The following is a 72,089-nucleotide window of genomic DNA, read 5'->3' on the forward strand; positions in this document are numbered from 1 at the left end:
TGGAATGAATATCATATTGTGTGTTTGGACAGTCAACAAAATGATCATTTTAATATTTATAATAACTCAGAGCCTGCCTGAGCAGGAGCCAGAAAAGTAGCCACAGGCTGTTGGTATGAGCATGTAGATGTCAGATTCACATATTTAGAGCTGGCTTGACCTGGTGGACAGCTTGGAGCTTTGCCTTGGGCCACTTCTGTTGCTGCTCCTCTTCCACTCTGCAGTGAGGGAGGGGGTGCTTACAGAGTTGGAGGGGGGGAAAAGATTTATCAGCAGAGCATTGTCTATGGCACTCCAAGGAAGCACTTGTATGTTTTCTTCATCATCTTCCTCTACAAAGAATGTGTACATTTTCTTTGTGGAACAAAGTTTCTTTTCTGATATATTAAAGTCATCAGAATGTTTGTATGTCTCTCTCTCTCTCTCTCTCTCTCTCTCTCTCTGTGTGTGTGTGTGTGTGTGTGTGTAAGAGAGAGGGAGTGGGAGGGAGGGAGATTAGGAGATGTAATCTTAATAATTCTTCATATAGAATACATTTATTTCTCACACCACAGACAGTGCTTATTTTTAAGGGAAAAAGTGCCAGTACTCACCATGAAGTTGTTACAGTGAGTACCACACTTTTAACATTTGAAGAAAAAAAAGATACCAGTACTGTGTATCTTTGAATAACCCCAGAAAACAGCACTGACTACAGCTGTTCCACACAATTCTTTTCACACATCAGTTGCATCACTACACCACACTGACTATCATAAGGTTACTAACCTTGCCTATACTGTACATTTTTTCAGCTCATCTCACCTTTCCAATTCTGAATGTGATGTGTTGATATCAATATAATGACAATATTAGTTTCAACTTGCAATATTCTACCATTCTGACACAGGTGAAAAATATAGGCCCCCCACTTGTTGTTGTTGTTTAGTCATTTAGTCGTGTCTGACTCTTCATGACCCTATGGACCAGAGCATGCCAGGCACTCCTGTCTTCCACTGCCTCCCGCAGTTTGGTCAAACTCATGTTAGTAGCTCCCTCCCTAATAGCACCATGCAATAGACATCTGTTGTTGGTAGCTTAGATCACTCTAGAGAGCTCCCAATCCATGTGGACAGTACTGAGCAAGATGAACCAATGGCTTGACTTATTTGTAAGGCAGTTTCAAATACATTCCTACATGTTCCTAGAAACCATTTCTATACCATTCAACTACAATATATAGCAGGGGGTGCCCAGCAATGCAATTGAATTTTTAGATTCCCCCCCCACACACACACACAAATGTCATTTTTAAATGGATAGTGTAATTTGTATGCATGTATTTGATTTATATACCACCCAAGTCATGCCAAAGTGATGTTTTGGTCTGCCATCTTGATTCAAAATGGTGCCTGTCAGCCAAACAATGGCGAAGTATGCCACCCCCACCTCAGAATCCTTCTGGCAAGTTTGGTGATGATATATTAAGCCAAAGCTATGCCCCGCCCCCTGCCCCCAAAAAGAGGGTCACAAAAAGTCATGTTTCAGTCTTCTATTTTGATTCAAAAAATGGCGCCTGCCAAGTTTGGCAATGTTATCTTGAGAGGTGGCAGAATATATAGAGAACAAGCAAACAAATGGTCAAACTACTTTCCAAAATATGTAGTAGGTTCTCAACAGCATCTTTGGGATTAATTGGGATCTTGTATGCATAGCATCATTTAATCCATTGCACCTCCTGGTAGGACTAGGAGAGACTCCTACATGACACTCTGGAAACTGCTGCTACTCAGAGTAGACAATAATGAGAGAAATGGACCATGTCTGACTCAGTATGAGGCAGCTGCCTAGGTTCCTGTCAGATGTGTTGGACTATAGCTCAGTGGCTGAGTATCTGCTTTGCATGTGGATTCAACCCCTAGGTTCAATCCCAAGCATCTCTAAGTAGGGCTGAGAGAGGCTTCCCATCTGATACTCAGTTGGTGTAGTCAATGCTGAGCTACATGGGCCAATGCTATTGACTGAGTATAAGACAGCTTCCTATGTTTTTATTAGTTTATTTTTGGCAACCTTACAACAGTGTGTCATGGATTATGCAGGTCAGATCCTTAATCCTCCCATGGCTGGACTGTGGATAGCAGTCTTTGACAAATCCCAGATCAGCCCAGGATACACAGCCCTATTTGTCCAGAGGGATCTAATCATCAGCTTGAGTGTATAGAGGCAGTCCAGGGCTTGGAAGTCTTTCATTGAGAAAATGTCACCTGCAGTTCACTGCTTTGCCACATGGGAAAGCAGCACACAGGAACTCTGGGTGATAATCATCTATCTGAGTTACAAATTCCTTTCAGAGCCATCCTTGCCTTATGTAATTTGTGGTGAAGTATTTTCATATCACAGCATATTTCCCTGCTAGATTTTCAGCGAATACTTTGAACCGATATATATATTGCACTCTGCCCTACTATTTATTCAGCAGAGTGAGGAAGGTACCTCAAGAAGTGGATTTTAGTTGCTGTGAAATGACACTGTGTGTGTGTGTGTGTGTGTGTGTGTGTTTTTTCTACTGCCAAAGAGGAGGAAAGGTGCTTGTGGGATTTTTCATCTGAAGCATTGAAATAATTATTTGCTATGTATTTGAGTGTGTGCAAATGGAAACAGGTCACCATTTTCTGCTTCATCTCAGGCAGCAAAACATCTTGGGCTGGACCTGGACCTTTGGAGCTTTCACCAATCAGAAATGCTTGTAAGAGGCTAATTGAAAGCTCATTAAGCCTGGTGTGCTTTGAAACCTGTGCCCTTCTGCACTCTGTAAAGTTCAAGCATGCAAGTGAACTGGCAGGTAGGTAACTGCATGCCTTCTGCAGGACTGTGAGATTAGCCATCTGTCATTTCATGCTTGCCAAATGCCAGCTGCAGGAGCAGACTTGGGTTCAAAGCCCTTATCATTGCCCTGCTGTCACGAATGCTGCTGCTTCCACAGTTCAGGTCCAGTGTCAAGACCCCGGCATTAGCCATAAATGCAAGCAATAAACTCTAGGCCATTTCAGGAGGGATATTATTTCTGTTTGCTATGTTTTTGGTATACTTATGTTCGGTGCCCGGTAAGGTCAAGATTCTTTGTGCTTTTGCTCAGTTTCACATGGTTGAAATTGAGTCACTACTCTGCTTGTTATTTTCAATTCAAGAAAGAAACTCCCATGAAGACAGAGTTGATACAACATGGATACTTTGAGGTACTGTGATTGCTCCTGAGCATATAGGAGTCTCCATTTGCCCCAACAGACAGACAAAGGGTGACACATATGCTTATCCTTATCTATTTATATCAGTTTATATCTATTTATATCAGTATATATATATTTATATATATTTATATCCAACTTACTCATTTTGTCAGTGCAAGGATATATGTTTTCACAAAGCTACACCCCCTCTGCTGTCCCTAAATCTATTATGGGGTTTCGCCAATCCTCCAGAGCAGATTTGGTGATGGTGTGGGATGTGCAGAGGAAGGATTCAGTTGACTATTTAAATAATTCTTCAGTAGGCCTGCAGGACAGAAGTGATCCAATGAACATTTTGGATTGAGGTGCAGAGGTGGTGTCATTCTTAGAGAGCTTCAAAAATTAGAGGGCCCCCCCTCCCCCATTGTGATTGTGTTGCTCACCATGCCATGTGCCTTCGAAGTGGTTTGCTCTGAGGCTTTTAGTAATGCGAGAAGCATTACACATTTCACTTGGAAAATGTTTTGTGCCAGCACAACATTGTTGTGCAAGAGAAAGAATAAGCAGATTGCTAGTAACTGCGTTACATAATAGATAATGTGAACTGTGATCTGGGCAACTGTTGCATAGGATTCCTCTGCTGCACAGTGTTAAAACTCACCCATCTGCTAGTGCAAGAACCCTCGTGCTAGCAGACAGAGAACATGGGATGAAGCCAAAAATTTCTCCCCAGTCATCTCTTTGCACTTCAGAGAAAAGGAATGTATCTCAGTGGTAGACAATCTGCCTGGAGAAGGTCCCAGATTTCATTGCCCAGCATTTCCAGGTAGGGCTGGTAGAAACCCTTCTCTGAAACCCTTGAGAGCTTCTGCCAGTTAGTGTATGCAATACTGAGCTAGACTGACTGATGTTCTGACTTAGTTAGAAAGCAGCAATTTGTGTTCCTTCCTGTGGCCTAGATGACACACTTCAAGCCAGGACCTCAAAGGAAAAAAGCACTTGCAAAGGAAAGAGTATGCTGATGGCGTAGGAGGTAAAGTGGTGGATTGTGGTTGTTGGCAGCTTCAATTCAATACAGACACACATCCTGGTGCTTTATTCCCAATGAAATTAGATTGCTCCTTGATATATAGGGCAAGTGCTGTTATCTGTCTCGGTGGAGAATTCTTTTAGACCTCAAGAGAAGCAAAAATGAAAAAAGCAGCCCTCATATTGCAATTTATAAACTAATGACTTACAAGCAAGATTGTGACAAATCACTGGGATGACTCGCAGCCCCATAATTGTAGGGATGCCTCTCTCATTCCTTTCCCACTCACTCTAATGCCACTGCTTTGGAGCAAGTATTTCAAAGCTTGCAGCAGTGACATTATTTGCCGAATTAGTGTGACACACTCCAAGTATGGAGGGTCTCTCCACCCAAGGATTGCCAACCTCTCATATTTAATAGAGTTCAGAAGATAAACCACTTCACCTCTCTCTCTCTCTCTCTCTCTCTCTCTCATTGCAGGACCTTCGAAAAAGGTATTAGGTCAGAAAGGGTGCTTTGAGAAATGCCTGTCTAACAATTTCACAAGGAGCTCTCTTTATGCAATGGCTTTTTAGTCTTATCACTGTTATAATTCTAGTATAAACTGTGGTGTGGTAACAGGGACTGATCACATTGTCCACACACCCAGAAGGAAGACAGAAGAGACATTGCAGTATTCCATGGATATTCCATCAATGCAATGGTTTTTTGCTCGCACAACAGAACATTCTCCTCCCTGCACCCCCTAAAACTATTTTAATTGTTCCCTGTACTCTCCAGAACATATGAGGGGCAAGCAGGCAGTGAGGGAGAGTTCTCTTTCACAAGCAGAAACCCTGGCACTAATGGAAAAGTGAATTGGATACCACCCAGAACTTTAATATTAGGCTTTATTTACTCACATAGCATGTGAGAATCTACAGCAAACTACCTAAGGGAAGGCAGATGTAACCTATGTCTAGCATCCTGGGCAAAACCATGGAGATCCATCAACATAAAGTGTGTGACAAGAGGCAAATATTTCTATCTCCCCACACTGGAGAGCAAACAGTGCACAGGACCTGACTGACATATACCCACCCAACATAATACAAGGCCCCAAGAGGACCAGAACAAACAGCCTTATGAGCTGATTCATAATGGAAGGTGTTTGTTTACATGCCTTTCAATGCAGGATACCTACCCCTGGTATTAAATGCCTTTCAACGCATGATACCTACTCACCTGCCTGTGCTAAATGCCAATTTAAATGAACAAATGAGCCAAATGAGCAAGCCAAAATCCACATAAGACAATCAAATAAGGGGCAGCATGGAGTAGGTAAAAAAGGTGCTCCAAGGGGCTAATTCAGGAACACTCCCCCAAATCCTACTCAGTACCCCCCACCCAAAGCATGAATAACAAAGTCCACATTCTTGAATGGTGGATAATAAGGATGCTGAACAACAAGAAAGAGGAAGTGATTGGAGGAGCATCACCCTTGCGTGGCGAGTTCCCCCCCAGTGGAAATAAAGACACATGACACAATTATTTAAGGTTAATGGGCAAAGTATGGCCACAACTTTATTGGTTACAGGTGATGAGTGGTATTGGCTCAGGCATTGGTCCTAACCGACTATCCGGCTTCAGCCTGTTCGCTTGAAGTCTGGGAAGGGTTAACCACCAGTAGGGGGAGTCCTGCTGATGCACATCAACTAGGAACTCCCCCGGGGTCACCGCTCGGGGGTGTGCCTTGGGCCCACACCTCCATAGGCTTCGGACAGGGCCACGCCCACCAGAATCTTTTATTGGACTACCCTTCAATATGCGGAGGAGGTGATGGAGCTTCCTCCCCCCTTCCATCTACATAACAATACCAATACCAATGCCTAACCGCCAATACCAAGGAAGTTGTGATGATTTGCTATGAGAGAGGCGAAAAACCAAGTGGCTGGTGCCAATTTGCCAAGTGGAAAAAAATCCTACCAGGTCCCTTCAACAGACAACCAACTGAGATCCATAGCAAGGTCAAAGATGAAAACCTTAAAGGGCGGGAGGGTGGGAAACAGGAGCAGCTGGAGGCAGCAAAAGAGGGAGATCCCCGGCTGCGCCTGCATTAAATAAGATAGGCCACGCCCCTGAGCCAGCTGATTGGCTGTCCAGGGGATGATGCGGCTGGGGATTCCCTCAATCACGCGGAGGCTGAGAGTCAGCCACCACGCGCGTGGGCGTGAAGCCCACAACCCCACCTCCTTTGAAGGCGGAAGTGGTTTCATAAGGCAAGTACCAGTCTTGGTTTGGCTGGCTCTGACAAGCACCATTCCTCCTGTAAGGGAGATGGAGCAAATTCACTCTGCTAAAGGGACAAGAATTACATTGTTCTAACAAAACATGGAGCAGTTGTGCAGCCTACTTTGCTTAGGATGGCTGGGTTGATTTTCTTTTCTTTCATGGATAATTCATTCCTAAAAAGCTGCTTTCTAAAACAATTCCAAAACTTTATCTCTTCTCCTCCCCTCTGTGATATTGGTAATCATGGTTTTTTTTATGTCTTTTATTTCCTGTTGAGTAGGAAGTATAATGTTCTCCTTTTCCTTTTTTTTTTAAAAAAGTGATATTTTGACAAATTTCAAGTGCTCGGGAGACCCTGGAGGCAAAAAATACAAACAAAAAACCCAATAATGATGTAGGATCACAGTTTGCTGGAAATGAAAATGCTCCTTGAATTGCTGGAAGGTTCGGTTGGATAAAACTACTGCGAAAGTAAAAAGCATAGTGATAGACACAATCACATCATGAAGCTCTCCGAGAGTGGTGCCATATCAGCACCACAATCCAAAATGCGGATTAGATCACTTCTGTCCTGCTGATCTGTTGAAGAAATCCCCAACCATGTGGTGGACATGTAAAAGGGTAAAAGAGTGTTGGGAAATAATCCATAATGAATTGAAAAAAAAAATGTTTTCCAAAAAAACAACCAGAGTCCTTTTTGTTGGGGATAATTCAGACAGAAATTCCCTGGTATCAGAAAAGATTATTGATGTATGCTACCACTGCAGCCCATGTTTTGTTAGCCCAAAAATGGAAAATGAGTGATGTCCCAAGTAAAGAAGAATGGCAACTTAAAGTGATGGAATATGTGCAGCTTGTGGACCTAACATATAGAATAAGAGAACAAGAAGAACATACATTTAAAGATTTGAAAATGTTTATTGAATATATGGGGGGAAACTGTGTACACCTGAAAATGTTGGCAGCATTAAGATAAATCCAGCAGCGTAAACAAGTTTTGTTGGATGTAGTAATGGAATACTGAATGGTTTAGTTTATGTAAAATATGCAGGGATTTATGCTATGCAAAATGAACCATGGAAAGAGAAGAAGGGAAGTCATTGGTATTTTAAGGTTGTTTAAACAAAATATATATGAGAGAGAGAGAAATCTTCAACCACTCAACTCCAAGGGACTGTTCAGACATGATTGTGAATGCTCATAGAACAGGTTCATGGGCATAGCTAGGATTTTTGTTAGGGATGGGGGACAGGCAAGGTTGCTGAGTCCCCAAAACAGGACATTATGCCCCCCCCCTTCAGCTGGAGAGGAAGAACCATTTACTATTCAATTAACTATTGAATAGTTTTGATGCTTTTTAAAGGAACAGATGGAGAGGGCTAGGGACCACATTTGTCTCCTGTGTCCTAAGTTTCTCAACTCTGCCTTAGCAGCTCACTGGGCAAGGAAGAATAGCGAGGAGGATGAAATGAAAGGAAAAGGGAAGGCAGAGAGAGGGAAAGAAAATGGGGGACCATTTTGTCCTTGTCCCTGCACAATAGCATCTGACCCTCAATAATTCATCCCCAAAGAAACAAGGCCCTCAGCAGAAACAAGAGTTCCCCTCCAAATCTGATTTAGGGCTTTGTGGGTAAAAAAATCAGAGGCCACGAGGGCTGAGACAAGTTATATCATATTCATTCACATGCAAACTTTTTTTTTAAAGAAAAAAACCTATAGCAATAAAATTTAAAGCCCTTTGTCAGCTGGCACTTCCCAAGCTTCAGGACATGAGATGATTTCTTTAGAGCAACATAACTCAGAAGGTAAAAAAGGAGCAGTCGGCAATTTGACTGGCAATTGGCTGAGTTATGGGTGGCATTAGAGAAGGTAATGGAGATTTCTGGGTGGCTGCAGTGAGTTCCTGCGGGCTAATACATCCCATAAGAATACATTTCTTCTTAGGTATTCCAGAAAGAGTCTAGATGGTAATGACATAAGAAACAAATTCTGTCAATTTCACACCTGCTCCAGTTATGAGAGCCACCAGCTCCAGGGCTACATACAAGCTTCCCTTCATTCCAGGCTTAATCAAATCCATTTTCAAAGGTGTGGGATACAGTGGGTATGGAATGGTGCATGGCTTGTTTCCTAAAATGCTGAGGTTTCGAATCACAGCAGCAAGTCAAAGAAGGAAGTCCCTCCACTTCAAATGTACATAATTGCACATTGCCGGGAATCACAAGTGGGGAGACTGCTGTTGCATTCATCTTTGCTTGCACCAGCCACTATTGCCTCTAGGGATATCATGTGACTCAACAAGTGATCAACCAATTTACAAGAACTTACAGGATGTAGTCAGGTGACTTCAGGAGACAATAGGTGGGCAATATTTGGGTATGGTCATAGAATCATAGAATTGTAGCTGGAAGGGATCTCAAGGGTTATCTAGTCCAACCGCCTGCAGTGCAGGCATCTCAACTTAAGCGACCATGATGGATGGCTATCCAACCTCTGTTTAAAAACCTCCAAGAAGATTTAAGCAGAAAGAATGTTGGTATGAAAAAATGGGTCTGAGGTCAGTGGGGAGTTCTGAGAAGGCTTGAAGAATTCAGTCATTGCAGTTTTCTACACAAACTGTCCTGATCCACATTCACCATACTAAGAAGACTAGAATTAAATTACCCACTTACTTTTCTACCCCCCCCCCAAATTTCCATTCCATTTCTGAACTCAAAGAAGTATAAAAATGCATTTAGAAGCGCTTGTGGGTTTTAGTTTCACATACACAGAGACACAAACACAAATAGTTGTACTTAGAGCAGACAATGAATGCTTTTGAATTAGTCAGGTCTGTCAGTTTCTATGGGCTTACACCACACAGCACTAGCATTAGAAACAACCCAAATGATGCCAGAAATTGGACCAGAATTTTTTATTTCACTTTATTTATTTAAACAATTTATATACCGCTTAACTATGATAGTCTCTAAGCAGTTTACAAAGGTACAAAAAAAACACCCAAAAACAAATAGAAAAGGGGTTTAAACAATGAAATCAGACATCATTTGAATTGCCTGATGAAATAAAAAAAAGTATTCCTTAGTTACCAGAAGTTCAGCAGGGTGAGGACCTGCCTGACCTCCACTGGACGGCAATTCAACAAAGTTGGGCCCACAATACTAAATGCACAATTCCTGGTGGATATTGAGATGTGCATCTGATCTATGGGCAAACCACTAACAGTCACACCCTCAAAACCCACAATGAACAAGCAGGGATATAAGAGATATAAACAGTTCCTGAGGTATCCTGGCCCCAATATGTTAAGGCCTTGTAAATTAATACAAGAATCTTGAACCTGGCCTGCTAGTGTTATGGGCAGCTAGTGCAGAATTTTGCTATCAGCTGGAGTTTTGTGCTGGTGATAGTCTGTCACCACCAACAATTTAACCACAGCATTTTGCACCAGCTGGAGCCTGCAGACCAGGCCCATGGGTAGCACCCCACACAGTGCATTGCAGTAATTAAGTCAACTATTCCAGCCCCCAAAACTATTGTAGTCAAGTACCAGCTGCAGCTGATGAAAGGCACCCCTAGCCCCTGAGGCTACCAGGAGTACCTCCAAACTGCGAGCCTGTTCTTTTAGAGAAAATGCCACTCTATCCAGAACTGGCTAATAGTTCATCTCATGGACATGGGAACTAACCAACCCATTGTATGTTTCTCTTTCCAGAGTTGAAGCTGAAACAGAATCCCCCAATGCTACTTTCTGGACATATTCCTCTATGTAAAAGCGGAACCACTGTAAAACAGTGCCCCAGTGCCCATCCAACAGAGTTGTTCCAGAAGGATACCATGGTCTACTACAGTATTAAAATCTTCAGAAAGATGAAGAAGCAGGAGAAGAGTTGCACACAACTGTCCTGCTCTCAATATAGGCTAATTCAGTTTCAAAAATACATGCGTGGTCCCAGACTGAAACAGGTCCAGGTAATTCTTTTTCTCCATTTGGATGAAGATATGTCGATGTGACATGGACCATAAATAGATGGAGGCTGTAATCCTAGGCACACTTAATTCCATTATCCCCAGTGAACACAACATGACATACCACACTGAGTGATGATCCATCAGGTTGCATCTGTGATTTCCCCATTCCTAGTTCCAAATCTGATTGCTGGGAGGTGCCAGTGCAAGTAAGGGAGATTTCACGCTAAGATTCTTTGCTACATAGAGGATGTGAGACCAGTAAACCAGAGGGTCTCCAGGGCAAATTTCACAGCCTTCATAACATCAGGGCCAAACTATAATGTATTCTATATGAAGATTTCTCTCTGTGTGTGTGTGTGTGTGTGTTTCATGGCAAATGATTATGTATTAAGATAACAAAGACCAGGAGGTGATGGCAGCAGAGTAGATCAACAGTTATTTTTTCAAACTAGTGTTTGGAATCATTTTATACTTTATTTTTGCAGCTCTGATATGTGAGACATCAGCTCCAAGTTTATTTGTTCTTTTTTTGTTCTGTGATTTTATTTATCATGAATTTACCTTTCAGTTGTTTGGTGTGATCTGGTATACTGTTTTCACTGTACAATGAATTTGATTGCCATATGAGACTTTTCTATTTTGTAAAAAAAGAGAGAAATAAACTGATTTTTTTATTTAAAAAACCCGTTCAAATAAAATATGAAACTGTGTTAAAGGTAAAAGGTAAATGACCCCTGGACGGTTAAGTCCAGTCAAGAGTGACTATGGGGTGTGGAGTTCATCTGGCTTCAGGCTGAGGGAGCCAGTCTTTGTCCACAGACAGCTTTCTGCAGCATGACTAAACTACTTCTGGTCCAACGGTGTTCTAGCCAGAGCACACAGAAACACAATTTACCTTCCCACCACAGAGATACCTATTTATCTACTTGCACTGGTATGCTTTTGAACTGCTAGGTTGGCAGAAGTTTGGACAGAGCAACAGAAGTTCACCCTGTCTCAGGGATTTGAACCGCCAACCTTCTGATCAGCAAGCCCAAGAGGCTCAGTGGTTTACACCACAGCGCCACCCGTGTCCCTTGCAACTATGTTACTACATGTTGAAAGGTCAATCTGTGTTAGGAGCTTTGAAAAATGTTCTGCTGTTAGAGGGTTGAGATAATGATTCCTATACTTCCGGGTTAGCGCGATCCGAGTAATGGCGGATTCCCTCCGAGCTCCGGAGGGAATCGGCTCCATTGCAAACGGGTCTCACCGCGACGGCGACGCGGGGACCCTTAGAAACCGCAGGCGCGGAAGCCTGCGGACCTGGTGACTCGGCGGGCACCTAAAGCGCCCCCCCGACCCATGAAGAGCCTTTTTAAAGGCTGCGGAGAGGGTACGGGGAGTGGCGTGGTGCTGTGAGTAGACCGCTACTGCAGTGGAGCGAAGCCGCGAGCCATGGCCGGAGACCGCTGACTTTCTTCCCTGAAAATTGGACTCTAATTAATCCGTGAGTAGATTGGAATTTGGACTCTAAAAAGCTTATCCTTGAATTCGGCACGATCGGGGGATGTGCTAAAGGGAAGTCCGCACCCCCCTTGCCTACAGAAAATTTAAAGCAAAGATCGGAGAACTAAGGTGGAGAGTTCTTTCCTTGGTGTTCTGTAAAAGATAAGATTTGCATGAATTTGGCAGAAGAAGATGTGTGCTGGAGAGTAAGAGTGATTTTTTAGAAGTTTTTGTTTGAACCCCCCAGACCCGGGGGTGTCCTTTTATGTGAGCTGAATAAGGAACGAGGAGTTTGACAGCTGTCAAAGGAGCTGTCAAACGGGCAGCGAAAGTGAAAAACTCTATTATTTAACACTTTTTGGACTTAATTTGTTACATTCGAACTAGTGGTTGGAAACAAAGTAGGGAAATAACAAAGTAAAGGACTATTGGAAAAGATTACTAAGTAACTAGAATCCCCCTAGGGGAAACATTGAAACATTGCAATGGCTGCAGATGGAAAACTACAGGCAGAGCTAGAAAGAATGTTTTTTCTTGTGGGAAAACTGGAGGAGCAGACTATGGTCATGAGTAAACAACTCATAACCTTGAACTCTAAAATAAATGACTCTGCTGAAGGTACAATGGATTTGACTGGGGAAAAATCTGCGGCTGAATCAGAAGAGATAACTTTGGAACAGGGGGAGAGCGAGCAAGGGCTAGTACAGATGGAGACTACCAACCACAAGCCTTCATTGTTAGAATACAAAGAAGAAGACCCTTGGATTACAAATCTGCGAAAGATGCGAAAGAGGAGGGAGGAAGCCCCTGGAACATCTGGAACACCTGATTTTAAAAGATATAAGAAATATGACCGGGGCTTCCTATTTGAGTATGGACTGGTTGATCTTCTGCAGCAGCTGGTGTCAAGTACTTTGGATGGAAGAAATTTTGATGAGACTGAGCTGAAATTTCCCCGAAACCTGAGGACCAATGAGGAGGGTTACCAACAAGATCGGCAAAGAGAGACTGATAAGGACTTAAAGGCCTCAGATGTGAGGAACCCAGGTTAAAAACTGTTGTTATGGATGGGGGGACATTTGGAAGGGACAGAAACCGGGGCTGGGGGGGGGGGAAAGAGAACTTGTTTTTAAATCTTTATGACTTTTGTGTTTGACTATTATGACCTATTTTTAAGATTAAAGGGAAATTCGTGGAAGGAACTCGAGACGACCTTAGAAAAGGTTTTAATGTTTTATAAGAAAATTGGATAAGTAAAATCTGGCCAAGTAAATGGTCTTTTTTATAAAAAACAAAACAAAACATATAGATATAGATATAGTAATAATATGTAATGGATGAGAGATTTGAATTTGCTGAGTTAATGTAATTGAACTAGGATGTATGAAGGGGGGGTGGGGGGAGGTCAAGAACTGGGGTTAGGAAAGTAAGGCTATGAAATTTTATACGTGTTGTCTTTGTCTTTGTGTGTGTATGTTTGTCTTTATAAAATGTGAAAATTTAATAAAAATATTATAAAAAAAAGAGATAATGATTCCTATGCTCATGACTTGCAATCCCCCCCCCACTGTAAGTGTTGTTCATGTCTTGTTAGCTGATTGCAAGACCAATATGCCCCAATTCAGTTCTTTAGTCTACTACATCATGCTATAATTATTAGGGCTGTTCATGGACCCCCAGTTCTGGGTCACTTGCCCCCAGTGCTGCTTGCCTGCTTGCCTCCCTGCCATTCTGTTGTCATTCCGGTATTGATGTGGCCACCTATTGGCAGCCACACTGACAGCAAAGTGATGACAACCATACAATTTTATGTATATAGAAAGATCTATATTTATATAGTTATAGTATTATATAGCTATATTTATTTATATAGTTATAAAATTATGCTGCAGAAATATAGTTAACTTTGACTTGCTGTACATATTATACATATAATATATGCAATTTCAATGTACAATTTTACACAGAATTACTCAGCCTTAAAAAAGAAATCCTGGCAATCCACAAGCAGCATAGACACAAGTGGTCTCTCAATGCAAGAAGTGGTGAGAACCACCAAACTCTACATATAAATCCATTAAAAACAAATGTCTCCTTCATCAGATGACACTTCTGGTCCCTTCCAACTCTACAATTCTATGATTCTGTGATAAGTACTTTGCATCACACCTGTGAGAATTCCACCAAGATTTTACCTGCATTTTAACAATTTCCAAATGCAATTACACTTTTTTATTATTTGATGGGTAACAGTATGAAAAATAGTGAGAGGTTTTGGCACTTTATTTGCTTGTAAAAGGTAAAGGTAAAGGTACCCCTGCCCGTATGGGCCAGTCTTGACAGACTCTGGGGTTGTGCGCCCATCTCACTTAAGAGGCCAGGGGCCAGCGCTGTCCGGAGACACTTCCGGGTCACGTGGCCAGCGTGACATCGCTGCTCTGGCGAGCCAGAGCCGCACACGGAAACGCCGTTTACCTTCCCGCTGGTAAGCGGTCCCTATTTATCTACTTGCACCCGGAGGTGCTTTCGAACTGCTAGGTTGGCAGGCGCTGGGACCGAGCAGCGGGAGCGCACCCCGCCGCAGGGATTCGAACCGCCGACCTTTCGATCGGCAAGTCCTAGGCGCAGAGGCTTTAACCCACAGCGCCACCTGCGTCCCTTTATTTGCTTGTAGCACTGGATAAATGACATTACATTTATACATTACATAGAGTCAAAGAAGAAGCATAATGCTGCTTTAGAATTACAAGTAGACACATTTATATATATATATATATATATATATATATATATATATATATATATAAGAATTTCTGTGCACCCATAAATGCTTCACAAGTTACACAGCACTGTGTTTTATGCAGCAAAAGGATTAAAAACTTTTTGGTATTGTGGTACAAAAAAAGGGGGGGGACCTCAGTAACTAGGTGGTGGCAATTATTTATTATACTGATTTGCAGAATGAAAGTGCCAGTGTTTGTAGCAAACGAACTCATAACTCTGCAGAAGAGCTGGCAATAAAACATCTGGAGTTATGGCCAAGGAGTCTAGATCCTCTTCAAAGATACAGAGATCCATCAAAGAGAAATTAAATGACTTAAGATCATTAGAAGTGCAGGCTGCTTCAGTGTTAATTTTATAAAAGTAGAAAAACTCAAGATGCTATAATAAAATGTTGGTTTTTTTTTTTAAAAAAAAAGGTTTCAATTTGTAGAACAATAATAGTACCTTTCCTACTATTGCCTCCAGTTTCTTGATTTATCACTCCTAAGAGAATCTTGTTTTCACCAATGTATCATGGAGCTGGAAAACATAGATCCACACAGGAGCAAGTAAGCCTTGAAATCTTCTGAAGGTGAAGAAATAAGTGTAGAGGAGACCCATGATTTCCCCCCCTGAAATGTGTTATTTAAAAAAAAACAAAAAACAAATACCTATGCAGACAATACTCTGAGAGTTACCTCACAAGATGTGCTTTTCTACCCTTGCACTTTCCTCTTCCATTCCTCTTGTGAATGAAAGCTTATGCCATTATAATTGTGTAGTTTCTAAGGCACTACAGTGACATATCACTTTAAACTATCATGGCTTCCTGCAAAGAATTCTGGGAGCTGCAGTTTGTTAAGGAGTTGTCAGGAGCCCCCATTCTGCTTTGCACAGCTACAAATCTCATAATTTTGATTAAAACATAAAAATACAACTCCCAAAATACCAGAAAGTGTAGCATAATAACATAATGACCGTAATATTGCCTTGCGTCTTATATACCCAGTCAATAAATGTATTCTGCAAATGATGTCCTCCAGAGACACCATCTCATTGGGAGATCCGTTCAGTGCAATGTAGGAATTGAACTCTTAGTGTAGTGGCATCTATGCTTTGAAATTCCCTGCCCACAAATTCTAGACAAGTACCATCTCTGTTTTCTTTTTGACACCTACAAAAGACCTTTCTCTTCCATCAAGTCTGTTAAATTGTGATCTTTCTCAGTCTGCATCTGTATTGCAATTGTTTTTCAGAGGTTTTAAAGATATTTAGATGTGGTTTTATTGCATTATCACTTGTTGGTTGCCGCCCTGGGTTCCTTTGGGAGGGAAGATGGAATATATAATAAATAAATAATAAGAGTCTGGCTGAATAAGACCAAAGGCCTGTCTTCAAGCACTGCATTTTCTTACTACGCTGGTCAACCACATGTCCATGGGAATCCCACAAGCGGGGCATGAAGAGTGCAATAGCCCTCTCTTGCATGTTACTACCAGCAGCTAATACTCTGAGATACTCTGTTTCTGATGAAGAAAGCAATATAGCTGCCATAATTAGCAGTCACTGATGACTCTGCATTCCATGAATTTGTCTAATCTCCTTTGAAAGCCACCAGGGATTTATGGACATTGTGCTCTCTTGCGCCCTCTCTCTCTCTGCTATGTTGTTGTTGTTGTTTAGTCGTTTAGTCGTGTCTGACTCTTCGTGACCCCATGGACCAGAGAACGCCAGGCACTCCTGTCCTCCACTGCCCCCCGCAGCTTAGTCAGACTCATGCTGGTAACCTCGAAAACACTATCCAACCATCTCATCCTCTGTCGCCCCCTTCTCCTTGTGCCCTCCATCTTTCCCAACATCAGGGTCTTCTCCAGGGAGTCTTCTCTTCTCATGAGGTGGCCAAAGTACTGGAGCCTCAGCTTCACAATCTGTCCTTCCAGTGAGCACTCAGGGCTGATTTCCTTCAGAATGGAGAGGTTTGATCTTCTTGCAGTCCATGGGACTCTCAAGAGTCTCCTCCAGCACCATAATTCAAAAGCATCAATTCTTCGGCGATCAGCCTTCTTTATGGTCCAGCTCTCACTTCCATACATCACTACTGGGAAAACCATAGCTTTAACTATACGGACCTTTGTTGGCAAGGTGATGTCTCTACTTCTCAAGATGCTGTCTAGGCCTGTCATTGCCCTTCTCCCAAGAAGCAGGCGTCTTTTAATTTCGTGGCTGCTGTCACCATCTGCAGTGATCATGGAGCCCAAGAAAGTAAAATCTCTCACTGCCTCCATTTCTTCCCCTTCTATTTGCCAGGAGGTGATGGGACCAGTAGCCATGATCTTCGTTTTTTTGATGTTGAGCTTCAGACCATATTTTGCACTATCCTCTTTCACCCTCAATAAAAGGTTCTTTAATTCCTCCTCACTTTCTGCCATCAAGGTTGTGTCATCTGCATATCTGAGGTTGCTGATATTTCTTCCGGCAATCTTAATTCCGGCTAGGGATTCATCCAGCCCAGCCTTTCGCATGATGAATTCTGCATATAAGTTAAATAAGCAGGGAGACAAAATGCAGCCTTGTCGTACTCCTTTCCCAATTTTGAACCAGTCAGTTGTTCCATATCCAGTTCTAACTGTAGCTTCTTGTCCCACATAGAGATTTCTCAGGAGAAAGATGAGGTGATCAGGCACTCCCATTTCTTTAAGAACGTGCCATAGTTTGCCATGGTCGACACAGTCAAAGGCTTTTGCATAGTCAATGAAGCAGAAGTAAATGTCTTTCTGGAACTCTCTAGCTTTCTCCATAATCCAGCGCATGTTTGCAATTTGGTCTCTGGTTCCTCTGCCTCTTCTAAATCCAGCTTGCACTTCTGGGAGTTCTCGGTCCACATACTGCTTGAGCCTTCCTTGTAGAATTTTAAGCATAACCTTGCTAGCGTGAGAAATTAGTGCAATTGTACGATAGTTGGAGCATTCTTTGGCACTGCCCTTCTTTGGGATTGGGATGTAGACTGATCTTCTCCAATCTTCTGGCCACTGCTGAGTTTTCCAAACTTGCTGGCATATTGAGTGTAGCACCTTAACAGCATCATCTTTTAAAATTTTAAATAGTTCAGCTGGAATACCATCACTTCCACTGGCCTTGTTATTTGCAGTGCTTTCTAAGGCCCATTTGACTTCACTCTCCAGGATGTCTGGCTCAAGGTCAGCAACCACACTACCTGGGGTATATGAGACATCCGTTTCTTTCTGGTATAATTCCTCTGTGTATTCTTGCCACCTCTTCTTGATGTCTTCTGCTTCTGTTAGGTCCTTTCCACTTTTGTCCTTTACTATGGAAATCTTTGTACGAAATGTTCCTTTCATATCTCCAATTTTCTTGAACAGATCTCTGGTTCTTCCCATTCTATTGCTTTCCTCTATTTCTTTGCATTGCTTGTTTAAGAAGGTCTTCTTGTCTCTCCTTGCTATTCTTTGGAAATCTGCATTCAATTTCCTGTATGTTTCACGATCTCCCTTGCATTTTGCTTGCCTTCTCTCCCCCGCTATTTGTAAGGCCTCATTGGACAGCCACTTTGCTTTCTTGCATTTCCTTTTCATTGGGATGGTTTTCGTTGCTGCCTCCTGTATAATGTTACGAGCCTCCATCCATAGTTCTTCAGGCACTCTGTCCACCAAATCTAAATCCTTAAACCTGTTCCTCACTTCCACTGTGTATTCATAAGGGATTTGACTTAGATTGTATCTTACCGGCCCAGTGGTTTTTCCTACTTTCTTCAGTTTAAGCTTGAATTTTGCTATAAGAAGCTGATGATCTGAGCCACAGTCAGCTCCAGGTCTTGTTTTTGCTGACTGTATAGAGCTTCTCCATCTTTGGCTGCAGAGAATATAATCAATCTGATTTCGATGCTGCCCATCTGGTGATGTCCATGTGTAGAGTCGTCTCTTGTGTTGTTGGAAAAGAGTGTTTGTGATGACCAGCTTGTTCTCTTGACAGAACTCTATTAGCCTTTGCCCTGCTTCATTTTGATCTCCAAGGCCAAACTTGCCAGTTGTTCCTTTTATCTCTTGACTCCCTACTTTAGCATTCCAATCCCCTATAATGAGAAGAACATCCTTCTTTGGTGTCACTTCTATAAGGTGTTGTAAGTCTTCATAGAATTGGTCAGTTTCAGTTTCTTCAGCACCAGTAGTTGGTGCATAAACTTGGATTACTGTGATGTTAAAAGGTCTGCCTTGGATTCGTATCGAGATCATTCTATCATTTTTGAGATTGCATCCCAGTACAGCTTTTGCCACTCTTTTGTTGACTATGAGGGCCACTCCATTTCTTTTACAGGTTTCTTGCCCACAGTAGTAGATATGATGGTCATCCGAACTGAATTCACCCATTCCCATCCACTGAACTGAATTCACCCATTCCCTCTCTGCTATATGTATCTGTAATTTGATTTCTGTATTGGTTTTATGGTTTTAATATTGTAAACAGCTTGGTGATTTTCACAAGAAGGGTGGTATACAAATGAACTGAATTTTTTTTTGTGTGTGTGTGTGTGTGTGTGTGTGTGTGTGGTTACTGAGGGATTCCCCATAAGTAAAAAAAAAAAAAAGTACATTCAATGGCTCTGTTTTTAAATCACAGAATCCTTCATACAAGTCAAGTGCAGTCAATTAGGAACCTTTTTGTTGTAGATAATGTGCGGGGGGGGGGGGGGGGAGAGAGAGCTGGAGATAGAGAGGGCGTTGCTATATTTTAACCAGGTTTCAAGACAATTACTGCCTCCCAAAGCTGATCGCTTTTGGTTTAAACACGAGAAAACAAAATAAAAACAGAGAGAGAGATAGGCACTGTCATTGGGTTCATGAAGACACAGAAGAGAAGTGGGGAGGGGGAAATGTGTAGAAAGTGGATCAGTTCTTTAAGTGAGCTTTAAGATGGCACCCATGCCCTGGAGCTGGCATAGTTTCTTTCCATCCCACTGATTCAAATGGGGGGCACTTGCTTTTAAGAGTGGGGATGGAACAGGAAACGGAGAGTGGGGACATTTGCCTAACATCCTCTGCCCTTCTGTCAAGAACTCAGCGGGGCATTGGAAAAGGCAGTATATCTGCCTTCAGTTTCCCCTCCTGCCAACACCCTTTTTGGGCTGCTCTTCTGGTGTTTTAATATGCTATTTTCTTTCCACGTTAAACAAAATAATTGAAAGTGGAGTTTAGTTTGTACCTTTTCATCAGAGATTCCTGCAGCTACTGCACAAATATTCATGTTCAGTTCCCCAAGACTGCCGAACCAACCTGGCTGCCCTGTGGATAAAAGAGCTTATCTTCAAAATGCAGAGGGAAATATTCCTCAAGCGAGCAAAGCTTTTGTAAGTGAACTCTACCTCCTGCAATTACATCTGAACTTTCAAATCTAGAGACCACACTTGGCATCCCCTTGACCTTCCGATTTCCTTGGGTTTTCTTTAGTATTACAGAGGCAGAATGCAGAGAGAAGCTGTAGGTGGGTGGAGAACCAGCAGTCTCTTCTACTTGGGTTTAAATTTTGGCTTTCTTTATCTCTCATTTATAATCCACACGAAAAATGGGATTCGGTTAGATAACCCTTGTGCTCATGAAAAAAGTTTTTGATGCAGTGGACATCTCCACTAATGGAAGAGGAGGAGAGACAAAGTTTGCAGGTTTGCCTTTTCCTCAGCAGCCCTCATGCCACCCCAAATCTCTGAATCCATGATTGGGGTGTTGGGGACTGTGTGGGCATTGTTAGGTTGTGACTCAAGGGCAGGAAGGTGCAACTTCCAATATTTTGCTCATGCGCCTTGAATTTTCTGACCCTTTCACCCTCCTTTTTATACTCTAAAAAATGTAACTTTGGCACAGCACAGTGTTGGTGTTGTGTGGGTGTAATGAAAGCAACAAACAACACTTCATCCAAGTTTGCTCTGGATCCTGGCAGGATGCAGTTAAAACCATATATTTATTACAGTGCAGCATCTTTTTTTCTTTTTAATCAGAGGAACTGATGCAGCCGAAATGAAGAGTCAGGCAACACGGTGGCTACGTCGCAGAGCGCTCCTATTTGTTGGCCCCAGACTTTTTGTTCCATTTGACCTTGACAAAAGCCAAATCAATCATACCTTTCTCTTCCTTGGATGTGTGAATGTTCTCTGCTAAGGAATTGGTGAATTGGTTTATTTCAAGAACCTGTGCAATGTTGTAAACAGTATGCTGAAATGGTACTTGTGAGACTCTCCAGGTTGTTTATCTTAGCTGTATCAGAAGCTGCCTTTGTCAGGGTCCCTTGTGATGAATTCTCTGGAGGTTTTGCTTTGTTTCCTTGAATGTAACTAAGACCTGTGATTTCAGTTTCTAGGTAACCAAGAAATATAATAAATAACTCTCAAAGTACCTCTACATGTTATTGTTTTTATTTAAGGCAGGAAATGTGGGTAATTTTGCCTTGCACCCACAAATTGCCACATGAGGGAGTAAATTTCTACAGCAAAGGTAATTAGGATATTCCCCCCTCCCCAATCCTTTGCTCAAGGAAGGCTACAGTGAAAAGTATGGGTTGAATGAAGAAATGAGCTAATGTAGAAGTAGAAGGATACTTGTAATATTTGAGTTAATTTTGTTTGTTTGTTGTCTTAAATTCATATCCCATCTTTACTCTACCCTGGAACTCAGGTGGCCATCCAAGGAGGCTAGGGGAGGGGAACCTCAGGGTTCAATGTGACCCTCTCTGTTGGGCCCTTGGAACTCCCACTAGGTCACACTTCCTCTTCAGCCTTACTCTGCATCCTCTTTGAGTGTTTTTGCTGGGCTGGAATGTGGCCTTAAACTCCAGTCATGTACAGTACCCAACCAAGAGTTTACTATCATCTATACAGATGTCCCACCTTGCTGGGATCAATTGTTCATTTTTCTTTCATTCTTCACTTTTCAAAGTGCATCAAGTTGTACATAATAAACAGTACATGCCTAGGCATGCCTACTTAGAAGTAATCCCGTTGAGCTCAATGGGGCTGTAGAATTGGAGCATTTTTTTCAATTCACTACCTCAAGAGAGGGTGATGGTCACTGGCTTCAATGACATTAAAAGAGGATTAGACAAAAACATGGATGACACATCTATCAATATCTATTTGTCAGTGGTGATATGGAAGCTCCGTGTTCAGTGGTAGTATGCCAATAAATACTTGCAGCTGGATTCTGGCCTTAGTGGAAGGGCTTCCTGGGGGCCATGGGGGCCTTGGGGACCTCAAACAGAATGCTTCTGATGATTGGTCTTTGGTTTCATCCAGCAGGGAACTTCTTATGTGTATTTTTTTTTTCCATTCACCATCTCCTTAGAAAGGTCTATTGGTAGGGATAGATGGATCAGCCTGTTTCCATTTTGTGTCAGTTTCCCATGCGTTCAGTAATATCTCCCCCCTCCCCCAGCTTTCTGTAGAGGGGAAAAAACTGCATGGAAAATTCAGTTTTACATTGATATCCAACTTTAGTCCACTAATTTTGATAAGTTACAATGACAATGACTTAATCAGATATTATCCTCATGTTTGCATTTTTGTACCTACTTTCCTCTAAAAAAAATACATATTTTGTTTGCAATTTGTTTCTAAAATGAACATTTTTGGACATTTCTCCTTGTAAAAGCACATTCTGTATACTTTCATTTGAACTGAAACGACACTGCAACATGTGCAATCCTGTTGAGAGCTATGTCCAGAACTACTAATTACTACAACTTTGCTTTAGAATGCAGATTGAACAAGATGTTCTTTTGTCCTTAACCATGGGTCGTCAGCACCAAACTTTCAGTTTCCCATTTTAAGTCCATTTTCTGTGTCCCTGCTTTATGTCTGCTCAGTTTTTGAGTAGATATCTCAGAATTATAGCTCATGTTGGACTTCACAGATGCTTTGTAAGAACATTCTACAGATGAGAGGGCACTTTGTGGTACTTGATGCAATTGTCTTAATGTCATTCTCCACAAGGAGGCATAAACTGGGAAGCATAAGCTGTCATATGTAGAATCACAGCATCCAGGTGAAAAATCTGACTCCATTCAACTGTGCAGAGGCTTAGTTGGCCTTTAATTAATTTGATTATTTCTAACAAATTTTCCAATACCAAAAATTGGAGCTAGTGTTTGACTTAGAATTAACTCTGTCTTTAATGAATAAGGCAGAAGCAAGATGTGATTGCAGCTAATATAACTAACTGTGAATTAAACAGAATTCTGGTGCAATTATTAAAAGGTTCAAGAGTTCATAAATGAAATGAATGCTGAAAATGGATTCCACCCCCACCCTTCCTGGTGTGAGGAGAATATTCCTTTCAGTTCTAATAAAGTGCTGTGAGAGAATAGGCCTGAATATAGTTCCTTTATGAGAGATAAGCTTTTATAGCTATCTCAAGAAACATACATAATGTATGTCTATTTATTTGGCCGATGCCTTAGAGAAATTGTGTCAACAGAACACCATAAAGTAATACCATGGACTTTGCCAACATGGTACCCTCCATATGTTTTGGACTAAAATTCCCATCAACAGTGGGTGAAACTCATAGGTTGTCCAAAACATCTGGAGAGCACCAGGTTGGCAAGTGCTGGCATATGTTCCCCTTCTTATTCTATACATATTTCCAGTGTCTACTAAAAGTAAAATCAACTGAGTCCAGTGAGTCTTACTCTGAAATAAGTATGTATAAGATTGTGCTATTATGATCATTTACCTGTTGATTGAAACAGCAGGTCACTAATGCATCAAGAAAGTCTGAGCAGCTAATTCCATCTGGATTTAGACATGCTGTCACTCAATCATAGGTCCCTTCCTTCCCATTCTACCTGCTGGCATCCCAATGTTGTTCTGTCTGCTTCATCACATTGTACATTATTTGTGCACAGCTTTTATATAAACTATTTTTTAAATATGTAAAATAAGAATATTGTTAACATAAAAATGCACACTTTTCAGTCATGTGCAATTGTTTTGTAGGCATCCTTTATGCAAAATACATGTTTTTGTTCACTGAAAATTCACTGCAAAATCTGGAGAAGTGTGTAATCTTAGAAGGAGCTGCATTCTGATTCCGAGGCAAACTCATGAGCGTCAGGTACAATTTTTCAATCAAATCCTCTTCCCCCCCCCATCCCAAATTAGAGCCACTTTTAAAACTAGTTCAAGAAATTTGGTACTTCAAAAACAGGAAAAAATGTGGATGAAAAGACTCTATTAAGCACTCCTACTTTTATGCTACCAAATATGTTTCAGTGAATGCCTGTTGCTTGCCGTATATGTATTTTGGGTGCTTCTTGAAGCATCTAAAGAGGCCCTTAACACAATCCTCTGTTTGTATCACTGCAGTGGAAACTAATCCATAACACTCACTCATTCAATCACTCATCTATCTTTCTTTTTTGCCCTTAAAATGTTGGTTTGTTGGCTGGATGATGAGCACATCCTTCATCTCTTTAGCAACTATTTTTTAAAAAATAAAAAATAAATGGTGGTGGGCACATCACTGCTTGACATATACAGATGTGCAGATTAAAGGCTTGTTAAAAACAGCCCTTGAGATGACACAACATTTCGGCTTTGAAAGAGGCATTGTGTTAACTTATAGTGGTGATGATGTGCATTTCATGCTAAATTGCCGAGAAGGTAATAACATACTATAAGGCATCATAATGATTCTATTGAAGCACCATCACATCCTTCAAAGCCTTTGTGCTTTTGATGAGGGCTTCTTTCCCCCTCTGTTATTTTACATGAGCCCATTCTTTAAATAAGGAGAAATAGTTAGTTCAGACAATGGGAGATTCAAAATCACTAGAATACTTTGAATTCAATGGGAAGAGGAAGTTTGATGCTCTTACTGCATATCATGCTCAGTTTGCTGTAATTGGTTGCTACTTCAGAAAACTAGAAAAAAATAGTATGGCTGCTATAAAATAGGCTAATTCTGGCCTGATTCCAAACCCAGTTTAAACTCACTGAACATCAAATATATTATTTGGAGTTTGACTTCCTCCTACAAGAAGCATCAATGACTACCAACTTGAAAAGCTTTAAAGCAGTATTAGACAAATCCACAAAGATAAAGCTATGAATATCTACAAGCCATAGTGTTCATTTTCTACCTCGAATTAGTTCTAATTGTTGGGAATAGCATAACACATGGGGAAAGTACTATTGCACTTAGGTTCTGGTTTTAGGCTTCCTATAGTTATTCGGTTGGCCACTGTGAGATGGTCTTTGTTTTCGTGTGTGAGTGGGGTGGGTAGGTGTTTTGGATCAGGTTAGCCATATTGATTTGTATGCTGTTGGTGTATTTTTGTCATTGTCTTGTTGGGCTGTGTATGTGATAAAGGGGAGCTGGGCTGTTTCCCATACAATTTGGTACCATCGGTCCATGCTTACTCCTGACAGGTCTCTCCAGTGTCTGGCTATGGTGCTTCTGGCTGCTGAAAGTAGCAAGAATTTTGTTATGTTATTTTCTTAACACTGTTATTCCTACTTTAAAAAATGTTTTGAAAGAAAGAAAGAAAGAAAGAAAGAAAGAAAGAAAGAAAGAAAGAATACAATGACTCAATCCCTGTTTTGTTATTAAGATGCGTGAAATTTGGTTGTGGTTCCCAAAAATGGTAAGAAAAAACACTTTGCTTTATTACTGATATATGCTACCTTACTTTGTTATGTTACTGATTTATTACGCTGAGCCCTTCTTAGAATTGGGGTGAATGTAGGTAACTCAGATCTATTCATCACCCTCCAGCCAAACATTGACAAATTGTGAGTATTTACAGATGGGGCCAAGAAGGAGGAGTACATGGTTTGGGTAGGAAAGTGAGGAGGCTGAAGTTCCAGTGATAACTACCAGCATTTAATTGTCCCAGCTTGCAATTTATGGGGTCTTTTCTACCCCACCTTCTGCCCTCCTAGTGATGAGCTTTTAGCTAGTATAAAATCAACCAAGTAACAAGAAGCAAAATAATTGACAAAATAATCAGAAATTTGGTTTTCTAGGAAAAATTAAAAATAGTTCTCCAAGGCAATAGCACAGTGCATTCAAGCCAACGATTGCTTGACCATACATAGGAGCATAAGAATAGCATGTGGGACCTGGACAATGGCCCATCTAGTCCTGCTCTCACAATGGCCAGCCAAATCCTGATGGGAAGACCAAAAGCAGGACCAAGCACAAGAACATTCTCCCCTTCTGCAGTTGTCATGGTACCTTGGACCATGGATGCAGAATATCCCTATTGCGGCAAGTAGCTGCTGATAGCCCTATCTTGCATGAATTTTTCTAAACCTCTTTTAAAGTCATCCAAGTTGGTGGCCTTCACTGCTTTCTGTAGGAACACGTTTCACTGTGCTGTGTAGTTTTTATCTGTCTTGGGTCTTCCAACATTCCACTTCATTGACCTATGTTGCATTATGAGGTTACCTGACTCATAGAAAATCCATAGAACCTGACAAAATAGGATTTTTAAAAATGATATTCTTTTAATTTTAAAAAATCCTATTTTGTCAGGTTCTATGGATGACTGTCCTCATTTTTAAAAAAAACAACAACCACTTGTCCATCTGATCAAATCAATTTCCATGAGCTGCCCATTATAAAATCCAAAAAAGACATTAAGCATGTGTGTACGCATGCAGTATCTATGTACCTCATTAGTTATCATCCTACCTTTGTAGAAAACCCACCAATTTTGTAGCATTATTCAGTAATTTTCCTTTCTGCTTTATGAGAGAGAGAAATGCTCAGAGTAGTAGACAAATGTTTCTGGCAGATCTAGCTTTGATTTGGCTTGATCCAGATTCTAGGGGTGGGGTGATTTGTGAGTTGCTTTACTCACAAATGTGACAGAAAGCAACTTTCAACACAGTCTAAACCATTAAAACAAACAAACCAATAAAAACTTTTTAAAAATAAAAAGAAATCCTCATCCATACAAGTAAAAGACACGCCTTACAGAAAGTGATCCACTAAAAGAGGTCACAAGTTCTTGTAACCATTCAAATGAAGGTCAAAAAACCCAGGTACCTCCTAAAAATAAATAAAGATGGCTGCAGGCAAGCCTCCCTGCGGAGAGCATAAGTATGGAGCCACCACTGAAATGGCCCATTCTCATGTTGCAGCCCTCTGGATTTCTCATGGAACACAGGGAAAAGGGCCTCAAAGTGTGAATTTGGCCCTCAGACTGAATTGCTCAAATTCTTTAAGCCTTTAGAGTGTCAGTGTGGTCTACTTTACAGGAAAAGGGTAAACAGCATTTCCATGCATTCTGGTTTCCATCATGGTGTCCCATTGCACCAGAAGCAGTTTAGCTATGCTGGCCACATGACCCAGAAAACTGTCTGCAGATAAACACTGGCTCCCTTGGCCTTAAAGTGGAGATGAGTGCCACACCCCATAGTCAAATTCGACTGGTCTTAACTGTCCAGGAGTCATTTACCTTTTACCTTTACTTTACAGAGGATGATCCTATGTTCAGAGAAGGGGGAGCTGAAGTAGTCTTGAAGTTGCCCATGAAAGCAGTTTAGCAGCTGGACAAAATACCGAGGCCACCTGGTCACAGACTTCCCAACAATGGTGAGATGTGGTGTGTGTGTGTGTCTGTAGCAACTATTCATATAAATTAGAAAATAAAATTGCAAATATATCTTCATCCTTTTTGTCATGTATTTTAGTAATTTCCTTTTAGGGAGGGTGCGGGTATGCATAACTAGTCACCCAACTTACCTTAGTCCTGTTAACCATGGAGAAAATAAACTATTCATACACACACATATACACACCACTTATGTTGATGTTTGCTCTTCTGTCCTTGGCTTAAGAAGAATGGTATTGAATTCTTGGATTTATTTAAGCAATTAAATGGGATTCATTTGTCCATATTTCTATCTTTGATAAACTGATCACGAGAGCTCTATCTGACTTTAACCTAAGTTTGTTCAACTTTGATAGGAAACCAAATTTCCATGAAGCAACCCAATGCCCAAATTCCTAATTTCTGATTGAAAGAAAGCTTTATGGTCACTTAAATCTGTGTTAAAGAAACCTCTGCATGATGTCATGGTCAATATAGAGAGGAAGTTTACTAAAATTAGCTAATACCCATGGTGCATGCATCGGCGATTGCTGCTCCACAGGAAAAGGAATTCAAATACAGTGCAAGAAAAACATGTCCCTAGGAGATAAAATAAATCCAATCGACTCGTGAAGCCCTTGCTAAGACAGGGCTCTCATCCAGCATTTTTCAATGAGAGCCTAACCACAGAAGAGCTGGCCCCTCCCCACCTTATTCTGTTAGACCTTTTGCTCAAAATACGATGGAGAGTGATGGTAGATAATAGACAGTGCTAAGTAATGAATATTAGAGGAAGGAAAGAGAAATTAAGAGCTGAAGCCACAGGAGAAAGGATGTGTTTGGAAATGGGATGGGGAATCAATGAGGTGGAAAGTTATAAGGATGAAGTTTCAGATGTTGAGATACTGGCCTGAGACTTTTCACATCTGAAGCAGAAATTCTCTCTCACATACACACATACACAGACACACAGAGATTCCCACTCTTGAACGGAGCTCATTTGGTTTTAACAGCAAGTCAAGTTGCTGAGTGTTAGAGGAAAGAAAGGGCTGCTCTTGCATTTTTCCATTTAAGGTTTTGGTAGAAAAGGATGAAATAAATTCAAAGGCTCAGGAGATTTTTGAAGACCTGGAAAAATTGTTTTGCAATAAGGTGAGGAAGGTTTTATACAAACTTAAGCTGTGGCGCTGACTTGGGCCCCAGGCTGTGGCTGCTGAGTGTTTGTGTGCTCCGGGGCCCGAGTGTCCTCCACGGGTCCTCTGCTGAGGCCCACCGTGGCTGCAGATGCACCCCAGAAGCATGTCTGTGGCCACAGCAGGCCCTAACAGGAGGCCCACAGCGGAGGCGCAGACCACGGCCCAGTTGCTGCCATGGCACCATAGTGCCAGTGGTAAGGTGGTGGTGGGCTGTGGTGGTAGGCTGCAGTGGTGGCAGCGGGGGACAAAGGACGGGCACCCAGAGCAAATATTTTGTGGGTGCCTGGGCCCCCAGGGCTCCCTGGAGCTGGCACCAGTATTGATGATGATGGTGATGATAGTTGGGTTGCCCCGGCCACTCTGGGTGGCTTCCAACACTTATAAAAACATAATAAAGCATCAAACATTAATTATAACAACCTGATCCAATACAAAAAAGTTACAATAACTTTATTTTTTTAATTTTAATTTTTCATTTTCTCATTTTGCATGTGTTTTGACAAAAGAATATCAATCATAACATAATTAATCCAAATTTTATTCGACTTCCCTCCCCTCCTTTCTGTGATTACTTATTTTACATCTTTTTGTTACTGCATATCCAAGTTATACCTAGTTATTAACTTCCCATTATAGTCCCTTTTAGTTCCCTTTTAATTATCTCTTACTATATCAGTTTATATGAACCCTGCTTACATTTTAAGTTCTTTACAGTGTGTCTTCAAATAATCAATAAATTTTCTATTCTTTACATATCTCTCCTCCAATTATTCCTAAGAGAAAAGCTTCTGGCTTTTTGTTTTTTTAAAAAACAGAAGTTAACCTTAGCAAACCCCCCCCCCCCCCAATTCATTATATATAATTTCCCGGAAAGCTATAACCACCTTACGTGACCAATACATATGAAAAATGTTACCTTCTTTCTCTTTGCATTTCCAACAGGTATCTGATTTCAACTTAAACATTTTTGTTTGCCATTCTAACAGCACTTTAGACATTTTAAGACATTATTTTTTGATTATTTTCTAACAGGTCTTTCCCAAACTGTGAGATTTGGTTAGCAAAAAAAGAAGTTACAATAACTTTAAACATATAAACAAAGCAATATTCAATAATCCATTAGAATATAATAGTAAACAGTAAAATTAAGTATCAGCAAATAATAAACAGTTTACACTTCTCAGTTACAATAAAGAATTACTAAACTATAATCAATAAAAATTATGGCAAGACACAATGCATAAAATACCACAAAATATACAAAACCATGTAAAAGGATCAAACTGAGGAACAAAGACACACAACTTATAAAATTAATTTTTAAGAAATATCCCTAAACTCCTCTTCTCTCTTCCCAGCTGCTTCTGCTGTTCCCAAAGTCATGGTCTGGGAAAGGGCTGGAGGGTGGGGCAAGGCAAGTGGAAAAGGCATTGGCTGATTGCCATCAGAACGTCTCTCTCCCCAATAGTACTGCGACAGAATCACTATAGTTCCCATTTCTTTTCTCTCCCCTCCCTCTGCCCCGTGACTTGTTTATCTCTTTTCAATTATGGTCTTCATCGTGTAAATTCACCACCGAAGTAGAGTATAATGTTGTTGACCTTTCCAGGCCTTCAACTTAATGTTCCCAGTAATGGGCTGGTTGATATAATCAAGTTCCTTATAAGCTAATATGAGCTTTATTCACTTTTGTTTATTATGTGGGAAACTTACTTAACAATTTTCTTCATAAGTATTGTAATTAAAGAAGATGTGACACTTGTCAATGATGGCATAACTCATTCAGGAGAGGGCACCAAGTGTGCACATTTGTATATTTGCATGAGAAAAATATCTAAAAATAATTTCACAAAAGAGAAAAGGTTATTCAGTGTACATAACCCATGCCAGCTCCAATTATATGTTTCGGCTTTGACTATTTAGATCTTGATTGGAGCAACATAGATGTGATGAGCTAATTGCAGAGCAGACAGTGCCCTGCTCTGAACTTATGGACAGTAGCATAAATTAGGAACAAACGCTGATGAATTTCAATGGGTGAGAGACAATTCTTGGATGGCGCAGCATAATTTTGTACCACTTATCAAATTTCTTCTGAAATATATGGATCAGAATTCATACCAAATTTGGAAAGTGAGCATTATTCCTGGAACTTGGTCAGTGTCACCTTTAATGCATGTTCTCACCTTTTGCAAACACAAAGGTATTGTAAGAGTCCAGGGCCATCACCTTCACATACAGCTGGCTTTTCACTTCTTATTTAGTAGTCCCTGGTCTAGCAGATCACCATTACAGGTCTTGCTTGGGAAGTTCACTCACTTTCTTTGGCTGTGGGCTGGCATTCCCCTGTGTGCCCGGATCTGACGTGCAAAGTCCCAGGCAGCAAATGAAGCCTCTGAGCCAAGCTTGCTGCCTGGCTAATTGGTCCTGCCCACTCGCCTAATCAGTGAATTGCAAGTGGGCATGGGCCACCATGGATTGGGCTTAGTCTGCCCCTCCAGTTTACTGCATAGGCATGTAGTTTGTTCTGCAGTCACTTTTCATTGGATCTCCCACCCCCTTTTATAGAATCATAGAACAGTAGAGTTTTAAGGGACCCCAAGAGTCATCTAGTTCAACACCTGCAATGCAGGAATCTCAGCTAAAGCATCCATGACAGATGACCATCGAACCTCTGCTTCAAAACCTCCAAGGAAGGAGAGGCCACAATCTTCTAAGGAAGACTGCTCCACTGTTGAACAGATCTTAGAAAGTTTTTTTCCGTGTGATTAGTCGAAATCTCCTTTCTTGAAGAACCCAGTTCCTTCAAGCACTCCTTGTAAGCCTTGGTCTCCAGACCCCTGATAATCTTGGTTGCCCACGTTCTAGCCATATGTCATCTTTTTCATGGGTAGAGTCATCATAGCGGTCCATAGTTAAAAGTAGAAGTCAACAAAAGTGTGTCCTCTTTTTTGCTCTTCAAAATATGGCAACCTCCTTCTTAAATTGTGGTGCCCAGAATTGGACACAGTATTCTAAGTATGGTCTGACCAAGGCAGAATAGAGTGGTACTATTACTTTTACATGCTGCTGTTGCATGGTTATGGCATAGCCGGTAACCATATTGGGGGCCAGGTTGGAATTTTCTCAGTTGGCAAATTGACACTAGTCTTCTGCTTTTTGCCATCCTCGTGGCAATTGTCACATCTTTGGTGGTTTAGCCATTGGATAAGTATAGTCTTGGTCTTGGTCACATGGGGAGGTTGACGTCTCTGCATGGTTCCTTCAAAATGGGGTATTCCATTAAAGGGATCTAGGGGAGATACTTCTGTCCAGAAGCCCAAGTGAGAATGAGAGGCCACAGCACTCGCCAGATGCAGTCCAGTAGTGAAGTTACCCTTTGATATAGGTCTGGGACTCCCTCATTTCCAGTTAATCCCAAAACTCAAGTTCTTTCAGCTGGCAGGCCGGAAGCGCGGTGGGGTCTACCCAAGGCCTATGCCAAGCCTACAGTCAATAAAGTTGTGGTCTGATTTCACCCAAATACTGTTTGCCACGTCTTATTCTTGATATTGGGGAGGACCAAAGAGTTGGGGGGATGCCTAGCCATGCAAGAACAGTGCTTTTTCTTCTTCAGGGGGTACTCAAGGGTACCCAGTACTGGCATCTCCCTCTCTTTTTTGCACTTACTGTAACAACTTCATAGTGCATATTGGCATCTACTTTTCTGGGGGGGGGAGCACTGCACAAGAGTGTCAGAGTATTGTAGGGAAGGTCAAGGTTTTCAGCAAAAATTTAGAGCCTGTTTTCAAATTTATTGATTAATATAGATCTGAACATTTAAAATCATGCATAAAGAAAAAGTGACTTGCCAGAAGTGTAAACAATTCTGGGGGAAAATATGCTAATGGTCTGAAACTATAGTGATGCCCTTCCTTGACTGAAACAATTGTTAAATGCAGAATGTTGAAAACTTGGAGCCTCATCTCAATTCAATGAGAATGTCGCCAGATTTTGTACCTCAGTTCCTTCTATAAACCTGCTAACAAATTCCCTGGTTGTTCTGGATCACACACCTACATTCTTATCACTGCATTTATGTCTCTACACATGTCAACTTGCATGGTATTTGAACCCTGTGGTGCTTTGATCATGATCTTCTACCTACTCTCATTAGCTACAATCCTAATGTGTCACACATTTGATTACAGTATTGAGCACAGAAGGTTGGGAGTGAAGGTTTTATCGGATTCTAGCTCTTACATGTTCAGTAATGTTGGCCTTGAAATGTAGCAAGAGAAGAGGTAGGGAACCCTTTTAGGTAGAGAGCCACATTGCCTACTGGGAAACCTTCCAGAGGCCAATGCCAGTTTTAGGCAGGGTAAGAAACAAAAGCAGGTAAAGCAACAAATTCAAGTTTTACTATTGTACGGTAGGCCAGTTGCTATACACTCACACTCAACCCTCTCTTATCTTCTATCTAGGAAAATGTATCAGAGTTCTGAGGAAACATTATTGCACAGCAAAAGCATTCAAGGTGGCTTGGAAGCAGGGCCAGTTAGGGGTGTGGCTGGACTAGGTGGGCCAGGGAGGGTCCTGGTGGTCAGCTAAAGGGGCAGAAGACTCCAGACCCCAGGTGTAATAGCTAAGAGTGATATTTATGAGCTGAAAAGTGATAATGTCCAATGCTCACTGGATAGATGGATGGATATTCAATCATCCTCCACTGCCAAATCCAAAATCTGGACCCAATCATATTTCCCAAGTGCTTATTTTGGAGCCCCCATGCCCTGATTGCTGCTTTCAGTGCCTGGGACACCCCTGATGCAACTTTTAAGCCATCAGGAAGGGAGAGGATGTGTTATTTAAATACCAAGCTGGATAAATAGTTTTATGGGAAATGCCACTTATTTCATAAGGCAGCCAGGTATTACAAAAGGAACAATCTCGTATTTTGAGTCAGTTTAATGTAGGCTTAGTAAAAGCATTACAATCACCTTTCCCTGCCAATCACATCACTGGCAAGCTATCACACAAAGGGTACAGGAAGATGTTAATAGTGCTTGAACCAAACTCTGACATTTCCTTACCCACTAAAACTCCCATTCAGGCCAAGGAGAAATCTGCATATAAAGAGATCCCAGAGCTCAAAGGTGATTAAGTATTTGGTATAATTGTGGCACTATCTCAAACCCCTCATGAATACCAGTACCAGATGAATAACACTGAAGGTGTTCTTTGTCTAAATGGAATCAATAACAGGATGGAGCATGAAAATAAACTTCGTGACTAGCAGAGTAGGAGCAGCATAATCCATTTTGCTCTGCTGGTTCTAGATTTTAAATATCCTCCACAATTATTTAAGTTTTCTCATATGTTCTCTAAAATAAATGTTGTTGGTGCTGGTATGCTTGGGGGCAGGGGAGGGAATCTACCTTATATCGTACACATTGCTAAGTGGCATATATACCCATTTAGCTGCTAGACCAGCAGTTCCTAAAATAGTGTGGCAAGACATTACCTCCTACCGCCTGGTCCTCCACAAGAAAAAGAGGCACGACAGCCATTATTTGGGTGAAATCAGACCACAAGTTTAGTGACTATAGATGTAAGAGGTGTGGCATAGGTGTTGTGTAGACTCAAATCAAGCACTTAGCACTCCCCAAGCGCAATCAAGTTGGGGAGTTACTCCTTGATGTAGGTCAGGAACTCCCTCATTTCTGGTTGACCCCAAAATGTAAGTTCCTCTGGCAGGCAGGCCAGCTGAAAGCATCTCCCCTGGATCCCTCTAATGGGATGCTCCATTTTGGAGGTGTCAGGCAGAGAGTACAACCTCCCCTCTAACCAAGATTATGCCTATACAATGCCTAAACCACCACTCAAGCGTTGCTCACCACCAAACCACTCATATCTGAAGCCAAAACCTTAAGCATTCCACCAGATCAGACAACCAAATATCATTACCCATGTCAGTCAGATGCACTCCATCACGTCTGAATATGGCCTCATTTTTCAAAGTAATATTAGGGTGCCGAATTGCCATACCACCCAGGAACTGCACCTTGCGCTTTATTCTACGATTTAAACTCTTCCTGGCTCGATTCATGACAGATCCCTGGAGGATGCAACCCCCCTGGCCAAACCAAAACTGCCTTTCCAGTAGATAAGACCAGCAAAGGATGATCTGTGGGTACTGAGCATGTAAGGTCTCCAAGTGCTTAGCAATGGCCCTGGTGAGGTCAATGCCTCTCCATTCACCCAGCTCATTCTCACCCACCTGGAAGACAATGAAATCAGGTGGACCCAACAAGGAGATTTGATTTGTCAGAAGTGGCAGCACGTGATGCCATCTCATTCCCCTCTGAGTGATCCAGGATATCTGTATGTAGGAAGGAAAACCCAGGTTCTCTCCCCAGATTGATTCTGTTGCACGAGCGTGGGCCCAATGCACAATACTGTGCCCGCAAATCCAGACCTTCTTAGGTGATAATCCTGCAAACCAAAGAACAAGATAATGTGAGATCAGGTGCACTGGGACACATAACTCTTGTATGACTCAGAGCACCATCCCCTGAGGAATTTAATTCTAGCCACTGGAAGGCCAAATCTGGGGAAGGGTCCGGGCTGCAAATGGTGGTAGCTTTTTTCAAAACCCTGGAACCCCTGGAAAACTGATATTTGGCCAGGTAATGCCAAGGATGAGCAATGGTCTTGGGCCAGGTGGCCTTCTCCAGAGGAACCTGGAGGTGTCACAGAGGGGGGAGGAGCCCTCCTAAGAGGACACTGCCAAGTTTAGCATGGCACCTCTGTCCAGCCGATCAATCTTTGAGCAGCAAATCGTAATGGTACCTGAGGCCACACTCTGGGAAATGTCCTGAAAGAGATGGCTCTTAGATTGCCTTGAATTGCCACCCACAGTGATACATTCACTAATATGTAGAGCTCTGAAGATGGCCAAGGAAAATGTCACCCTGAAGAGATGGTGTTCGTACCTTGACCAACAGACAGATAAAATGATTTATCCTCTACAATTATTTAAGTTCTGTCATGTGCTTTCTGAAATAACTATTGTTAGTGCTGGTATGCTTGGGGGACAGGAAACAGAATCTACCTTATAACTTACACATTGCTAAGTGGCATATATGCCCACTTAGCTGCTACACCTGCATTTCCTGAAATTCTGGTGGTTGGGATAACCTCTTCCTAACACTGATCTTTGGTGTTTCAGGTCAGCACTAGATGAGTGCATCCCTGCCCCCCTTCTCCCGACCTGCAACATGTTATTTATACAATAACCCTGCATTAATAGTTTATACTGGACCATCCATACACCCTTCCAATCTATTAGTTGTCCTGTGATGCTTCCCCAATATTACCTCATTATTTTAAGACTGGAGGGACATTCTTGCACGATAGGGCAAGAAAAGGCAGGGCAGCTCCTAACACTGGTGTGCACCTGATGAAGCAGTTGCCATAACAGAGAGGCCCCACCCCCATTCTCAGTTAACGTATCTCCCCCACTCAAGCTGCACACAAGCTGGAAAAGTCTCTGCCTGTGTGTAACCTACTTCTGCTCCTCTCTTTTCAATCCTCTTCTGTTCCTGGGAGATAGTGGACAGGAGAGGTTGAGGCAGGAGAAGGATGTGTAGAAACCCCTGACTCTACACCAGCCTGGCCCATCTTTCTTTCCTACTGTTTTCCCCTCTCCAATTCTGCAGCTTCTCTTGCCTCTGCCTCACATCTCCCAGCTGTTACAGGCTCCTCCAGATCAGTGACTCTTTCTTCCAAGTCAGCCCCCGTTTTTCCCAGTGCCCGCTTATCAGAATCCAACCACCATTCCTCAGTGTTCAGTCAGTCCCTGGCAGGCCACATATCCTCTCAAGCCACACCCCTCATCAACACTGCTTTGCATCTTCATTGGGTGTTTTTGCCTGACTTGAATATGTCTTCGAACTTTGTGAGAATAGTATTTATTGTTCTGCCTTTTGGCTTTATTCCCAATAAAGGAATATAGTCCGCAGAAGGGAATCTGGCCCTTTGGTTGAAAAGAGTTCCTTACCCCACATGAGAAAATGCTTTGTTCTGCCCCAACTTTCTTTCCCGGAAGATTAAATACAGGTGTTCTTTATTTTCTTATTTGTGTGCTGCTAATTATAGTACTGCATTTCAGCAGCCGTGAAAACCTGCTTAAATAGAAAGCTTGGAAAACAGTACATTGAAGGGGGGGGGGGGACTTGGGGAAGCTACTTTCAAATAGAACAAATCTATAGAACTCTTACCATTAACAGAACTGAGGGGGTTGCACCAAGATATATAAACCTCAATTCAGATACATACCAACACATCAACAAATGCACATGCATGTATGTGTGCCCCCCCCCAAAAAAAAGTTGTGCAAGATGCAGCACAGGTTACTTCTATATGGATTGTATTTCATGATGATATTATTGTGAGGAAGCTGGTGAAATGTGTTTTGAACGAGGTAACTGTTTGTTGGATTTGTACCTGGTTGACTGACCAAACCCAGACAGTGCTCATTAAGGTTCTGAGTCATCCTAGAAAAAAGTGACAAGTAAGGTGCACAGTTGTTCAACGTCTTTATAAATAACTTGGGACTCAGCTACATTGGCAAAGAAATAGCACTTTATATGTGTTGTTTAAGCATTCTGACACTGTGACACTAGATGGTGATGTGGAGTTCTGCACAATATAAAAACACAATAAAACACCAAACATTAAAGCCTCCTCTATACAGATGTCTTAATTAAAGGTAAAGGTAAAGGTACCCCTGCCCGTACGGGCCAGTCTTGACAGACTCTGGGGTTGTGCGCCCATCTCACTTAAGAGGCCAGGGGCCAGCGCTGTCCGGAGACACTTCCGGGTCACGTGGCCAGCGTGACACCGCTGCTCTGGCCAGAGCCAGAGCCAGAGCCAGAGCCACACACGGAAACGCCGTTTACCTTCCCGCTGGTAAGCGGTCCCTATTTATCTACTTGCACCCGGAGGTGCTTTCGAACTGCTAGGTTGGCAGGCGCTGGGACCGAGCAGCGGGAGCGCACCCCGCCGCAGGGATTCGATGTCTTAATTACTTGACATCTAACAGGACAGGAAGATGTTCCATAGGGCAGACAGCACTACCACGAACCCTTTGCCTGGTTCCTTGTAACTTCATTACTTGCAATGAGGGAACCATCAGAAGGCCCTTGGAGCTGGACAATGGGGGTGGAGACACTTCGTCAGGCATATAGGGCCAGAGCCATTAGTATACATGTCCAAGTATTTCTTATTATTTCTTTTCTTAAAAACAACAACAACAAAACCAAGCAATGAATTCTGAAACCCTATTGAGGATGAAAAGTGTTAGAACACAGCCCTTCACGTTGCATTTTCATTCAAGCAGTTGAAAGCTCAACCATGTTTGGGTTAAGAAGGGTTTTTGTTTTTGTAAAGGAGCTGAACAGACATGAAAAATAGTGATCAGATTAGATATTGGATTACATATCTTAAATCTCATTTGAATGAGATAGCAGAACCGGCACAAAACTGTTGACACATGAGATTACAGGTGTTGCAGACATTGATTGGATTAAAGAATTGTTACATAGTTCCCTGCTTCAATTAGATAGATGTAAACAGTGCAAAAAAGCAGTCTATATAAGGCCAAAGAGAACTATTTAAATAATTTGAATGAACTAATCCAATGGTTCTTAAAGTGGAGCAGTGACATGCGGTCAGTGGACTAGGGGGACCAGGTTAGTTCCATTAAATGTTCCTAGTAAATTAGAATAATAAATTATTAAAGCCTGGTGCCTCTTTTCCGAAGCCCAGGAAGCTTCTATCCAACTTAGGATGGGAGGCACGATGCTATAACTGGGACCTGCCCAGCTTTGAGACAGTAGGGCTCCAACATCCTTTCAGAGGCCTATCGCCTCCTTCCCAAAGCCCATGAAGCTTCTGCCCAATTTAGGGAGATGTGATGTTCATGCTTGCAATATCACACACACACACACACACACACACACACACACACATCCCAGCCTTGCAAGCTGGCACCTCTGGCCCTAACTGTTTTCCTACAAAAAATTCCACTGCACACCACTGGAGTAGAATTAATGGCTCCCCTTGCATACTTTCATGTCATTTCTGAAACCACAAAGGGGGGGGGGTGTTAAAGAGCCAAGGGTTTCTTGAAAGTTTATAGGCCAAAAAGGCAAGCCACTTTTCAGAGTAATCCCACCCCAAGTTAAGGTGAAAAATGACTTGCCTTTTCAGCATTGCAAGTAACTAATGCTGGAATATCATAGGAAGGAAGTATTAATGGAGAGAAGTAAAATTACTAAGGTTCAGAACTGGGAAGCCATTGGGCAAGGAACCTTTGAAATGCTCCAAATGAAGAGAAATTGTAAGATTTACCTAAATACATTTAAAATGTACCATAGAAATTTTTCTTTCATGCTATGTATTTATATTATAAGAAGGAATTGTCAAATGTACTTAAAGGTACTTAAAAACTGTAATAAAAAAAAAAAATGTTAGCGGCTGTTAGTGTAGAATTACACTCCTGAAAACAGAAGATTAATTAACATTAATTTTGAATTATGACAAACTGGGTTAAGATAATTACTTGTGTAGTGTAATTATTTCATTATAAGGCAACTTGCATCCAAGTCTTTAGCTAAGAAAGAAATTGGTTGTGACATTTGTTCCTGTGTTTTGCCATTCTTACCCAACAATTTGGACTTCAAAGATATTTCAATTGTTGCCAGATGGAGATGAAAAGATGAGAGATCCCCTCTCTCCCCCCCCCCACCCTCGCTCCTTATCAAAGCCTTCACTGTGAAGAACTGAAGCTAATTGGATCAAGTAACAAAGAAACTATTGAAATTACAACCCGAGAACAAACAGACAGTGTAACAAAGAAAAAGAAAAACCCTAATATGGGTGAGCACTATCATACAATTTTATTAAAATGAACCCTGTATTATTTTATTATTATTATTGTACCAAAGGTGGAATGAAACAGAAACAAAATTTCTTGCAATAAGACATTCTCCTTTGAGATCAGTCTATATCTGGAGTAAAAAGACAAAAGAGAGGGAATCCAAAGTAATATTTTAAAGGTAATTATTATGTTACTCACCTTCTGCCTGCATCATGTGGGTGGTGATAAGTGTTTTTCACCTTTAATGGAATGTCAAATCTAAGGGCAAGCCAGAACACATAATTAAATAGTCAGACTGTGATCACTTATAAAAGGATGCTGTGATTACTAAGACCCAGAATGGGTTTCTCAAAAAACAAGTCATACCAGATTAATCTCATTTCTTTTTTCCTTTTTGATAGGATGACAAGCTTGGTGGATCAGGGGAATGCTGTGGAAGTAGTGTATCTTGATTTCAGTAAAGCTTTTGACAAAGACACTCATTCTTTGCAGAGACGATGGTAAAATGTGGGCTTGATGAGGAAACTGTTAGGTCGACTTTTTGCTGGTTGACTGACCAAACCCAAAGAATGCTCACTAATGGTTCCTCATCATTCTGGGGAAAAAGTGGCAAGTGGGGTGCTGTAGGGTTCTGTCTGGGCCAGTTGTTATTCAATGTGTTTATAAATTGCTTCAATGAAGCTGAGGGGATGCTCATAAAATTTGCAGATAACACCGAACTGGAAGGGGTAGCTAACACTGTAGAAGACAGAATTGGGATTCAATATGACTGCAACAGGTTGGAGAACTGAGCCCAAACAAACAAAATTAATTTCAATAGGGACAATTGGTAGGTCCAGCTGCACTAATATAAAATGGGGGTTACCTGGCTTGCCAGTGGTATGTGTGAAAAGGATATCAGGGTCTTAATATATCACAAGCTTAACATAAGGCAACAGTATTATGTAGCAAAAAAAAAGCAGGCGAGGGGTCCTCTGATAAATTCATCAAAATCTTTCTCCCTGTGAGTATGCCTGTGAGGATTGTTGCAACATTAGGGGAAGGCATTTGAGCTGAGCCTTAGTGTGGGGTTTGGGACTTGGCACTAGGGACGGTAAAAGAACTCTTAAGTCCCATTAGCTGCCTTTACTTTCTATCTCCAAATGGATTTTGCATCCTTAAGCACACTTCTCTTCTTCATCTGACTTTGTCCAGGTTCCCTGACCAAAATACTTTCACCTCAGAGCAAGAGTGTTCCAGGCTCCTGAGCAGATGCTGGTCTTGCATGCATCATTTAGATCTTTTCACAAACAATTAGGAATTTAATTGGGAGGTTTGCTGTCAGAGTTGGACTTCCCTGCTGATGTGTCCCCCATTCCAAAATCATGAGCACTTACTCCCTGACCTCTGGAGAGTTAATCATATCCATAAATAACTTGCTGGTATGACCAATCTTCTCTCAAACAAGAAAAAGAGTGCAATCCTATTCATAGTTATTCACTTATGTTAAGAAATTTATAGACCACTCATATGATAATATATATCAGGACAATGTAGAGAAAACCACAAAATAGAGTATAAAACATATACAATGACTAACACAGTTAAAGTCTAACAGTATAAAATGACCAAGGGACAATAATTACAAATTTCTTTTGGGGAAAAAAGCTTGAGTAAATAAAAACAGTCTTCCATATGAATCCTAAACATAGATTGTTAGTGCTTGCCTTCCATGAAAGACTTTGGGATCTTAAATTTCTGCGGCACCCTGTGTAACATTAAAATTTGGAACAGTCCTGCCTCTTGCCTTCCATTCTACATTATAGTTGTAGAGCTCCCTGTGGCACCCCCGAGGCTCTGTGCCCAATGTGACTGAACCAGTCACACTCCTCTAAATCACTTGTGATGCCTTATATACAATGGGTTCTACTGGTTATTGACCAAAATGATATATATAATGGGCACAAACTCCATGTTAATAGGGCCACAACAATGAAAACCATATTACTGGTGGTCACAGAGCAAATAGCAGAACCACTAGGAGGTTCTCAGTCTGGAAGCATAGTGGCAGAGAGAAGTGTAAAGAGAGAGGTGGTCACTCATGTAGCCTGGCGCGTCAGCATATAAGCAAGAAGCAACATCTCCAACCTTGTCTGGTAGCAGATGGGCAACTATTGCAGCTGCTTCAAAAATGTACAATACATTGTGGTCGTACTAACTTCAGTTTCTGGACCAATTTCAAGAGCAGCCCCACATAGAATGCATTGCAGTAATCAAATTTTGTGGTTACAAATGCATGGCCTTACTTGGGAATAAGTTCCACGCAACCTACTGATAATTTCTCTTTCTTTCTTTCTACTCAGAAGCAAATTAAATTCAATGGAATAGAAAGGCATATTCACTGGGACTCACTTCCAAGTAAACCTGAATTGCAGTTTTTGTGGAAAATATGAATTCTGTATTATGGATCATTAGGAGAGTGGCTTAAAATAAGTCTTAGTATGAAAATGTACTTATAGAAATATGGTTTCTGCACCTCAAAAAGAATAGTATAGAGCTGGGAAAGTTTCAGAAAATGGCAAGCAAAATGACTGAGGGGTTGGGGCACCCCCCCATGTGTCTTTGTGCTATGATAAGGCCTCTGAATTGAGTGTGGTGGGATATGTGCATGTGCAAAAACCTCTGGCATTTGCATGAATTGAATTAAGAATGTGTCAATTTGGGTTCTCTTGGTTTCTCATTTTCCCAGTCTTAAATTCATTATGCCACATTTCTGCAGTGCTTTTTCTTTTTTAAAATAAAAATCCTCATGAAAATTCTTCAACATTTAGTGCAAATTTCTCCAAATCAACACATTTCTGCATGCTGTTTTATTGACTTCACATGCATTTTTCAAGCAATTTATCTTAATATTATGCCTTTTGTATGTTATTTCCAGTAATATATTCATTTTACGTATTCCCCTCTCTAATAAGTTCATTTTTATAAACTTTCACTGGTTAAAGAACTGCAACGCAAAATGCAGGTAAGTGCAATTTTTGAAAAATGGCTATGTTCTCAGATAGATGGTTCCATGATGGTTCTCATGCTGTTTTGACAGGAGTGGCTTTAAATATAAACTGAATTAAATTTCTTCCCCATCCTTAAGTGGAATGTAGTCTATTGTACAATATTATCTTTTGTTCCCTCCCCAAACTTTTGCCTCTGGCACCACCCACCACAGGTATGTAGCCTCTGAAATATTGCCATTTGGAAATGCTGGAAAGGGTTCCTCATCTCTGCTGTAGGGAATGCAAAAAGTTGTTGTGGAAACAGTTGCTAAGGGGGGAAACCTATAGTAAGTCCCCCCAGATAAACAGTTTAGGATTTAGTGGATCTCCAGCTCAGATGGTTGATTCCCAGCTCAATCAGGCTCCGCCTGAGGTAACTTGTCCTTCCCAGGTCAGAAAGTTCCTCAGAAGGAGTGTTCTGCGTGTGTAGCAGGGATGGGGGTGGGGAGGGAATGGCTGGATCTCAAGTCTATGCAGCTCAGTCACATGATCTTGTTTATTATTATTATTTATTATATTGTTTGTTTGTTTGTTTGTTTGTTTGTTGCATTTGTATACTGCCCTTTATCCAAAGATCTCTGGGTGGTTCACAGCATAAAAATACAAAATAAAAACACAATACGTAATTAAAAACAAGAACAAGGACATAAAATGTTAATCAGCTGAAGTCTGCTTGAAGAGGAACATTTTCATCTGGTACCTAAAGATGGATAATGAAGGCTCCAGGTGAGCATCCCTGGCAAGAGCTTTCTACAAAAGGGAAGCCATTGCAGAAAAGGCCTGTTCTCATGTTGCCACCTTCTGTACCTCTCGTGGAGAAGGCACACGAAGAATGATGGCTGCAGGGTCTGGGTTGGTTGAAGGCTCCAGGTGAGCATCCCTGGCAAGAGCTTTCTACAAAAGGGAAGCCATTGCAGAAAAGGCCTGTTCTCATGTTGCCACCTTCTGTACCTCTCGTGGAGAAGGCACACGAAGAATGATGGCTGCAGGGTCTGGGTTGGTTGATATTGGGAGAGGTGGTCATTGAAGCTGTAATGGTTCTAGGGGTTGCTTGTGCATAAACCGGCGCCACACCTGGCTGGGTTGCCTGAGTGAACCTTTTCTGTCCGGACAGCCACTCGCCCGTGGCTGTCTCAATCGCTGGCAGAATCCGTCAGTGGGCATTTCTTGAACTTCTTCCAGCAAAGAAGCTCTTTGATGCCTAGTCTCCGCCTACTCTCCCTGCGCGGAAGCCTTCTGAGCAAGGAGGGTGTGGGCAGTGGAGGACCCTTACTCTCCCCGCTGGTCCCCAGCGAGGAGTCATGGGACCGCCTCGCCGATTCCTCCATCTGCCCCCCTTCTACACTGGTGCTATGCTGGTTCCCTTCCCCAGAAGATGGGCTGCCTCTCCCCATCCCGGGACGCTCTCTGGAATCCCTCTGGAGCCCGCTCTCTCCCTCTGGCCCTGATGGCACTTCCCTGACAGAAGCATTGCAGTCCTGAGCTTTATGGATCAAAACCACCACTTTGAATTGAACCCGGAAATTAATTGGCAGCCAGTGTATCAGGCCAGGATCTGTGTAACATGCTCAGATAATCTTTCCTTGCTAAACAATGAGGCTGGTGAATTCTGCACTGAGTTTCTGAACGCTACATCTAACATGTTGCAGTAACCTAATCTAGAGGTTACCAGAGCAAAGATATCTGAGATTTGGCTATCACCCATAGAGACACAGCTGGGATTTGGCTATGTCCAGATAGAGACACAGCTGGGACACCAGCCAAAGTTGATGGAAGGCACTTCATGCTACCAAGGCCACATGAGCCTCAAATGACCCACAAGATGAATAACCACTCATTCAGAGGAAGTGTAACTCCATCAAGAGCAGGCAACATCCTATCCATCCAGTCTAAGGAACCATTCAGTGACAGTCTTACCTCAAATGAGCTTCAGCTTGTTGGCTCTCAGCTAGTCCGTTACTGAGACAAGACAATGGTCCAGTGCCTCACCTGCAGCTGTAAAGAAATAGAGCTGTCTGTCATCAGCATATTGTTAACAATGTACAGTGGTACCTCGGGGTACATACGCTTCAGGTTACATACACTTCAGGTTACAGACTCTGCTAACCCAGAAATAGTACCTCAGGTTAAGAACTTTGCTTCAGGATGAGAACAGAAATCATGCTCCGGCGGTGTGGCGGCAGCAGGAGACCCCATTAGCTAAAGTGGTGCTTCAGGTTAAGAACAGTTTCAGGTTAAGAATGGACCTCCAGAACGAATTAAGTACTTAACCCAAGGTACCAATGTACTCCAAAACTCTGGATTACCCCACTCAGTGGTTTCATGTAGATGTTAAACAGCATGGGGGATAAAATTGAAAACCGAGCATTACCCTTTGGAAACAATAGTCCAAGTAGGACCAGAACAACTGTAAATGAGTGCCACCCACCCATAACCTGAACAGCTACTCCAGGAGCATACCATGGCCAATGGTACAGAAAGCCACCAAGAGGTCAAGAATTAACAATGACACATTTCCCATGTCTCTCCCAACAGAAGTCATCATACAGGGTGACCAAAACAGATTCTCCACCAAAACCAGGAAAATGATCCAGAACAACAGTTTCCTCCAAGCAGTGGTAGAGGAAGGGGGGGGTGCGGACCGCCCTGGGTGTCATCACTGAGGGTGAGGGTGACAAAATGACAAAATTATGAGGGGTTTTTTTAAAAAAAAAAATCAGCTCCCGAAACTTTTTAGTTCGGTCCACAAATGTAAGGAAATGCAGCTGGCACTGGGTGCGACACCGCGGGGGCACTTAGTGTGGGGCCTGCAGTGTGAATGAGCCAACGGCAGTGTGGGACTTGTTTCTGCCCTCCACCTCTCCCTCAGCCACCCTACAGTTGAGGGGGAGGCAGTAGAGAGGCTCCAAACAGTGCGCCCCGTCCCCATGGGTTGCAGGATGCACTTGCCACACCAGGCCTCCAAAGCACCTGGATTTGACCTGTGGCCACCCACTCAATAACCTTGCCCAAGAAGGGGTGGTTAGCAAATGGCCAGTAGTTACTTATATTTTCTGTGTCCAGGGAGGGTTTATTGAGGAGTGCTTTTACTACTGCCTTCTTCAAGTTCTCTCTTTACACCAGTTTGCTTTATACCAGCTTCTTGTGAATATGATTGGCCCCTTAGTCTCTTTTTCTATGGGGTCATCTCAGTGGCACATTGTATTTACTTCCTTCTATTAGCACATTGCCCTCAACAGATTTCTGCTTCCTTGATCAGTCTTTACTTTGGCAGTTTCCTTCATTTTTCTCCCTCTAATTACTAACTTTTAAAATTTGTACTATTACTGCAGTGCTGCACTTTGGGGGAAAGAACGGGTGCTTGTGCTTACTGAAGGTATTCCAAAACTGTCATTCTGTCTCAAAAGAGAAATGATCAACCAGCTAAACCAATAAAAAGGAAAATCTTTTAACAAATATGAAAGCATGTTCAATTTGTGAGTGTAACCCCTTGGTGATCCTGGTATGAGCAAAATGCGATCCTGTATAAGAGATGATTCATATTTCAAAATAGAATATTGTAATATTGGCTAGAGGGTTGGGGAAAACATAGCAATAAAAACAGTAAGGTGGAGATCGGAATGTCAAAGAACGTAGCTGGATATTCCCCAACCAAATTTCTTTATCTTTTTTTTAAACTGAAACACGGTGCTTTTAAGGCAATGGAGCAAGGATGGAGAACTTTCAGATGTGGTTGGATGACTTCCAAATCTCTTCTGGAAAAGTACTCTACAGCATTGGTCCAGTGGCACCAAATGCCTAGCTTCTAGTTGAAGCCAGCTGAACTTCTGAGACACATAAGACAACTAACAATACTGCTCTGGATGATCTCAGTGATCAAGCTGGGATAAGAGGGCTTAGGTGACCATTGAGGGGTCCAGGACCTTGAATCTGACCAAGCAGCATATGGGCAACCAGTGAAAATATTTTAGCAGTTAAACAAGGCTGTCAGGGAAGAAGGGAAAAAAGCATATCCCATGGTGCATGCATCCAAACTATTCTGATTACTTCAATTCATGGTGTATAGGATACGTAGTGTGTCCTAAGATTGCAATTATACTGATTCACTTGTGTGACATTTGTCCTACATCTTCATATTAACCATTCATCCAACCCACATTTTTCAATACATTTCTCCATCACTTTCCTAACTGCAGAAAGTTTTTTTTTCATTTTTTTTAAACCATATATCTGTTTAAATACAGCTCAACTACCAGTTTTGAAAACTCCCCCCCCCCCCCGAGCTGTATTTCCTTTTTTACTTGGCAAATCTCCCTGGAAGGTCTGACTACCAATTGACTATGTACGCAAGCAGAATTGTAGAGTATTGTAATATTTAAGACTCATTTTGACCTAATTATTAACTCGTGGAAAAGATTTATGAATCTGAAATTAATTTTAATGGATTGTTAAGAACAGAAGATGAGAATTAAGGCTTCTATCCAAAGTACGGGCTTATCTGTTCTGGATTGAGATAAAACGAAGAGGTTTGGACATGTGCCTGGTACAATTGGCAGAAAGCAATATTTCCTCCATTTTGGGATGTATCGCAATGGATAATAACAGGCACGAAGAAGGGAAAGTGAAAGACATGGAAGAAAATAAACACCCATACAGAAACATGTTGTTTGATTTCACTCACTTGCTAGATGAACTCAGAGGCTGTTAAAAATGAACGAAGGATTAACATTGGATTGATTTATGGGAATTACCTGGACTAATTAAGAGAAGCAGCACAAATGTCAGATGATTGCCATCCCCTGACCTCGAAGCATGGGAAGTCAACCAAAGATTTATAATTTGGCATAATATTTGGACTGTTTGATTCTTTTATAATGTTTTTAATGTGGCTTTTGTTGGATTGTTAAATTGGAAAATTTAATAAATATTATTTTTTAAAAAAAAAAATAGGATCAGTTAAAAAAAATAAAAACAGCAAACTTCCTTAAAATGCCTGCTGAAATAGAAAGGTCATAGTCAAGCACTTGACATAGTCAACCAAGAAAAAAGCATGTCTAAATTCGAGAGCCGGCGTGGTGTAGTGGTTAAAAGCGGTGGACTTGTAATCTGGGGAACCGGGTTAGCTTCCCTGTTCCTCCACATGCAGCTGCTGGGTGACCTTGGGCCAGTCACACTTCTCTGAAGTCTCTCAGCCTCACTCACGTCACAGAGTGTTTGTTGTGGGGGAGGAAGGGAAAGGAGATTGCTAGCCACTTTGAGGCTCCTTAAGAGGAGTGAAAGGCGGGATATCGAGTTCAAACTCCTCCTCCTCCTCCTCCTCTTTTTCTTCAGCTGGCAGGAGGAGAATGAGGCCATCAGCACTGAATGCACAGCTGCTGGGAGGAGGCGTCTTTAACAGAGACTCCTCCCAAGACCAAGGTTGATGGCACAGGGAAACAATACTTTTAAAAGTGGATGTGTTGTGCTAAGGCAGCAGAGAGTTTTAATCCACTCTCATTTTGCATTCCTAAATTAACAGTATGCACTGGAATCCCTCCAACAAAACAGTGGCAGTCTGGAGCAACCCAAAAATATTTTGAAAGTGCTCATGATGTTTCACAGCTCATTGCATTAGTTAGACTCAGATGGTGATGTGTGCTTCAGAACATCATATTGCATTTTGAAAAGTGACATTAGCAACCTGTGTAGTAGGAGGAGAGCAGAGATGGATAGCCTGCTCATGGGCCCACATAGCATATAGCTTCTGTTAGGGTGACTTCCAAAGCCCCCATACCTCCTTGCTGCTGCTTCTTTTTGTAAAGCTGGTTCATGAGAATGGAAGGAAGGAAGGAAGGAAGGAAGGAAGGAAGGGGAAAGAGGTTGGCAGCAAGCAGCAGGAGGGAGTCTGGCAGGAAGGCAGGTGAGGGAGAGGTGGTGGCTGTGTGAGTCAGCATTTTAGTGCAAATTTCTCCCAAAACACAGTTTTGATTTATTTCCAGCATATTTGCCTCTCCTTCAGGGGCATGCTTTGAATAGTGATTTTCATTAGCTCTATAAACTGTAGAGTTACTGTAGCAACATAGCCTGCAGCATTCCTCAGATGAAAACAGGGACTTTTCTCACTCCCCCCCACCTGACCCTCCTTGACCCCCCCCTCCATTTTTTGTCCTCTTCCCACCCACAGATAATTTCCACCACTAGTACACCAAAAAGGGACAGAACATACACACACCCTCCACCTTTCTTCCTACCCAAGGTGGCCCAGCCCTCTACCTGCATCTCAGAGCTGGTGCGTCATTCAAGGATGGGCCTTGGTGGCAGCAGCCTCTCCTCGTCCTCACCTGCTTTCCAGCAGCCACTGCAAGTTGCCCAAGAGAAGTGGCTGTCAGCGGCAGTCATGGAGAGGCCATGGAGAGACAAAAGAGAGTGCCACCATCACTCAAGACAAGCACCAGATAATCCTCCTCCCCAAGTTCAGCAGTGGGGCACTGGCAGGGAAAATACAGACATTCTGCAATCAAATCAGAAGCAGGGATGGCTTCTGTAATTCCAGGACTGCCCCTGAAATATCAGGACACTTGGAGGGTATGGCAGCCCAACACATGTGGTGCTACCACTGAGAAGGCCTTGCTATGGTTAAATAACAAACAGGCAGCACTCAATGGACTTGTTGCGCACTCAGTGACAGCCAGGTTACCTAAGCAGTACTTTACTGTATTAGCACATGTTTGAAATGCACGTAACACTAGATTTCCTGTGTGACCCCAGATTCCAATTATTCCTGAAAGGCTGGAGTGGGGTACCTTAGGCATGGGGATCAAATGTTGCCTTCCAGGACATCCTATCTGACTCTCAGAACTCTTCTCTAGCCACACCTTCTCATGCTCCGACTTGTGTTTTTGCCTGGCTGAAATGTGTCCCTGAGCTATGGAATAGCATTCCTGTCTAGACACAACATGTACCCACTATCTGCATGTTCCAGAAACAGTTATGGAATCATAGAACTGTAGAGTTGAAAGGGACCAAGGGCCATCCAATCCAACCCCTGCAAATGCAGGAATCTCAACTAGATAATGCATTCTCAACTAGATCGCCATTCAACCTCTGCTTAAGAACCTCCAAGGAAGTCCACCACCGCCCAAGGGAGTCCATCCCACTGTCTCAACAACCCTTATTATCAGAAAGTTCTTCCTGATTTCTAGTTGGAATCTCCTTTCTTGTAACTTGAATCCATTGGTTTGGGTCCTACCCTCCAGAGCAGGAGAAAACAAGTTTGCTCCATCCTCCATGTGATAGCCCTTTAGATATTTGAAGATGGTCCCCCCTCATCCACTTAAAAATTGGACCTCACCTGTTGTCCAGAAATTCTCAAAGGCCTTCTTGTTCCAACAGGCTTTCCCAGCTAAAATTTCAGCTATGTTTTGTGTGTATTCATTGTTTTTGTGTTTTAAAACTGCTGCTAGTTAACTTGTGTGTAAAATGTTTTGACATGCTTGTTTGGAAGGCAATTAATTGTAACAACAGCAACAGCTCTGATAATGCCCTTTGCTTACTTAAATGAAGGACAGAGGGATGTGTGGGTCTGGGTATAAACTAGTATAACACTTACATCCGTTGCTCTGGCAACTTTTGCAACTGGCTCTACCCACATGGTGCTCAGAAAGTTGCCTGGAAAAGGATGAGGTCTCTGTGCTGGAAAAAATATTTTTCACCTTTGCTAAAGCTTATAATATGGGTACCATGCAATTCCTTTCCACTCATGTGATGCTGCGTATCCATATTTTTCTTTAGGGTATTTTTGGGGGGATGTATTAGATAATATTTACTTTATTTAGTTTTCTTTAACAGATTCTTAAGAAAGTACTAATCACATTTTACAGTAACTAAATACACTATTAGCATTTATTTAAGTGGAGATGATGGTTAGCATTCCTTTGAATCTACACATGTGAAAAATAATGCTTCTGAGCCATGTAGATAGATAGATGTAACCTAATTAAAGAAAAAGAAAAGAAAAAAGTATGGGAAGAGCCACTGGTTCATTCAGTCCTTAGCTGCTGAAGGTAGTGTTGGTCATGCTCCAAAGGCTGGGCTAATTTCTGCTATTAAAAACCTATACAAGTTAAGGATTTAAAGAGGTGACCAAGTTGCATTGCTTGTTATAATTACAATGAGAACTGGGGAGGGTGGGGTATTGTCCTGTTTATTGCAGGCTGCATAAAGATTCTGAGTGCCCACTAAGCTCTCTTCAATGAGAACAATTTGTACCCGATATTTTGGCTTCAGTGGCAAATGAAGACCATCTAAAGGCTTTTTTGAGTGAATTCTCAGAATGGTGACCCACAAGAGCTCTGTTGATGTTGTCCTTTGTAAACAGTGCCTTGCAGAGGCATTAGCTGTGATAAAAGCATTTCTCTAAAGAGTCAACAACAAACTGATTATTCCATGGGTCCATGTGATTCACCCTTCCATGCAACCCATTCTTTTTACATGTTCTGTGATGTTGGTTTCCTTTAAAGAAATCCAAGGACAAACCTGAGTGAGAAGCAGGTCTGAAGAAAAAAAGAAAATGCAAAATACCAACAAGGTATGTGCCTGCACATTCTATTGTGGTTTTTCCTTGCTAAACGTTGGAAACCAGAGGAACAAAAGGCTGGTGATTCTAGGTGGGAAAGCGTGTGATGTTATGAAACAATTAGGCATGTGTGTGCTTTCCCACAGACTACAAAAGAAGACGAGCTATTCAAAGAGCACTCACAGGGCTGATGATCATCCTATTTTGTTTGCCGTCAACATGTGGTGTTCAAAGGTATTTTGCTCCTGAAGTTGGAAGTCCCCCAATCAGCAAATAGTCATTGATCAATCTACCTATCCTACTATGGCACCAGGATTAATAATAATAATAATAATAATAATAATAATAATAATAATAATAATAATAATAATTTATTATTTATACCCCGCCCATCTGGCTGAGTTTTCCCAGCTACTCTGGGCGGTTCCCAATCAAATGTTAAAAACAGTACAGCATTAAATATTAAAAACTTCCATAAACAGGGCTGCCTTCAGATGTCTTTTAAAGATAGGATAGCTAATTATTTCCTTCACATCTGAAGGGAGGGTGTTCCACAGGGTGGGCGCCACTACTGAGAAGGCCCTCTGTCTGGTTCCCTGTAACCTCACTTCTTGCAGTGAGGGAACCGCCAGAAGGCCCTCGGCACTGGACCTCAGCGTCCAGGCAGAACGATGGGGGTGGAGACACTCCTTCAGGTATACTGGGCTGAGGCCGTTTAGGGCTTGAAAGGTCAGCACCAACACTTTGAATTGTGCTTGGAAACGTACTGGGAGCCAATGCAGATCTCTCAGGACCGGTTTTATGTGGTCCCAGTCACCAGTTTAGCTGTCACATTCTGAATTAATTGCAGTTTCCAGGTCACCTTCAAAGGTAGCCCCACATAGAGCGCATTGCAGTAGTCCAAGCGGGAGATAACTAGAGCATGCACCACTCTGGTGAGACAGTCTGCGGGCTGGTAGGGTCTTAGCCTGCATACCAGATGGAGCTGGTAGACAGCCGCCCTGGACACAGAATTAAGCTGTGCCTCCATGGACAGCTGTGATTCCAAAATGACTCCCAGGCTGCGCACCTGGTCCCTCAGGAAAAGTTTCCAAGAAATACCCTCTCAATTTTTAAGAAACCGTTCCCTCTTCTTGCTCAGTTCCTGTTTGCACAGGCTCTGCCACTCCCATGATAGCAGTTGTGTCACATGCCACATCCCCACTACAAGACATTTTGGAATTGGCACCCACTATGCTTTCTCCAAATTCCAAATGTGTCCACTGCCCTTCCCCCAGGAGTTGGCAACCACTGGCCTGATCGCCTTCTCTTTTTCATATGCTAATGTGTAATGGTGTTAAAGTCTAGGAAAGTATCTTCCCATTTCCCCCACCCCAGTGAGTTTTTAAGAAAACTGAGCCCCATTGTTAAACAGAGTACGGAAAACTGAGCAGGTGGCTGCTCAGCCCAGCGAGACACACAAGCTCCGTATTGATAATATTATTTGATTATTCTCTGACATGGGTTATGAATTGTGTATTGAGCAGCAATACAGCTTAGGAGTGTTTCCCAGCAAATTCATTGTCAGCGACAGTCCCTTGCTGTACCAAACTGATAAGCTGTGGTTACTCATGCACTGAAGTCAAAGGAGTCACTTCGCTAATTGTGCAAGTCCAAAAGCTGAACCTGCATTTTCTCTGCTAGCAGCTGATGTTAGCAAAAATAGATACATGGGTCAAATAATCTTGTTAAAGATGTTGGGGTGTGTGTGTGTGTGTGTGTGTGCGTGTGTGTGTAGAATAACAGTATTATGTATGTGTGTATATACATATTCCATTTTAAGCCTCACACCAGATTTTAACTCGAAAAGGAGGTCTCTATTTGCAAACAGCTATATCAGGGACCAGAAGTTATTGTGTGGGGTTAGTCATGGAAAAACTGTTCAATAGTGCCCCCTCTGGTTGTACATGACCCCCAGTTGCAACAGAGGCCATTGTCTAGTTTCACAGATGGCCCTAAAATGCCTTAAATATCTGCAAACAGTTTGGCCTCAGATCTCACTAGTCCACTGGAATTCAGAACTGGTCAGTTATGTGAGATGACCTTAGACCCTGAGCCCTGGGCAGCACCAGGAGGTTTTGAGTTAGCTCCCTTAAGATTTGGGGTCTCAATAGTAGTTGCCACATCAGTGCAGGAGCACTGAAGTGGCATCCAATCACCCTCTTCCTAAATCAGAACAAACAGCAATCCACAGTAAACCCGAACTGCCCGTTAGTTCTGATTGAGTAGTAAGGAAAAGTTTTCCCAGGAGGGAAGCAGCAGGACAAGAGGAATTGTGGATAAGCCCAAAGTGGTTCTTGTTTGTCATAATGACAATGAGAGGAAGGGGAGGTGGGGAGGAGATTTTGGGGGTATCCGTGGCAGCTGTTCACTGTTTTGCATTCTTCTCAGTGACCAGGATCTAGCATTCAAATGTTTCCCAAACAGTAGCAAATCCTTCTGAACATCTTCTGCTATGTTATTGAGAGGTATTTCTTTTCCCAGAGACAGAATACTTCTAGTTTAATATGATGCAATGCCTTTGTAGCTCATTATGCAAGTGCAATTATGCATATCCTGTGGTCATTAATTCCAGTATGTATGAATATTTCTGCTAGTTGCTGGAAAGAGCTATTCCATCACACCTTTGTTACCAGCTTCTCTTGCTCTTCTTCCTAGCACTGATATAATTTAGAATTCTACCTGTATCATAAGAAGATGAAGAGTTCAAGGAACAAGTCATGCTTGTGTCCCAATAAAGAAACAAATGATATGTTTGAGCCCAGATATCATTTCTTATAATTACAAAATTAAAATGAAATCAGCTTGATGAATGCACAAGGGTTTATTCTGCCTTCCTTTCAATACTTTCTCATTTATTTTATTACCTCCTTGCAGAAATGCCTCAAAGCCACAAATACAGAGCACCAAATATATTATTTAGATATATGTTTGTTTGAAAACTGCACTATTGATTTTGTGATACGAAGAGCCGAGGAGCATTTTAGTTCACCACCACATCTGGGATATAATTTTACAGGGGGAGCTGAATCATCTCAAATGTCTTGTGATTAGCTGCTTTTCTTGCAATGGCTCATTATTGTTACAGTTATACCTCGAGTTGTATGTGCTTCGGGTTGAGCACCTTCAAGTTGCGCTCCACGGCAACCCGGAAATAACGGAGTGCGTTACTTCCGGGTTTCGCCGCATGCACAGACGCTCAAAATGATGCCACGCGCATGCACAGAAGCGCCGTCGCGTCTTACATTCCGTTCGGGATGTGAACCGGGTTCCGGAATGGATCCCGTTCACATCCCGAGGTACCACTGTATCATTATTTAAGTGATATGGGGCTGCCACCCCTGCTCACCCCACTTGCCAACCCCACCTACCCACCAACTACTTTATCAATGCCCCCTTTCCCCATACCTGGCCAGCTCCTCCTCCCTTTACTCCAGACCAATGCTCTCCTTTTAATCCTTACCCATTCCCTTTCTTGTCCCCTCATAGCTGACCAAGCCCTCTCCCTCTGTTAAACCTCACTGCAGCTTTGTTTATCCGGGGCAGGTGTGAATTGCTTCACAGAGTGGTTTGTGAAGAAATAACAACAACAACAACAACAACAACAACAACAACAACAACAACAACAACAATAATAATAATAAGAATAATAATAAATTTTATTTATAATTTTTATTTATACCCCACCCTCCCCCAGCCAAGACCGGGCTCAGGGTGGCTAACACCAGGTATAAAAACAATTGATTGAAATACAACTTAAAAACAAGATTAAAATACAACATTAAAATGCAGCCTCATTTCAGTAGGAACTAAAATCAAAAACTTTTTTGGGGATGAAAATGTCAAGTCTTCACCAAGGCCAACTATCCAGACCGGTCTTACATGGGCCAGAAAAAAAGCCAAGGAAGTCCCCAAACAGTAGTTCCATCACAGAAGGAGAAAGGAAAAAAAGAAAGAGGGGGAGGGGATCAAGTTGATTCCAAGCCAAAGGCCAGGTGGAACAACTCTGTCTTACAGGCTCTGTGGAAAGAAATCAGATCCCGCAGGGCCCTGGTCTCATGAGGCAGAGCGTTCCACCAGGCCGGAGCCAGAGTTGAAAAGGCCCTGGCTCTGGTTGAGGGTAATCCTTAGGGCCCGGGACTTCTAGGGTGTTGCTGTTTATGGACCTTAAGGTCCTCGGTGGGGCATACTGGGAGAGGCAGTCCCATAGGTACGAGGGTCTAGGCCATGAAGGGCTTTAAAGGTCAAAAACAGCACCTTAAATCTGACCCTGTGCTCCACCGGGAGCCACTGCAGCTTGAAAAGCACTGGGTGAATATGCTCCCATGGCAGGGACCCCGTGAGGAGCCTTGCTGCAGCATTCTGCACCCGCTGGAGTTTCTGGGACAGCTTCAAGGGCAGCCCCGCGTAGAGCGAATTACAGTAGTCAAGTAGGAGGTGACCGTCGCATGGATCACTGTGGCCAGGTCAGGGCGGGAAAGGTAAAGGACCAACTGCTTGATGCGGCGAAGGTGGAAAAATGTCGCCTTGGCTGTTGCTGTAAACTGCGCCTCCATGATGAAGCACCTCTCACCCTCCATTAAACAGCTTGCTTGGACTGCCTGCCCACCCTCTTATCATGTTGGAGTGACCACCAAACTGCAGTTTGATGACAGGCCCTACATATATTTTTATGTATATAGCGTGATATACTACTTAGGCCTCATTGGCATATGCATATAAAGCACTATCATACCACTAAGGAATCCTGTGAAATGTAATGTGTTATGGGTGTTGAGAATTGTTAGGAGATTCCTTTTCCCCCACACAGAACTGCAATTTCCAGAGTGGTTTAACCAGCAATAACGAGCAGAATAGTTTTTTGGGGTTTTCCTGTAATGTTATAAACAAGCAAAATCACTTAGTAATGGGCCAAGAAGTCAAATAAAAACCAAGGCTTTGTGTTTGTTGACTGGGGGACAGTCAGTTGTGTCTGTGTCTTTGTGTGCATGGGGGTATATAAACATGTGCACCCAAGGAAAGTATAATTCAGTTGCAACTCCACATATGGGGGGTGGGGGAGACTTTGGGAAGCTTTAATAAGGATAGTTGTTGCAAGCAAGCATTTTCACCAGCATGATTACTGGGTACAGTTTGACAGCAATACAAACCATTCCACAAATACTAATTGGTTGTTTTTGCCAAATTAGATCTCTAATTTCCTGTTGAGGATTAGAGTAGTTAGCACAGCCCTGAAGAATATTTTAAATGCCTTGTGTAATGAAGAAAGTGGATCTCCTCTACCAATGAAAGAAGATTGATTGGATGAGAAAATACCTTGGACACTGTGTACCAATAAACACTCCATGCTGATTTGTGAACTCTTGAAATATACAAATGAATGGGTGGCAAGCAAACCCAGATGGTGATAGTGTTAGCTCAAGAGGAGCAAATGGACCAGACTTCATCAACATACTACAAGAAACATGCTGTGGTGATGGGGGCCCTAGTAATTTCACCTAATCTTTAATCAAGTTAATGGGCTGATTAGTCATCTTTAGTTGATTAGTCAGGAGTTGTGCAATTTGAATTGCCAAGGACAAATTTTCTATGGTGGTGGTGCCTATTAACTTGAACAAGGCTGTGATATGACCAGTTCTGGAGGGGAGAATCCCTTTCTGGACCCAGTGGTTTATTACAGCTCCTCCTCACTTTATCATCCTTATTTATCTATTGATTGATTGATTGATTGATTGATTGATTGATTGATTGATTTGTGACAGTGGGGCAGGTCAGATTACCAAAGTGAGTCCAATGTACCATAGTGAGGAGTGGGATTCCACTAGCCTTGGAGGAGGCAGTGGTGGGTCCTTTGCTCAAGGGCAACTCCCAGGTTCCAGAATTGTTAATCTACTTCTACACAGTCACAAATATCCCCTTCTGAGGCAAGGTGCATGAGAAGGGGGGGGGGGCAGCTTCAGCTGTACTTGGATGAAATGACCATTTAAACCCAGAATCATGCTTGCTTTTAGGACTGAAAGAACTATGGACATGAATGTTGGTTACTTTGTTGTGAGAGGAACTGAGATAGAGTGACCCTGCTGATTCTCTCACCAGTGGCTTTTGATACCAGGGGTGGGGGACATTTGGCCCATGGACTGACCCAACAGACCTACCCAATTTGGCCCGTGAAGCCAGTTCCCCCAGATGATGCGCACTGGCTGCACATCTGATGATGTCAGGTGTGGGACATGTAGACACACATGCCTGGATTCTGAGGCTGGAAAGCAGAATTGAACTCCCCATGCATCAATTCTGTCCAGTCTTGCGTTGTTTGGGTGCTTCAGCAGGTTCCTCTAGGGAACTTGTTAATATACCCATGCTCTTCAGAAAGTAGGACTGAACTCCCTATGGATCCACAGATTCTCAGGGAGTTCAGTCCTCTTTAGTCACTATCAGTGGCGTCACAATGGGATGGCGGGGGGGGGGCAGTTTGCCCCGGGCGCCATGTCTGGGGTGTGTGTGACAAGAAGGCACCCATCGCAAGCAGCCATTGCACCACCGCAGCAGCATGTGGAGGATCTTCAGTTCACGACTGCAGCCACAAGCAGAGGATCCCGGTGCCGGCAGCAAACCACTATGTACAGCGCATGTGCAGCATCGCACACATGCACTGTATGTAACGCCGCCGCACATAAGCTGTACATAGCGGTTTGCCGGTGGCACCGCTCCAGTGTACGGACGGTGGTGGGATCCTACCCTCACCGCTACAGCCGCAAACAGAGGATCCTGGCACCATCCGTACAGCGCTGGGAGCAGCGCCGCTGGCAAACCGCTATGTACAGCGCATGTATAGTGTTGTACACAGCGATGCCGCACATATGCTTTACGTAGCAACGCCCCACCCCAGGTGTCACAATACCTTCGTTCGCCCCTGGTCATTATCCACACTAGTCAACTTTAATATTCCATAACTGATAGGTAGGAGGTTCTATCAAAGCTGTCAAAGATGGCCCAAAGATCTGGCCAACAAACCAAAAAGGTTTCTCAACCCTGTCATTAACCATGGTGTCCACTTGGACCTTTTGAAGGAGTTAGGAACTGGGCCAAGACTGATTCCTTAGACTTTGCTCTAATAATAATAATAATAATAATAATAATAATAATAATTTATTTGTACCCCACCCATCTGGTTGGGTTTCCCCAGCCACTCTGGGCAGCTTCCAACAAAGATTAAAAATACATCAAAATGTCACACATTAAAAACTTCCCTGAACAGGGCTGCCTTCACAATGTTATATACTTGCCTGACTGTTGCTGTCTCTTCTCCTCACACTGAGCACTTACAATGTGGAGTTACACCCCTCCCCTCTGCCACAGCCAGCATCAGCCTGGGAAATATTACACCACCATGGAAATTATATTGCTAATTCTGAAATGAGGATTAGCCATGTTCCAGTGTGTTGTCCCTTATTGTGAACATTTGCACTTACAATGCTGGAAGTGGTGTGTGCATGGTTGGGTGTGGGAGCGGGGGCTCATGAACAATAACACAACAGCTTTTTTAGGGAAAGCTCTAATTAAAGCTGACCTGCAAGCTTTCAAACCAACATGGCCATGCTTCAGTGAGCATTTGAAACTCTCTGAAGAGTGTGCTGCTACAACCAACAAGAAGGAATCTTCTTTGCATTGTCTCCCGACAAAGAGATTTCTAGGTTGCCAAATGACAAGTTCTGCATCACTAGGCTTGGGAAGATTAGCCTCCCAAAAGGAGGGGACAATAAGAAGTTGTCAAAACTCTGAGAAGGAATATTTATCTACACACACACACACACACACACACACTGCTTGGAATCCAAAGCCCATCAAGTGCCACCTCTCTAGAGCACAGATCTAGAGAATATACAGTGTGTTCTAGTTCTGAACTTTAGCACTAAAGTAGAAGTAGGAGCAAAGTCTTCTCCAAAGTGGCCATGACTTGGCATGGGTATACTGCTATTACTAATAAATTTATTTTTTTTATATCATGCCCTTCTAGCAGCATTGATGATACAGAAAACTGACTTATGCAGAGATGCTGCTGAAACTACCTTTATTAAGAAGAACCTACTGAATAAAGCCAATAAATAAAGAAGAACCTACTGAATAAAGCCTGCTCTCCCAGAGCCCAACCAGATGCTCCAGTGAAGTCTGCAAGCAGGACCTGAGCACAGCACCACCAGCATCTATTTATATGCCTCATTTCCACAACTGAACCATATGCAAGGCAGCTTACAACATCAAAATATGTGCATAATCACATCAATATAACCAAAGTTGAAGTGGCCACGAACAAGAAATGAGACAGTATCAGTAACTACACAATAAAATTAAAGAACTCCACACAATGCATAATGAAGTCTTCAAAAAGACACAAAACATTATATCATGAGCAGCAAATAAATAAAGAAGTAAAGGTAAGCACCTCCAGAATTAAATCTTTACCCCAACAAAAACTCCTAAACAATACCCCACCCCAATAACCTCTAGGCATCCTGAGCAGCAGGTCTTGGCAGGACTTACCGGTAAGATGGTCTTGGCTCACTTCAGCAGAAGAAGCAGATTTTATAACAGGAGACAGTCAAGATCTGTCCTTGCAGGTCAGGCGGACATGCCTGTTGAGTAGTAAGTTCTACTGAATCCTACAAGGCTTTGTCCCGGCTAATTGGGGTTGGAATTGAAAGCGTAATCTCTGACAACTCCAGTGTAAAAAAATAGTAGCAAGCTGGTAATTTAGAAAGAAATGTTTTCTTGATACCACTCCAAGTCAGAAGAAGCTCCTCAGCCCTGTCCTTTCCCAAGCTTCAATGGTGTACAGCCCTATTTTTCCTCAACCTTAATTGTCTTTACAGCTGGAATGTGTCCTTGAACTCTGATAATGTCTCTTGCCTGCCTGGAGAGAAAACAGGGTGTGCAGAAAACAGCCTGTTGAAAGTGGGGGGGGGGGGGGTCATGTGTTAATCTGTACACTTTTGCCTCTTGTCCAACCCACCACTGTGGCCCTCAGGTAAAAAAATACAAATAAATTCCCATTTGTGGTGCACATGGATCATATAGTGTGGTAATTAAAACAGTTATTTTCTTGTGGCTCACAAATCAAAACCAAGTTACCAGGTCCATGTGGCTCAGCAGCAAAGCAGCACAGCCATAGCATGAGCCATATATTATTGACAATTAAGACTCCCAGAAAATAGCACCCAGGAGTTGAAAAGAATGGTGAGAACAGGAACGCAGGAACAAATGAATGCCAAGTTTAAAACCTGGATGGAATAAGGGCTTTATTTGGTGCCAAAGAGGCATTTATATAAATGCCAGGCCAACCTATATAGTGATAGTGTTCTGTAAATATGGGGCCACCACCAAAAAGCCCTCATTCTCACCCTGCATCCTTCAGAATGAGGTGTTACTCAGAGAAAGCTGATCTTAGGGCACAGATAGGGATAGACCTTATCTTAACTATTTTAAAATTGCCCAAAGCCTTCAAATTAAGCTCTCTTTGCACATCAAAGTGTTTTATTTTGGAAATAGGACTATAGAGTTGACAGATGCTAACCAGTAGGCCTACATTAAACTCCAAGGACTTATTTTATATCCACTACTAAAAGAACCAATGTTTTGAATGGGGTAGCCATTTACAATCCCAGTAAACCATGTGTGTATCCAGTGTAAACAAGATACTGCAGATGATTGGCTGCTTGCTGGGCTGTTGTACATGTTGAGTTGCATGTCCCCAGAGTGTTTGATGGCTGTAAGGGATCATGGAGGAAGAAGAGGCAGGCATTGAGTAGGGAAACTGTACGAAAAAGCCCTGGCCATCACGTGAAGGTAGGAACCTGCAACCTGACTCCCTTTCCTGGTTGGCACAGGGTTCTCCTTTGCAAACCCAATTAAACATACACCCCACCTCACTGAACTACTTCAGAACTGGATCCTTGGTAGGGCAGTTGGCCCCCATGTTAGCCCAGGATTTAGCCCAGGGTGGGTTGCCCAGATTCAGGACCCCTGGATTGAGATCAAAGGGCAAGGGGAAAGCTATGCACTCTCTATTATGCCTCAGTTGAGCCTACTTCTCAGTTGTTGCCAGGATAAAATGAATCTCACAATATATGGCAACTCCGCACTTTAAAGTATTCATGGAGCTGAAATGTACGGAATTATAAGTAAAGTCATTTTTAAATACATTTTTTTAAAAAATAAAAAATGAAAGCCTCTTGTAGGTACTCAAAGACCTGATTGCTGTGGTTAGAGCTTCTTTTAACTACACACATACTTGTTCATGCCTCTCTTGAAGAGTAATCAAATCATGCTGTATGGCACTCACTCATTTGTAAATTCAAACTAGAGAGAATATGAGGCAATGCCTTGCCCAATCTATAGCAGAAATGATTTCCAAACAAAGGACATTTCTAAGCATTTAAAAAGCTTTTTGCTTCTTTTGAGTGTTAAAAGCCATCTATTCTGTGCTCATCTCTGCATCTTGTGGGAACAAATTCCATAGAATGCCTTGAGATGAATCAAGAGTAGGTTTGCATTTTTATGTGCACCTACTTGTTGTTTTTTCAGACATCTTTATTGAAAGTTTAAAAGTACATAATTATATGTCCAGTAAACATGGTGAGACTTCAATAAAAGCAAGAGAAATAAAGAGAGAAACAGCATCCGTGTAGAAGGGAAAGTAAAGGGAGGGAGGGGGGAAACACCCCAAACTGTATGTTTTACAACATGGGTAGGCAAACTAAGGCCCGGGGGCCAGATCCGGCCTTCTCAATCTGGCCCGCGGACGGTCCAGGAATCAGTGTGTTTTTACATGAGTAGAGTATGTCCTTTTATTTAAAATGCATCTCTGGGCTATTTGTGGGGCATAGGAATTCATTCACCCCCCAAAAAAATATATATATATAGTCTGACCCCCCACAAGGTCTGAGGGACAGTGGACCGCCCCCCTGCTGAAAATGTTTGCTGACCCCTGCTTTACAATGTTGTTATTGTACTTCACCAGAACCCAACCTATTACAGTATCTGTAAGAATGGATTCCAAATATCATTGAATTTGTCCATGGCAAGCCTGCATTTATATCCAAGTTGTTCATATGTTGCAAGTTTGTATAAGTCTCCAATCCAATCGTAGAAGGGAGCCACATTTTTATTTTTCCAGTTCATCAGTATCAGTCTTTTTGCTGTGGTAAGGGCATAGAGAGTCCACTCAAATTGTCCTTTTGTAAGATCCCATGTGCTGGGCATATAATTCAAAAGGATATTTTGCTCTGTAAATGTAAGGCTGTTCCGTACAGTTCTACTGATATTTTCAGTTACCTTCTGCCAAAAATCTTGCAAAAAGGACAATGAAAAAACATATGTTTTAGAGAAGCATCATCCCTATTGCATCTCCAACAGTTTGATACCTTAGTTCACCCTTTTTAAAAGAAACGTAATGGGGTCCAGTATATTCTAAATATTATTTTTGGTTGTATGAGCCTCAATTTAAGGTCCAGAGATGCCACCCTTGTTATAGCACTTTAAACAGTTTCCCACTGTGTTGTCAAAACTGAGATCTCTAGATTTTTATTCCATTCCTCCCTCAATACCTGTATATCAAATTGGATTGTTAGTAATAACTGCTTCAATATCTCTGGGTTCTCTGAGGCTTTAAATGCTACTGGTCCATTGATGGTGGTTACCAAGTGTTTTATCTGGAGATATTGCCATTGAGCATTTGTAGGTAATCTGTATTTGTCTCTTAAAACGGAATATGCATAAAATTCATCCTCTTTGTTTATCAGCTGGTCTAACATTAATATACACAAATTCACCCACCTCTTCAATACAACCATTTCTTTTCCAATTTTAAAATATGGGTTTCTCCACAAAGTCGTTTTGTCGTGGGAGAAAAGGTCAAATTTATATTTTTTGGACATGTGGTGCCAATAACTGATGTCATTGTTTAAATAGCATCTTAAGTATTAATGTATTTAGACCCAAGTGCTGCCCACCTTTCTAAAGGTGCTACATAGGAATATTCCAAAGTAGCTCAATTTGGACAGTTGTTTTCAGTTATGGGTCTCCAGAATTGTGTATCTGACAGTAAATACACTTGATGATACAATTCTAAGTCTGGAATCCCAAATCCTCCTTCTTTTATTGGTCTTTGCATTTTTTGCATAGATATTCTTGGAACTGAAAAAACCCCAAACATCTTCTAAACAAAGATTTAATTTTGTGAAAGTATTTGCTTGGTATGTGAATTGGAATACCTCTTAAGATTAGGTATTATGATCACTTTGAGCATTGACTTTCCCCCACAGGGTCAGGTTCAATGACTCCCATCTGTCAATATCTATTGATACCTCATGATATATTTTGCTGATGTTTAATGATGCTAATTTAGATGGTATATAGTAGTATTAATATGCCTAGACATTTAATGTTGTCTATGCAAATATGAGATTGGTATTGCTTAAACGGTTGAACCAAAAAGTTGTTTCCTCTTAACATCAACTCCGTTTTGGACCAGTTTGGTGGCGCTGTGGGTTAAACCACAAAGCCTAGGACTCAGAAGGTCAGCGGTTCAAATCCCTGTGACAGGGTGAGCTCCCGTTGCTCGGTCCCAGCTCCTGCCAACCTAGCAGTTTGAAAGCATGTCAAAGTGCAAGTAGATAAATAGGTACCACTCCAGCAGGAAGGTAAATGGCGTTTCCGTGCGCTGCTCTGGTTTGCCAGAAGTGGCTTAGTCATGCTGGCCACATGACCCGGAAGCTGGACGCCGGCTCCCTCAGCCAATAAAGCGAGATGAGCGCCACAACCCCAGAGTCGGCCACAACTGGACCTAATGCTCAGGGGTCCCTTTATCTTTGTCTTTAAAGATGTAAAAATGAAATAAACTGGAATTGGTGGATACATCTGTCCCTCTTGTGAACTGAGGAGCAATTTCTGGCACTGTCCAACTGAACCCCTGAACCCCAATTGGGTAGTTTGCTTACTTCTTCTTCGTCCATGGGAGAAGAAAAAGTAGACGTTTGACAATTAGCACTGCAGATTGCATCCCCATCAGAAAATGCCTTTGTGATTAGCACATTAATTCCTCCCAAATATGACTGAAGCAAGATCAGCAAGTTGTCTTACCATATGCTGCCAAGGAAGGAAATAATTTACAAATTGTTTAAGCTTCTTCTGGGAGAGGAGGAGAAATCTGATGTGAAGCAATGTGATGTCTTGAGAAAATTAGGCTTTGCTCCTGTCACATTGTTATTTTCCCACCTCCTTTTTAATCTATTATGGGCATGTCGGCTTATCCATTTCCATTTGAAGAGCTGTCTGATTCATCACAGAGCTGGGAAACTCCTGAATCAGGTTTGCTTGTTCACTTGTGAGAAGTACAGAAGTTTTTCAAGGTTTTCTTTAGGGTAGTTTGCTTTGCTGCAGATGGACCAGTCATCTTGCACTGCATGATAAAGCAGCACATCATTTGGTATAATGATGGTCTGAGCAGTTGGTTCCATACCATTGCAGTCCCACTGGAGCTCAGTCATCCCATTCTGTTCTCTTATTTGTGGATTTTTTATTTTTGGGAAGAGTGCTCCAAATGAAAACTTTTAATGCATACACATTTTTTATTTGTCAGATTTCTCACCTAACATTCAAAACAAGGTCTCAGTGCAAATTCCAACAATATAGTATACTATATTATACAGCCCCAATCACAGTGGCTCAGGGGAGGGGGATATATGTTGTGGCAGGTGGGACAGGCCATCTCCTCCTCTGACCTGGGGAATTGTTGCCAGAGAAGTGTGTAACCCAACTGGAAGTTGCATTCCCATCTGCAAGCAAATTCGGGTTGTTGAATCAGGCCAGTCTGCTAAATACTTTCTCATCAATCTTTAATCTAGTAATGCATTTTATTTAATAGAGAGGTGGGCCACTAGGTGACCCACTGATCTTTAGCGACCTTACCAAATCCCCACGAATCCAGTCCCAGTCTGGATTAGGGGATACTTCAGAACTTCTCCCATATTTGGACAGATAGTGTCTCCCTCAGTAGAGAACATTTGTGGGATCAAGGTCAATGTATAAATGATTTATGGAGCATTATGGTGGTGGCAGGGTATAGCAACTGATTGTGCCTGAAAGCCAATGTGAGGTGCTGTTAGGATCCAAGGAAGTTGCATAAACAAAGACTCTGACTGTCTTTGCATCCTCACACATCTTTCCTCAACTCATCATAGCTTCAGTTAAAAGAAACATAGGCTAAAATTGTGCATAGCCTTTCAGCACAATAATGTATCTTGCATGAGTCATCTGCACAGAGAGCTCTGAGACACCCCCTCAGTTTGCATGTGTCACCATTCCATGGCACTCACTGGTTAAATGGGCTCACTGACGGGTCTCCTGTTTGCCCCCTCCCATCTAAAGAAATATTATGAAGGGATTTTTTTTTTTTGGATTTAAATAGATCAAAACTATTAACCTCATTCTGTCCATATGTACCACACATTATTGTGCCAATTTCTAATTCCTAGTTGCCATGTACTGATTGTATAAAATATAATGCATATATATTGCACTGCATTCAGACTGCATTGCATTGTTTTCCTGGTTATAATGCTAGCACTTCTGGTTTCTAATTTCCTTTTACTGTACCTGTTGCATTATAGAACTGTGGCTTGTTGATTGAAAATCCATAACATTGTACCAAATTCCATTCACACCAGTGGGTGTAGTGTGGCACAACAACAAACATCACTGGACATGTTGCCTCACACACACACACATCATTTCCATGAATCTTTACCTCTGTTTCCCCATGATTCACCACATGGTATGCAAAAATACTACCAAAGCTTTTGTGACATTTGTGTGGAGTGGTGGTGGTCCATGCAAACAACAGAATCTTTATAATGCACAACTCTCATGCTACTCTTGGTTTCCAGGGTTGCAAATTGCTTTTTTATTTTTATTTTGGGTGGAGAAAGTTAATATGGAAATGACTGCTGAACTTCTGTTAGATTCAGCTAAGGAAATATTGGGAAGAAGGAACAAAGTGCTGTCTGAATAACACCTATCCTCATATGAATGCTTAGAGAGATGTTTTTCAAAGAAGTGACAGCTACATCAAAAGCCATTCATCATGTACACATAAATCAAGTGTGTTTGCTAAATAGTATAGCTAAGGTTACACAGTGATTTGATTACCTTAGTATCAACGGACCTCCATTATAGGTCATTTCACTTGAATGGCCTTGGGTAGCTAATTGTTGTTAATATGCACTCATTACTTTCACCATGACAACTCATTTGCTGATGGAACAATGAACTGTAGGAGCCAGACCTGAAAATAATGATATGTTCCAACTGGAAATGTGTAAGATTAGGTGAAATTTTAATACTCTGTTTTTTAATGACCTCCCCCAATTATATTTTATTTTTTTTAGCTTTTTCCATTGTACCAATTACTAAAACACAGTGGGAACTTGAGAAGGTAAATGTGATTCTAAAACTGATTATTATCATTCCACAGCAAAACTTTAAAAGGCAAAGTGCATGTATCAATTTCTGTCACTTCAACATTGCAGTCAAGGGAGGAACAAACAACTTCTTTGCAAGACACTTGTTTTGCATTCCTGAAGGTCCTAGATTTGATTCCAGGCAATTACAGTAAAACAATTCCAGATAACAAGGGTGGGAATGCTTTATAATGAGATCTTAAAACAGTCTTGCCCAAACCGGTGTCCTTCAGATGTTATTGAGCCTACTCAGACCCTTAGATTGCCAACTGATTGCCAACTGATGCTCTTTTCCAGGCCTCTTCTATGATGAAGGTTCAGAAGATGCTGTCAAGGGAGAAAGCCTTTTTAGTTGTGGTTCCAAGTTTGTTGAATGTTGCCATTTCTTTGGCACCAAATAAAACTTACCTTTTCCCCAGGCTTTTAATGGGCTACAGTGATGTTGTTTGCTGATAAGTGGTCTGCCAAAGCTTTCTGCAGCTCTTGTTGCTGTGTGTGTGTGTGTGTGTGTGTGTGTGAGAGAGAGAGAGAGAGAGAGAGAGAGAGAGATTTGCATGTTTTTACTGTACATGTCTTCTTATGTAAATTGACTTACATAATGATACAGGGAATTTTATTTCTTTTTATGCTTTTAAATATTGTTACACGCCACCCCTGCCCAGAGTGGTGAGAGACTCTAGGGGTTCCAGATCTGTAGCCAAGGCTTGGTTTCTTTGGACAAAAGATTAATGGAGACAGTAGGGTATCCACAGCATTGACCAGAGAAGGAATGATCATTGGGAGGAGTGAAGAACAAAGAGACACCATCATGCACCTGGTAACAGCAAAACTGGTTGCCTTCATGTCTCTACAGCTACAGCAGGCACTGTAACTCTCCAACAATTTGACTTTGCCCTCAGAGGCACACTCTTCTATTGTCTCCTAAGAGAGATGGATGCCAACAGTGTGGTGTCTTTAGTATATATAGGGTTTTTTATACATATATGCAACCAGAGCACAGGATGGAATAATAATAAGTATTATTATTATTATTATTATTTATTTATTTATACCCCACCCATCTGGCTGGGTTTCCCCAGCCACTCTGGGCAGCTTCCAACCGAATATTAAAAACAGTACAGCATCAAACATTCAAAACCTCCCTAAGCAGGTCCGCCTTCAGTTGTCTTTTAAAAGTAAAATAGTTGCTTATTGACTTGACATCTGCTGGGAGGGCGTTCCACAGGGCAAGCACCACTACCAAGTAGGCCCTCTGTCTGGTTCCCTGTAACCTCACTTCTCACAGCAAGGGAACTGCCAGAAGGCCCTCGGCACTGGACCTCAGTATCCGGGCCAGACGATGGGGGTGGAGACACTCCTTCAGGTATATAGGACCAAGGCTGCTTAGGGCTTTAAAGGTCAGCACCAACACTTTGAATTGTGCCCGGAAGCATACTGGGAGCCAATGAAGATCTTTCAGGACCAGTGTTATATGGTCTCAGTGGCCGCTCCCAGTTACCAGTCTAGCTGCTGCATTCTGGATTAATTGCAGTTTCCAAGTCACCTTCAAAGGTAGCCCCATGTAGAGCACATTGCAGTAGTCCAGGTGGGAGATAACTAGAGCATGCACCACTCTGGCACTCTGGCATGCACCTGTCTGTGGGCAGGTAGGGTCTCAGCTTGCGTACCAGATGGAGCTGGTAGACAGCTGCCCTGGACACAGAATTAACCTGCACCTCCATGGACAGCTCTGAGTCCAAAATGACTCCCAGGATGGAAGGACTCAAAGCGTTAGCACTCCAACAGATCTTGTTCCTCCATTTGTCACAGCTTTGGATCCAGCACAGAGCAAGACATATATCTGTCCTGAGCTCTCACAGCATCAACCCTCTAGCTTCCCGATCAGTCACAAAGCAACTATCAAGCCCAGTCCCACTTTGTTGTCCTTTTAGTTGTTCATTAAGATGATGCAGCTATTGCAACCCAGCTCATCCCTTTGAAGTGCCCAGCAGAGCACTAAAGTGGCCATCTGGTCTTCATCTTCAATGAACTCTGACTGATTCCCCAACTTTCCCCCAAATTCATGACAATATGTTATAAGTCACATAGAGACCCTTCTGTGAAACAAGTGACTAACAGCTTCAAATAACAATAGGAACAACTCCCAACCTCCCTATTGACTATCAGCTATGTTTTCTGGGGCTGATGTGAACTGGAATATGACAACACCTGGAAAGCATTAGGCTGAGGAAGAATGTTTTAGAGAATGGTTGCCAGGAAAAATGGGCAATACTAAGCTAGAGATGGCCCAGACAGAGGCAAGGGTTATGATGACCTCCATATTGCTTCCCCAGCTCACATTTTAATACAAGTCAATAAAAAAATAGCACTCCTCTAACTCATCCAGATTCTAAATCTTCCAACCACTAAACTGGCTTGAAATTACTTCCGACTCACCTAGTTCCAGTGGCAGTAGTGAGCGGAAGGAAGGAAGGAAGGAAGGAAGGAAGGAAGGAAGGAAGGAAGGAAGGAAGGTCTTTTTCTCATCTCTGGTGACTGGCAGGTTAACAGGGGTGGCTAATGCCCATTGAAACTGGTGGGGTAGAAGGCAGGAAGACCAAATTGCAGGTGGAACCAAGGCAATGACAGAAGACCCAACTGTTGTTTCCCCCCTTCCGTTCCCTGCTAAGTTATGCAAGGACAACACTGAGACTAAGGAGCAGGAAGCTAATAGGCTGATAGGGAGTAGGAGCTGGCTGGGGTGCACTGGGGTTGATGGGGGAAGCGCCTGTTCACTTTAGTAGACCAGCCTCCACTGCATATAACTCTCCAGCATTCTAGCTACGTCGCCCTGGGAAATGTAGTTTTTCAAAAGGTGACTATGATGTCTTCAAACTGAATTACAGTTCCATCTTCATGATGGATGCAGGGCTGGTTAACAGAAATGGCAAACCCTCCATGACTCCCTGTGGTTGTTATAATCCAGATATCCATCATCAGAAATGTACCCTTGCACCCTCTTCCAATTAAGTTGTTGATGAAGCTAATCATTTAGCAAGGATATTTACCAACATTTCTGCACTGCTTGCCTTTAGCAAAGTAGGAAAGAAAGGCTATTGACCCCAACCTTTGCTCCCTGTACAAAAGAAATAAAACAATTATGAACATGGAGAAGAAATAATAAGAATGGTGGTTCCTTCCTTATTGTTAACTGAATGAATTTTGGCTCAGTAATCTTAAGAATGACCTAGTGGCAGTTAATGCAAAAAAGGAAAAAAAGGGGGGGAGGAGAAAAAAAGGGAAGTCAATTATGAAACAATGAAAAATGGGGAAATAATGGAATTTGGTTCTTGCTTTTAACCAGTATTTTTTTTTAAACTGTGTCACTGAACTAAATGTAAAACTAATGTTTTCTCAGGGTGGTGTAGTGTTTATGTGTTTCTTTGTGTGTGCACACATGCACACCTAGGCACGCTGGAAATCAATCTCAGGCCCGCAGTGGAGTCAGACTCCACAGTTGGGCACCACAACTGGACACCACAATTTAAGAAGAACATTGACAAGCGGGAACATGTGCAGAAGAGGGCAACCAAGATGGAAACCAAGCCTTATGAGGAATGGATGAAGGAGCTGGGTATGTTTAGCCTGGAAAAGAGGAGACTGAGAGGAGATATGAGAGCCATCTTCGAATATCTCAAGGGCTGTCACATGGAAGAGGGAACGAGCTTGTTTTCTCCTGCTCTGGAGGGTAGAACTCATAATAATGGCTTCAAGTTATAAGTCGGGAGGTTCTGACTAAACATCAGGAAGAACTTTCTGACAGTAAGTGCTTTTAGACATTGGAACAGTGGATTGAATGTATTGCTCTCGGCTTTACTTGAGGAACGATTCCTACAAATTCCACATGAAAAACGCTTATGTCCCTGTGGAGACGGCAGTACAGAATCAGTGGCACATGCCCTTCTGGCTTGCACTCTTTACAAGGACTTGAGGCATGAGATTATCACCCCTCTCTGCTTGTCCATTCTGTGTTGCCCAACCACTGCCACAGTGTCCTTTCTCCTGGCAGATCAGGAGGAGCAGATGACAGCAAAGGTTGCAAGATTTTTAGCTGAGGCAATCAGAATAAGGTCCACTATTTGACTGCTGATTCAGGATGCTAAAGTGTGTTTTATATAATTGACTTTTTATTTCTGTTCTTTGTATATTGCATTTCTGTTTTGTTGCTATGGCCGATGGCAGATGCAAATAAAGTTTCATTCTATTCTAGACAGTGGAACCGTCTCCCTCAGGAGGTTGTGAACTCTCCTTCCTTGGAGGTTTTTAAGTAGAGGTTGGATGGCCATCTGTCACAGATGCTTGAGATTCCTGCATTGTAGAGGTTTGGACAAGATGACCCTTAGGGTCCTTTCCAATTCTACAATTCTATGATTTTTCTGTTCACCTTGAAAATCATCAGGGTGTTGTGATCATTACTCGTAAGTACTTGCAAACCTTGGGAGGCTATATGAATACTTGTAAGGAATTATTGCAAAGATCAGGAGAAGGACATCCACCTTTTGCACAACAACAACAACAACAACAACAACAACAACAACAACAACAACAACTTTACCTTTTCAAAAGGAAAGGTATAACCACAAGTGGGAGAGTACACCAGCTTTCAGAAAGGCATATAATTCACGAGGGATCACTCTTTGCTGAGCCTAGATTGGCTGGCTCCAGAAAATGAAACAATGCTTCTGAGCATGCTCAGAATGGTCATTTCCTGCAGGGGATAACAGGATTAATGACATTAAAACATAAGATCCAACGTATCTCTTCCCTATACCTTACTATCCCTGTCATGAATGATTAGATGCCAACCCAAACTTCATTGTCCATTTCTGCCACTGGTTGAGACAATGTGTGGTGGTTATTTTGCTCACCTCAAGAAGCTGTGCAGAGCAGATTGTGTTTCAGCAGCCGGCATATCAGAACTAAAACAATTTCCTGACATCTGTGACAAAATGAAAAACTTGTTTCCTAGTGGTATTTCTTTCTGAATCACAGGTCTGAGCTGAATTTGGACCAGCTGATTAAACATTTTGCACAGATTTAATGTGCTGCAAACCTGCAAGACTCAGGTCAAAACGTGAACCTTGTAAAATTTCTTTGTCCGATTTAGTGCAGAAGACAGTATCTGAGATCTCCCTAAAGTGGCACATAGATTGATTGATTGATTGATTGATTGATTGATTTACTTACTTACTTACTTACTTACTTACTTATTTAATGGAATACTGCCATAACATTTGTGATTAGAGAATACACCATAATAAGCACATCCCATGAGGACTCCTATAAGATTAAGCTCATATGTACCCTCTAGTAATTACTTTAAAAATGCAGTAGGAACATTAGCAAAAGATTTTTGTCCCATTAATTTAATTAGTATGGCATCAATGTAACTGAAAACTGTAGTATATGGATAAGCTGTTGGCATCCGAAGCACCCTCTTCATCAAAAGGATTCTTTGATATA

General features: G+C 42.1%; 2 long non-coding RNA genes across 2 annotated transcripts; both read right to left on the minus strand.

Moving 5' to 3' along the window:
* Positions 1 to 31,701: 31,701 nt before the first annotated feature.
* On the minus strand, positions 31,702 to 33,769 carry LOC307208385. Its single transcript, XR_013835136.1, has 3 exons — positions 32,706 to 33,769; positions 32,066 to 32,672; positions 31,702 to 32,004 (listed from the first exon to the last, which is right to left on the minus strand). It is a non-coding gene; the product is annotated as an uncharacterized lncRNA (long non-coding RNA).
* A 5,878-nt stretch (positions 33,770 to 39,647) lies between these two features.
* LOC307207750 lies at positions 39,648 to 44,460 on the minus strand. The gene is made up of 2 exons (XR_013834825.1): positions 44,397 to 44,460; positions 39,648 to 39,708 (listed from the first exon to the last, which is right to left on the minus strand). It is a non-coding gene; the product is annotated as an uncharacterized lncRNA (long non-coding RNA).
* Between the last annotated feature and the right edge of the window lie 27,629 nt (positions 44,461 to 72,089).

Source organism: Podarcis cretensis (assembly GCF_951804945.1).
Source record: "Podarcis cretensis genome assembly, chromosome: Z".
NCBI classification, from domain to species: Eukaryota; Metazoa; Chordata; class Lepidosauria; order Squamata; family Lacertidae; genus Podarcis; species Podarcis cretensis.